The sequence below is a fragment of the Salmo trutta genome, chromosome 30 (genome assembly GCF_901001165.1).
Source record: "Salmo trutta chromosome 30, fSalTru1.1, whole genome shotgun sequence".
Taxonomy (NCBI): domain Eukaryota; kingdom Metazoa; phylum Chordata; class Actinopteri; order Salmoniformes; family Salmonidae; genus Salmo; species Salmo trutta.
The window spans coordinates 39,542,747-39,610,710 of record NC_042986.1 but is presented as its reverse complement, the minus strand read 5'-3'; the positions used below and the strand labels follow the sequence as shown (position 1 = coordinate 39,610,710).

Below are 67,964 nucleotides of genomic sequence, written 5' to 3'. Positions count from 1 at the left end.
CAGATGAATTTGATTCAAGTCTGTCATTACACAATGGGTTTATCATGAGGAGGATCTGAGGACCGAGACAGATGACATAATCCAGACGTGACCAGACCAAATCAGACTCGCTCTCATCAGATATCTCACCAACAACAGATTACCGCATTATCCTCAGATTAGGAGATCTGTGTTGGATATCTGCCTCGGAGAGATCCAGCCTCGTACTACTGTTATCCATAGATAACCTTACAGCAGTGTGTGTGTGTGTGTGTGTGTGTGTGTGTGTGTGTGTGTGTGTGTGTGTGTGTGTGTGTGTGTGTGTGTGTGTGTGTGTGTGTGTGTGTGTGTGTGTGTGTGTGTGTGTGTGTGTGTGTGTGTGTGTGTGTGCGTGTGTGCGTGTGTGTGTGTGTGTGTCACCAGAGAAAATGTCTTCGGCACCTGAACAAAGAAAATCGACCAAAGCAATGTACATTTATGTTTGCCAGATAAGTGATACCCTATGTTGCGAAGAGTATTACACTCAAAGTGAGCTCTCATACATAAAGTGATTATTTCCCCGGAATGACTTGAACCCTTTCAAGATGAATAATTTGAACCAGCTCAAGATGAATGACTTGAACCCTCTGAAGATGAACAACAGAAGTTAATGTTTCTGACTCGGATCACACATTATGTGTTTCTTCTCTAAATGAAAAGATGAGAAGTGGTTTGATTAAGAAATCAGGCACCCGTACTGTGTCAGTTGGAAACAGTCATACTGTAACAGTCTCAAGATTGTCGTCTGATGCCTCAGCTCAGTCACTTTCTAAATGTAATCTGTTACAGTTACTGTCCAAAATTGTAATCAGTAACGTAACTTTTGGATAACACAAACTCAGTAAAGTAGTCTGATTACTTTTTTGTTACTTTTGGATATCTTTCCCTTTAAGAGGCATTAGAAGAAGACAAAAAGCATCCGTCAAACACATTTGGTGTGTCATCATAGTGGTCTCTGACTTGTGGTCAGACTCGCTCAGGTGGAACGAACTTAAACTTGTGCCTATGTTCAGTGCTGAATTGAATCCCATTGTGAAAACAGAAAGGTTGTCACGTCCTGACCAGTATAAGGGGTTATTTGTTAGTGTAGTTTGGTCAGGACGTGGCAGGGGGTGTTTGTTTAAAGTGTTTCAGGGTTTGTTGGGCTATGTTCTTTTGTTAGTCTATTTCTATGTTAGTTCTAGTATGTCTATTTCTATGTGATGTTTATTGGGTGGACCTTCAATTGGAAGCAGCTGCTCCTCGTTGCTTCTATTTGAAGGTCCTATTTAAGAGGGGTGTTTTTCTATGGGATTTGTGGGTAGCTGTTCCTTGTTTAGTGTTTGTTGCACCTGAAAGGACTGTTTCGTTTTTTGTTCTTTTTTTGTATACGTATTTAGTTGTTTCTCCTTCTTCAAAATAAAAAGAAGATGAGTATACATATTCCCGCTGCATTTTGCTCCAATCCTTACGACAACCGTGACAAAGGTATCAATGTAGTTTTTTTCACAAATGTCCTTTCTGAAGTTAAAAGTAATCCAAGAAGTAATAATCTAGTTTTTCAAAAGTATTTGTAATTTGATTACACTTTTTTTTGTTGCTGGTAACTCTTTTAATCTCTTAACTTTTAATTTTTATCAGATTACATGTAAGTGATTACACATGAATGTTTGTTCGACCACATGCTGCTAAGTCTCTTATCCTGGTAACCAATCAATCAATCAAATGTATTTATAAAGCCCTTTTTACATCAGCCGATGTCAGAAAGTGCTGTACAGAAACCCAGCCTAAAACCCCAAAAAAGCAAGCAATGCAGATGTAGAAGCACTGGGAACCAATAGAAGATAACCTGTATATGGTATTTCTATAAACTAAAGTTCCAGTGAGGATTTACTACACTGGACAACTTGTTACAGCTGTTGAGAAGTCATTGATAATAATCTGCAAAAAATGTATGTCATTAAGCATTTTTCTATGGCTGGCCATTTTTTCCACCTGTCTACTCCTACCCCGGCCAACATCTCAGCACCCCCTGCAGCAACTTTCCCAAGCCCCTCCCGCTTCTCCTTCACCCTACTCCAGACAGCTGATTTTCTGAAAGAGCAGCAAAATCGGGATCCCTAAAAATCAGCTGGGCTAGAGAATCTGGACCCCCCCTTTCTAAAATTATCTGCCGAAATTGTTGCAACCCCTATTACTAGCCTGTGTAACCCCTCTTTCGTATCGTCTGAGATCCCCAAAGATTGGAAAGCTGCCGCGGTCATCTCTCTCTTCAAGGGGGGATACACTCTAGCCCCAAACTGCTACAGACCTAAATCCATCCTGCCCTGCCTTTCTAAGGTCTTCGAAAGCCAAGTTAACAAACAGATCACTGACCATTTCGAATCCCACCGTACCTTCTCCACTATGCAATCTGGTTTCCAAGCTGGTCATGGGTGCACCTCAGCCAAGCTCAAGGTCCTAAACGATATCATAACCGCCATCGATAAAAGAGAGTACTGTCGTCATAAACCTGGCCAAGGCTTTCGACTCTGTCAATCACTGCATTCTTATTGGCAGACTCAAAAGCCTTGGCTTCTATAATGATTGCCTCGACTGGTTCATCAACTACTTCTCAGATAGAGTTCACTGTGTCAAATCGGAGGGCCTGTTGTCCGGACCTCTGACAGTCTGTATGGGGGTGCCACAGGGTTCAATTCTCGGGCTGACTCTTTTCTCTGTATATATAAATGATGTCGCTCTTGCTGCTGGTGATTCTCTGATCCACCTCTACGCAGACGACACCATTCTGTATACATCCGGCCCTTCTTTGGACACTATGCTAACAAACCTCTAAACGAATTTCAATGCCATACAACACTCCTTCCGAGGCCTCCAACTGTTTTTAAATGCAAGTAAAACTGAGTGCACGCTCTTCAACCGATTGCTGCCCGCACCCTCCCGCCCGACTTGCATCACTACTCTGGACAGTTCTGACTGAGAATATGTGGACAATTACAAATACCTAGGTGTATGGTTAGACTGAAAACTCTCCTTCCAGACTCACATTAAGCATTTCCAATTCAAAATTAAATCTAGAATCGGCTTCCTATTTTGCAACAAATCCTCCTTCACTCATGCTGCCAAACATACCCTCGTAAAACTGACCATCCTACCAATCCTTGACTTTGGTGAAGTCATTTACAAAATAGCCTCCAACACTCTACTCAGCAAATTGGATGTAATCTATCACAGTTGCCACTGCAACCTGTATGCTCTCGTTGGCTGGCCCTCACTACGTATTCGTCGCCAATCCAACTGGCTCCAGGTCATCTATAAATCTATGCTAGGTAAAGCCCCGCCTTATCTCAGCTCACTGGTCACCATAGCAACACCCACCCGTAGCATGCACTCCAGCAGGTATATTCCACTGGTCACCCCCAAAGCCAACACTTCCTTTGGCCGCCTTTCCTTCCAGTTCCCTGCTGCCAATGACTGGAATGAATTGCAAAAATCACTGAAGCTGGAGTCTTGTATCTCCCTCTAACTTTTTAAGCATCAGCTGTCAGAGCAGCTTACCGATCACAGCCAATCTGTAAAAAGCACACCCAACTACCTCATCCCCATCTTGTTACTTACCCTCTTGCTCTTTTGCACCCCAGTATCTCTACTTGCACATCATCATCTGCACATCTATCACTCAGTGCTAAATTGTAATTATTTTGCCTCCTTGGCCTATTTATTGCCTTACCTTCCTACTCTTCTACATTTCCACACACTGTACATAGATTTTTATATTGTGTAACTGACTGTACGTTTGTGTAATTCTGTGTTGTTGTTTTGTCACACTGCTTTGCTTTATCTTGGCCAAGTCACAGTTGTAAATAACTGTTGTTCTCAACTGGCCGACCTGGTTAAATAAAGGTGAAAAATATATATTTTTAAATAAACAGTGCATTCAGAAAGTTTTCAGACCCATTGACTTTTTTCACATTTTGTTACGTTACAGCCTTATTCTAAAATTGATTGAATAATTTTTTACCTCATCTATCTACACACAATACCCATAATGACAAAGCAAAAACAGGATTTTAGACATTTTTGCAAATGTATTAAAAATAAAAAACAGAAATAGAGCTTTTGCATGAGACCCTTTAACCAGTACTTTGTCGAAGCACCTTTTGCACTGATTACAGCCTCGAGTCTTCTTGGATAGGACGTAAAAAGGTTGGCACACCTGTATTTGGGGAGTTTCTCCCATTTTTCTCTGCAGATCCTCTCAAGCTCTGTCAGGTAGGATGGGGAGCGTTACTGCACAGCTATTTTCTGGTCTCTCCAGAGATGTTCGATCTGGTTCAAGTCCGGGCTCTGGCTGGGTCACTCAAGGACATTCAGAAGTCACTCTTGCTTTGTCTTGGCTGTGTGCTTAGGGTTGTGTTCCTGTTGGAACGTGAACCTTCACCCAAGTCTGTGGTCCTGAGCATTCTGGAGCAGTTTTTCATCAAGGATCTCTTTGTACATTGCTCCATTCAACTTTGCCTAGATACTGAGTAGTTTCCCAGTTCGTGCCGCTGAAAAACATCCCCACAGCATGATGATACCACCACCATGCTTCACCGTAGGGATGGTACCAGGTTTCCTCCAGACGTGACACTTGGCATTCAGGCCAAAGAGTTCAATCTTAGTTTCTTCAGATCTTAGTTTCTTCAGATTTTTAATACATTTGCTAAAATGTTGCTTTGTCATTATGAGGTATTGTGTGTAGATTTCTGAGGGAAACAAATATTTAATACATTTTAGAATAAGGCTGTAACGTAGCAATGTAACGCAGACGCTGGGAGTCGAAAAGCAGGTGCAGGTGGTAAGTTTAATATAACAAATAATATGGTACGATACAACGTAGGATTAGCATCTAGACATGAACAACAGAAACAAGACTGCCTGGGGAAGGAGCCTATTTTCTGTAATCTATATAAAGTGTAATATTGGGATGGAAACTCAAAATGGAATACATTTCAACTCTATATGTGACATGGTACTTTTGTCTTCTTTTCTTAAGCCCATAACCATGTGTGTGAGGTGTATACTTTTGTTTCATAGTAGATTTGTTTAAGACTACCAAGAAACACTGTGTGACCCTGATTTACCCCACTACAGTAAAAGGTTAACCCTTTCTCATGGTTGGTGTCTTGACGGATTTGTCCAAAATTGTGTGACTTATAGCATTAATCAGTTAAATTAGACATTGAAATTGAACCCTGTAAGAAACATGGATCTAGCTGTTGAACAGTTTTTTGTATATGTAACATTTTGTCTCATTATGTTACGTGGTGAAAATAGTTTTCATGGGCACACAAATCCAAAATAATAAATGCAATTGCATAATCGAATGCTTCTGACCGAAATAGTCACCTTACCTTGATACTTCAAATCAAAATTGATACTGTCGTTAACGTGGTTCTTCAACAATTATGCGCATTTGGTGTCCAGCTGATTAGTTACGCTGTGATATTTTCACACATCATCATCTGATCCAGGAAATAATTTACCGAATGACATCTTTTGTGATAGCGCATGCAATAAAACAATAGCCCAAGTGCTGGAAAAAAAGGTCTTGGCAAAGAATGCCTAGAATATTTTGGTGTCTCATTTGTTACACTGGTGAAGACAGTTGTGCCTGTATTCACATTGGATCTAATATCCCTTTTATTTAACCAGACAAGTCAGCTAAGAACAAATTCCTATTGACAATGACAGCATACCCCGGCCAAACCCTAAACCGGACGATGCTGGGCCAATTGTGCTCCGTCCTATGGGACTCCCAATCACGGCTGGTTGTGATACAGCCTGGAATTCAACCAGGGTCTGTAGTGACACATTCTAGCACTGAGATGCAGTGCCTTTGACCGCTGCGCCAATCGGGATCCCCCTAGTGAATTGAGGTCGATCATCTGTTGTTGTCTGCTTGATTTACAGCAGGGTCTTGTTAGATTTAACAGAGAAAGCATCAAGGTACACTTCAATTTGCTTACCGCCCCAATAGATCCACAGACGATGCAATCGCCATCACTCTGCACACTGCCCTATCCCATCTGGACAAGAGGAATACCTATGTAAGAATGCTGTTTATTGACTATCGGTCAGCATTCATTTACATTTTACATTTACGTCATTTAGCGGACGCTCTTATCCAGAGCGACTTACAAATTGGTGCATTCACCTTATGATATCCAGTGGAACAACCACTTTACAGTAGTATATCTATATCTTTTTTTGGGGGGGGGGTAGAAGGATTACTTTATCCTATCCCAGGTATTCCTTAAAGAGGTGGGGTTTCAGGTGTCTCCGGAAGGTGGTGATTGACTCCGCTGTCCTGGCATTGTGAGGGAGCTTGTTCCACCATTGGGGTGCCAGAGCAGCGAACAGTTTTGACTGGGCTGAGCGGGAATTGTGCTTCCGCAGAGGTAGGGAGGCGAGCAGGCCAGAGGTGGATGAATGCAGTGCCCTTCTTTGGGTGTAGGGACTGATCAGAGCCTGAAGGTACGGAGGTGCCGTTCCCCTCACAGCTCCGTTGGCAAGCACCATGGTCTTTTAGCAGATGCAAGCTTCAACTGGAAGCCAGTGGAGTGTGCGGAGGAGCGGGGTGACGTGCGAGAACTTGGGAAGGTTGAACACCAGACGGGCTGCGGCGTTCTGGATGAGTTGTAAGGGTTTAATGGCACAGGCAGGGAGCCCTGCCAGCAGCGAGTTGCAGTAATCCAGACGGGAGATGACAAGTGCCTGGATTAGGACCTGCGCTGCTTCCTGTGTAAGGCAGGGTCGTACTCTGCGAATGTTGTAGAGCATGAACCTACAGGAGTGGGTCACCGCCTTGATGTTAGCTGAGAACGACAGGGTGTTGTCCAGGGTCACGCCAAGGCTCTTAGCACTGTGGGAGGAGGACACAATGGAGTTGTCAACAGTGATGGCGAGATCATGGAACGGCAGTCCTTCCCCGGGAGGAAGAGCAGCTCCGTCTTGCCGAGGTTCCGCTTGAGGTGGTGATCCGTCATTCACACTGATATGTCTGCCAGACATGCAGAGATGCGATTCGCCACCTGGTTATCAGAAGGGGGAAAGGAGAAGATGAATTGTGTGTCATCTGCGTAGCAATGATAGGAGAGACCATGTGAGGATATGACAGAGCCATAGTACCCTCCAAGCTTATCATTAAGGTTGAAGCCCTGGGTCTGAACCCCGCCCTGTGCAACTGGGTCCTGGACTTCCTGATGGGCCGCCCCCAGGTGGTGAAGGTAAAAAACATCACCTCCACTCTGCTGATCCTCAACACTGGGGCCCCACAAGTCTGCGTTCTCAGCCCCCTCCTCTACTCCCTGTTCACCCATGACTACGTGGCCAAGCACGCCTCCAACTCAATCATCAAGTTTGCAGATGACACAACAGTAGTAGGCTTGATTACCAAAGATGACGAGACGGCCTACAGGGAGGAGGTGAGGGCTCTGAGAGTGTGGTGCCTGGGAAACAACCTCTCACTCAAAGTCAACAAAGCGAAGGAGATGATCGTGGACTTCAGTAAACATCATAGGGTGCACTCCCCTATCTACATCAACAGGACCACAGAGGAGGTGGAAAGCTTCAAGTTCCTTGGTTACACATCACTGACAAAATGAAATGCACCACCAACACAGATCATGTGGTGAAGAAGGTGCAACAGAGCCTCTTCAACCTCAGCAGGCTAAAGAAATTCACCTAATACCCTCACAATCTTTTACAGATGCACAATTGAAAGCATCCTGTCGGGCTGAATCACCGCCTGGTACGGCAACTGCACCGTCTGCAACAGCAAAACTCTCCAGAGGGTGGTGCGGTCTGCCCAACTCATTACCGGGGGCAAACTACCCGCCCTCCAGGACACCTACAGCACCCAATGTCACAGGAAGGCCAAAAAGATCATCAAGGACATCAACCACCCGAGCCACTGCCTGTTCACCACGTTATCATCCAGAAGGCGAGGTCAGTATAGGTGCATCAAAGCTGGGACCGAGAGACTGAAAAACAGCTTCTATCTCAAGGCCATCAGACTGTTAAACAGTCTGATGGCATAGACTAGAAATCACTGGCCATTTTAAGGAATGGAACACTAGTCACTTGAATAATGTTTACATATCTTGCATTACTCATCTCATATGTATATCCTGTATTCTATACTATTCTACTGTATCTTAGTTGGTTCTGCTCTGACATCGCTCGTCCATATGTATAGTCTCAATTCATTCCTACTTAGATTTGTGTGTATTGGGTATATGTTGTGTAATTTGTTAGATATTACTTGTTAGATATTACTGCACTGTCAGAGCTAGAAGCATAAGCATTTCTCTACACCCGCAATAACATCTGCTAATCACGTGTATGTGACCAATAAAATTTGATTTGATTTAGTAATGAGTTCATGTTTTCATATGTTTTTGTGCCTCGTATCGGACACCAAGTCCACTGTGCGCAATTGTGTAGGATAGACTATTGCGCAACACCCAAGCTATTCCTATTAATTATTCTGGATATAATGAAATGACATAGTCTAGTGGGCTTATCAATATGATCTGGTAATGAAATAAGTTGACAGATGTTAAACATTTCAAGGAGCTTAAATCTTGAATTTGGAGTACTGGAATTTGCCTACCTTGAAAAGGACATTTCCTTAATTTGGTGCTTGAAAAGTCCTTGCAATTATTTTAGCCAATTTATAAGTTCTCCTGTTCCCTTATAATTATCTGTGATTACATTTGTTATCTTTTTTTGTGAGAGATGTGGCCACTTTTGTTTGTTTTCCACCTCTTCAATTGAACGGTGTTGCGCTACTCTGTTGCAGTAAATCCATATTCGGTTATTATGAGGACCACAACATCTAATTATGGCTTCAACTTGGCTTTCCATAAGAAACACTTCAGTTAAAAAAGGAACCTGTTTTTTGGTCCCTTTCTCATTATAAAAACAGTGACGGTGAGATTAAAATGGTGAGATTAATGCATGAATCCAATCTATTTTGTCAGGTAATGGCCACATTATTCTCACATATTTTAGAATGTAAGAAAATATCAGTGCATTGGCAAGGCCAAACATTTTTACTAATCTTAAAGTGGCAACATATAATTTATATAAATTATACAATTGTTTAACATTGAGGCCATTCAAAATGACTATTAAGTGCTTGAATTTGACCTGCCAATGTCTGTAAAAACCCTAAAACCCTTTAAAGAATGTACAGTATAGTCCTATGCCATGGTGTTGTATAGGTGTAGTTATGAGTCAATTTTCATATATTAGCTTTTATTCCACTAAGTACACATATGGAACTGCATGAAAATCCTTTTTTGTTTTTTCAAAACATTTTGAAATGTTGATCTCAATGTCACACATTGGCTCCATTATTTATAAGTGCTGCCACTCTTGAAAAAAAATGACCTGCTTAGAGGAAATGCTGAGCTTGTTGTTGCATTATTATTGCTAACCTCCACATCTATTGGACAATGTCTGAAAACTCTCTAAACACCATTGGTAAAGTAAGAGAGAGACATTAGTCATTGTGGCCATCGTTACATTCATCACAGGCTGAATTGCAGGGGAGAAAACAGAAGCCAGGGGTAAAACAAACTGTGTTGTCACTGTGTGATCGTTAGATTCCTCATTAGACTCTCAGTCCATTACCTCAATTACCTCGACTAACCTGTACCCCCGCACTTTGAGTCGGTACCGGTATCCCCTGTATATAGCCTCGTTATGGTTATTTTACTGTGTTACTTTTTTAACTTTAGTTTATTTTTCTTAAAACTGCATTGTTGGTTAAGGGCTTGTAAGTAAGCATTTCACGGTAAGGTCTACTACACCTGTTGAATTCGGTGCATGTGACAAATACTATTTGATTTGATCCTTTATCTACCCTAAAAAAAGCAAAGTTATCAAAACCACCCTTTGAGAAAATATCTTCAACCATTGTTGTACAGATCTAACAGACTTTAACCACTTTAACCTGCTGCTTTTTCAACTGTAACATCAGTGTTCCACGCAGGGGTGGGCAACTCCAGTCCTCGAGGGCATGATTGGTCTCACACTTTTTCTCCATCCCTAGCAAAAACAGCTGATTAATCAAATTACATTCTAAACTGAAGATCATGATTAGGTGATTATTGGAGTCAGATGTGTTAGCTGGGCCTGGGGCAAAACTGTGACACCAATCAGGCCCCAAGGACTGGAATTGGCCACCCCTGTGACTAGTGTATACACCCTGATGTTATGCTAGGGAAATGTTGTTTCCAAAGCTAGGGATGATAGTGAGTATTTGGGAAAAGCACAATCAACAACCTCTGCATAATCAAACAGTTGCTTTGCGGGACACAAAGGTTTAAACCCATGTTCACAGTTAGCCATTGTTATGTTAATACCCCCCGGAAAGCCCCAGAGCAGGTCCATTGAGGCCATGGCCCAGTATGTCCCAGGAGCCAGGCCGTGTAGGTGGAAACCCAAGACTCTGAGGCGTTCAGGTCAAATACTGGGGGAACTCCTCAGTGGAAATGCACCAAAACCCGGACTCCGGCCCTGGGGGTTATTTCACACTTCTGGGCCTGGCCACACTGTTGCTAAGGAGGTGTGCTACGGGTCCCTATCACATTGTGTGGTCAGCTAATCACAGGCAGTCATCTGGAGTTACAGATCCCCAATTCCTGCTTCCCTCGCTCAGTCTTCAGTGGCAGAGTGAGAAGATCTCTCATAAACCTCTGCCCAGCACACCAACAGCTGGGCTGCAACCTCTGGACCCTTTTCCAGCAGCCCTGGACTCTCACAACACATGCTAGTATCAGTGCGTCACTCACCTACAGACCACTATCACTTCCAGTAGTCCCTTCTGTTTGTAATGCAATGTGTGTGTGTGTCTGTTTGGTATGTGCAATGAACGTGTGAATTGGATCCCCTGTCTCCTGCTGATCATACATGTCCTCTGGGACGGGACGCTGGAACAGTTGTACCTATATTTAAACCTGCACCTCTTTTGAGACCACCACCCATGTGGCTCAGTTGGTAGAGCATGGTGTTTGCAATGCCAGGGTTGTGGGTTTGATTCCCACGGGGGACCAGTACGGGGGGAAAAAAATAAATAAAAATGTATGAAATGTATGCATTCACTACTGTAAGTCGCTCTGGATAAGAGCGTCTGCTAAATGGCTAAAAATGTAAAAAATGTGGTGCTCTTGTTCAGCATCACTGGCTGTATCTGTAGTTGATGTCTGCTAGATATCTACGTAATTGATTGGTTATGCGTGTCATTGATATAACTGGATATTAACAATGAGGACTAGCAGATAGTAGCTTGGTGGACTGCATGTTAATTGTCTGATTTAGGAGTTAAACATAACTGAACTGGATAATTCACTGCCTGATCTCCATCAGAATTAAAGAACTAACAGAGGAAAATGTCGAAATTCAACGCACCAGTGCCGTTCGATTTCTCGCAGCCGTTGGCATAGCCGATCTAGAGACAATGTTTTTCCCATTTTCGAGTGGTATCGAATCTGGATAAGTAGACTTGTTGCAGGTGAATTCATTACTTTATACAATTGGGAAAGATGCAGAGATTGTCTATAATGCATTCTCCTTTAATGATGAGCTCAACTATGATGTGGTGATTGAAAAAATGAATGAACATTTTGTGCCACAGCTAGGGGTGACAGTGAGCCAAGTTGTGATTCACGAACGAGCATGTTTCCATAAAGGGGACAGACAGTGGAATCTGCATGAGCTAGCTGAACACTGTGAGTTTGGAACTACAAAGGATGAACAAATAAGGGACAGGATTGTGATTGGCAGTATGAACAGGGATGTTTCACAAAAGCTACAGCTCGAGCCAGACTTGACACTGGAGAAGGCGATAAATGGTGTGCCAGTCAGAGTAGATAAAGAAGCAGCATGCTCCAGTCAGAGCAGATATAGAAGTAGCACGAGGACATGAGTGCAGGAGCTGAGAACTATGTTGATGAGGTGAGACGCAAACCACAGCATCACAAAAAACATTCTAAGTAGACTGCAGGTGGCCAGAACAAACAGTTCTCAGCAAAGAAACAGTCAGTCAAAACAGGGAAGTTTGCCCATGTTGTAACCGCAGCCATGATGACAGTGAAAATTGTCCAGCACGCAACAAAGGATGCAGGAAGTGTAACAAAATTGTGCATTTTGAGATTGCATGCAAAACAAAAATGGCCAAATAAGTTACAGCTGAGGATGAAGAGGAAATGCAAGGGGTGTTATTTTTAGGATCAGTTACTAAGCAGTCTGATTCTGAAGAACAGTGGCATGTTGAGCTCCCAGTGAATGGCACGTGTGAAGTTCAATGTTGACGCTGGTGCTGATAATATAGTGATGTCTCAGAGCACTTAACAGAGGTTTCCACAGAGCCGCCTGCTGGTTAACATTGAAACTGACGTTCACAGCCAAGGTGGCAGGATTGATTGTATGGGGAAATTCCTAGCCACAAGTAAAATAAAAGTATATGCTAATAGCCTACTTAGCAGAACCATTGCATGAAATATGGGTTTGGTCCTCAGAGCAGATGAGATCAGCACAGATGTGTTTGGAGAGATAAGGCTACTGAACTTTGAACCAGTCAAGATAGGCCTGATGCAGTCCCCTATTCTCTGACTTCGCCATGCAGAATTCCTTTTCCACTCCTTCCAAAAGCGGAGGAAGAACTGGACAGAATGAGAAAAAATTGCCTCATCGAGGGAGTAACCAAGCCTACGGACCGGTGTGCTCCCATGATGCTGGTGTTGAAGAAAAATGGCAAAGTGAGAACATGTGTAGACTTAAAACAACTCAACGAAGCACCGAAACGGGATAGGTTCACTTTACCCACCTTGGAGGATATAGCACCAAACCTATCTGGGGCGAGAGTCTTCACCCCATTCGATGCATCTAGCGGTTTTTGGCAGATACCGCTTGAACAGAGCTTCAGAGAACTGACGACTTTCATTACTGCTGTGGGGAGATTCTGCTTCAAGCGCCTTCCTTTTGGAATAACCAACGCGCCAGAGAATCTTTCAGAGGGAGATGAGCAAGCTCCTGAGAGGACACAAGGGCACAGTCATTGTGATGGATGACATTCTGGTCTACGGTGCAAACAAGGAAGAACCCAACAGGAATCTGAGCAAAGTGCTACAGACCATCAAAGAGTCATGACTAAAGCTGAACAAAGACAGGTGTCACTTTGGGAAGTCGGAGATCCAGTACTTCGCTCATGTGATCGGAGCGGATGGGATAAAGCCGGATGACAGCAAAGTGAAATCCGTCTCCGAGATGCCCAGTCCAATTAACATCACTGAGCTTTGCCAAATACTGGGACTGCTGAACTACTTGCGCAAATTCTTGCTGGTTCTGTCATCAGTGCTACACCCCATCACTGAGCTGTTGAAAAAAAGAGACAGAGTGGATGTGGGGAGACCGATAGGAGCAGGCATTCCACAAGGTCAAGGCTATGTTAGTGTCAACACAGGTATTAGATAGTAACCTGCTGGTACCACTGATGTCATCAAGGCAAAGGGTGGCAACTTTGAAGAAATATATTTTGATTTGTTCGGTTACTACATGATTCCATATGTGTTATTTCATAGTTTTGATGTCTTCACTACTATTCTACAATGTTAGAAAATAGTAAAAATAAAGAAAAACCCTTGAATGAGTACGTGTGTCCAAACTTTTGACTGGTATTGGACATACATCACTGCGTATTCATCACCCCCTGTGCTTTCTCCATGCACACATCCAACCCTAGCAGGAATAATGCATTTCACACATCCTAATGACTTCCTCTCCATGAATTATGTATAGCTCCCTCCCACATAGAGAGAGAGCGAGCGAGAGAAAGTCATATTTCACATTACCCGTAGTTCACTGATGATCAATAAGAGGTGATAGCAGCTGAAGAATAAAACCATGATGGGTCCAATTGTTCTAATTTATGAAGGGGAAGAGAAATTACAAAATATGAACAAGAGTTGCAAAACAGTCTATTCATCATCACACCAGTGAGCATGATTTTCAACAGGATAAAGTTTTCAGCTACTTTCTCAGTGCTCAAAGCACTGAAGCGTTAAAGCATGTAAACACAAGAGAAAATTGAGTTCAGGTAGGACGCAGCGCTCCGGCAAACAACAGAAAGTGCTCAAAATAAGAGGTGCTCAACAACAATGACAGGAATCCAACAATCACTTACCCAGGAAAAAAATATATATAAATGACGTCTTTATGGTAAACAGTAAACAGGTGTTGGAGCAGTCAAAAAACAGCCATATATATATAAAGATACAGTATGGACAGAAATACAGTGAGATATATACAGAGATAATGTACAGCTCCAACAGTATTGGGACAGTGACACTTTGTTGTTGTTTTCGCTCTGTACTCCAGCACTTTGGATTTGAAACGATACAATGACTATGAGGTTAAAGTGCAAACTGTCAGCTTTAATTGTAGGTTTTCGTCATCTATGAACCATTTACAAATTACAGAACATTTTGTACATAGTCCAACCATTTTAGGGAAATAAAATTATTGGGACAAATTCACTTTTATGCATATTAAAGTAGTCAGTCAAATGTTTAGTATTTGGTCCATGTAATGATTACATCAAGATGGTGACGTTACGAATTTGTTTTAATGCATATGCTGTTTGTTTTGGTTGTGTTTCAGATTATTTTGGGCCCAATGGAAATTAATGGTAAATAATGTATTGAAGCTGACATTTTGCACTTCAACCTCATTGTCACAACCTGATCTGTTTCACCCTGTCTTGTGACTGTCTCAACCCCCTCCAGGTGTCACTTATTATCCCTGGTGTATATATCCCTGTGTTTCCTGTCTCTCTGTGCCAGTTTGTCTTGTATGTTTTTCAAGTCAACCAGTGTTTTTCCCGTACTTCTGCATCTATTCTCTTTTGCTAGTCCTCCTGGTTTTTGACCCTTGCCTGTTTTCTGGACTCCGTACCCGCCTGCCTGACCTTTCTGCCTGCCTTGACCTCGAGCCTGCCTGCCACTCTGTATCTCCTGGACTCTGAACTGGTTTTGACCTTTTGCCTGTCCACAAACATCTCTTACCTACCCCTTTTGGATTGTTTAATAAATATCAAGACTCAAACCATCTGCCTCCCGTGTCTGTATCTGGGTCTCCCCTTGTGCCCTTATACTCATAGTCATTGTATTGTTTCAAATCCAAAGTGCTGTAGTACAGAGCCAAAACAATAAAAATGTGTTACTGTCCCAATACTTTTGGAGCTCACTGTATAAACAAGAGAACAGTTTTCAGGACTCAAAATGTGTGAGAAGTCAAATCACCACTTTCAGCCAGGCTGTGCTTTGTGTGGAGTACCTGTTGTATCTGTTTTGTATCTTTTATCTCTGTCATGTCAAAGTGAATGGATCTGTTAGCTCTGTCATGTCAAAGTGAATGGATCTGTTAGCGCTGTCATGTCAAAGTCAATGGATAAGTAGCGCTGTCATGTCAAAGTCAATGGATCTGTTAGCGCTGTCAGGTCAAAGTCAATGGATCTGTTAGCGCTGTCAGGTCAAAGTCAATGGATCTGTTAGCGCTGTCATGTCAAAGTCAATGGATCTGTTAGCGCTGTCATGTCAAAGTCAATGGATCTGTTAGCGCTGTCAGGTCAAAGTCAATGGATTTGTTAGCTCTATCAGGTCAAAGTCAATGGATCTGTTAGCGCTTTCATGTCAATGTCAATGGATCTGTTAGCGCTGTCAGGTCAAAGTCAATGGATCTGTTAGCGCTGTCAGGTCAAAGTCAATGGATCTGTTAGCGCTGTCAGGTCAAAGTCAATGGCCTTCTGGCTTGCACACCTTCATAACCTTTGTCTCTGTGTCTTTTCTATCATTTTGTTGTTTTAGTTGCTAAACACCAAGGAAAAGGCTGTACTCACCTCAACAATCTTCATGTCAAACTAAACAATTACATAATTGTCGGTGTGTTATTTTGGGCTTCGGCATTGCTCACATCAGTGCGATGACTCCTGAGCTTTGGTTCACTCTGATACACAAAACATATCAGCTTTCAATAATACTAATACAATAATAATAATATTTCTATCCACACTTGAAGCATTATGGGATGAATACCTTGCCTGTGGTAGACGTAAGAGCTCTCTTTTAAGTTTGTCTTTCAACTTCCCTGGCCGATCGTTTGATTTGGATCAATATTTCTTCCTTTTGAAGGAGCTCCAAGCTCCATCCCTCCTTGCTTTACAATTCCCTTCATCCCTGCCCATTTGAAGGAGATCCAACATCCCTCCATCCACCCCTTCATCCTACCAGGATAACATGCCCTGTGCTGGACAGGATGAAGTGAAAATTCATGCCATAATATTAATGCACCACTAAATTGGTTTAGGAGCTAGTCTGATCTACCTCAGTAAGGCCTTTGATTTGGTCCGGAGGAGTCATAAATAAAGCATAGAGCGTGTCCTGACCCAGGTGTGTGTGTGTGTATATTCTGCCCCTGCAGCTTCAGCCACAGGAAACACTGCTGGGCCCTAACCTCATCTCCATAGGACAGTACTGATTTGGTCTAGAACTGCTTTACCAAAAATACATGACAGCCTCACTGACAGAGAGAGAGAGAGACAGAGAAAGAGAGAGAGACATGTGAAGTGTTGAATAGAGCACATTGACATGTTCACTCCTTTCCGCACATGCACACACACAAATTCACAGCTGCTAAACAGGAGAAGTCCAACAGAGCACAAAACAGCAAGATCAGCCAACCAAGTGTACACCATAACACATATGGCTCTGTTCAACAGTAGCGCAATAGGGAACTGGGTCGCATTTGTGATTCTTTGTATTTGTTGTGTCTGTTCTGTTCTGTTTGTTGGTGTATTCATGTTGTGTGTGTGTGTAAAAAATCTAAACAACTGTTAAAGTAATCATGTTTTTTTATTTTTTACATGGGCTGATTGATGATCCTCATAATAAGCAACAGTCAACATTTCAAGCCTCTTGTATTGTTGTTGAACCCATAGGCCTTTTCTAATCTGGGCAAAAGTCCTTCCTCTCTCCTCCGGGACCTGGAAACCAATAAGTGGTCGAGGAGATGTCACTTCTTTAGTAGAAGAGTGTCCTCAATAGCCACCTTTCATCCTTTGTGGAAGAGTTTGGAAAACTGCCACGCCCTCTTTGAATCAGCGTTTGTTTGTCGTTGGAGAAAGGAATACACACATTTAAAAACAATATGTTACTTATCATTTTTTTATCTATAAAACATCTCGCACAGCTAACTTCATTTGTTTTTATAACTTTACACATTTATTTTGGGATCCACCCCTGTAAATGTAATTTGCCAGATAACGCTCGAGTGGAGAAGGAGACTCTCATTTCATATAAGTTTCGTCCACATTCCCGCTCCTTGCCACCTCTTGACATTTTTCAAAAGGAGGCGAGAGAGGATGGAAGACAGAGGACGCAGGAGTTGAACAAATTCAATTTGTATTCATTATGTCTCCTCAATAGTTCCTGCCAAGGCAGCAGCTACTGTTCCTGCAGTTTATTATGGATCCCCATTAGTTCCTGGCAAGGCAGCCGCTACTGTTCCTGCGGTTTATTATGGATCCCCATTAGTTCCTGCCAAGGCAGCAGCTACTGTTCCTGCAGTTTATTATGGATCCCCATTAGTTCCTGGCAAGGCAGCCGCTACTGTTCCTGCGGTTTATTATGGATCCCCATTAGTTCCTGCCAAGGCAGCAGCTACTCTTCCTGAGGTTTATTATGGATCCCCATTAGTTCCTGCCAAGGCAGCAGCTACTCTTCCTGAGGTTTATTATGGATCCCCATTAGTTCCTGCCAAGGCAGCAGCTACTGTTCCTGGGGTCCAGCAAACATTTAAGCTAATGAGCAAAGGCCATAGAGATACAATATGATACATGTCATAGCCTAATATAATTTCTGTTTAGTTTAATTCAGTGGTGGGACTCTTGTGAAATAACAACAGATGACAGTCAAAGCAGCATGTGAATCTGTTCTCCAATAAAGGGAACAGTTGGATGCTGAAAATACGTATTTCCCACGTACCCCAAAACAATCAATTATTCACTGCAGTGCCATACAAAATCAGGGCAAGATCAATATTTCATGGCCTGTTATATCTTTAAGAAATATTTTTCTTCTACTCTGAAAGAGTGTTGTGAAAACATGTCAGCCCAGTAGCAGGGACTTGAAACGCAGGCCGCTATTGGTTGTTTTAGTTCAAACGCTTTATTTCAAATTCCGTGTGAAATGCATTATATTTAGTTGAAATATGAATGTCTGCTAAACAAAGGAATTGAACACATTATCAAAGTGTGACAAAGCTGACCGATACCTTGTCAACATAAAAGGCTTCTCAAAAACTACTGAGAAATAATAGGCATAAAGTATTTTACTTTAAAACTGCATATTTACTGGATATTTTTATTGGGTTTGACAAGTAAATGAAATTTCTCAAAATCTAAAAAGGCACAACCTAGATTTGAGCCAATATCTTAACCCTTGTGTGGTGTTCGGTTCTGTGGGACCCATTTTCAATATTTACTAACAGAAAAATGAAAAAAGAAATTCAACCTGAGACTCATTGGCCTTGGCTCATTTTCTGTGAAGAACATGTAAAATAAAAATTGAATAATCTTCTTGCCCAAGGAATGAGCCACCCCACATGGCTGCCAATGTGATAAGGATGCAACCAGGGCCGACGCGGATGGCGGTTACTCATGTGCAGGACATAATGTCTTCTTTTCAACTCTTCGTCCCAGACACCATCCAGAAAATCATTCTGGACTGCACTAATTTGGAGGGAAGGCGTGTTTTTGGAGAGAGATATTACTCATTTACATGCATACTTCTGGGTTCTTATCTTTGCTGGTGTTTTCAGATCCAATGGGGAATCCACAGGATCCCTGCAGGATGCAGACACTGGCAGAGAACTTTTCCGCGCAACAATGTCTCCAGGATTATCCGCTTCGATAACCGAGACACCAGACCAGCTCGGCGGCAGAGAGACAAGCTAGCTGCAACCAGGTCAGTGTGTGACAAGTGGGTGGACCGCCTTCCCCTGTTTTACAACCCTGGGCCCAACGTTACTGTTGATGAGCAGCTTATGCCATTTAGGGGCCTCTGCCCCTTCAGGCAATACATACCATCTAAAGCCACAAAATATGGAATCAAGATCTGGGCTGCCTGTGATGCTGCTTCATTATATGTGTGGAACTTGCAAGTGTATATGGGGAAGCCAGATGGAGTGGTCCCTGCGAAGAACCAACGGATGCAGGTTGTCCTGGACGTGACACAGGGACTCCGTGGCCACAACATCATATGCAATAACTTTTTTACTTTGCACAAGCTGGGACAGAAGCTACTCAAGGGGAAGTTGACGATGGTAGGAACAGTGCGAAAAAAACACGCCAGAGCTCCCACCTCAGCAGTGTAATATTGGGGGCTTCTGAGGCTCCCGAGTGGCGCAGTGGTCTAAGGCACTGCATCTCAGTGTAAGAGATGTCACTACAGTCCCTGGTTTGATTCCAGGCTGTATATCACATCCGGCTGTGATTGGGAGTCCCATAGGGCAGCTCACAATTGGCCCAGCATTGTCCGCGTTTGGCTGGGGTAGGCCGTCATTGTAAATAAGAATGAGCTCTTAACTGTCTTGCCTTGTTAAATTAAGGTTAGTTTAAAAAATATATAAAAAATACACAGAACAGGCCTATCAATTCCTTTAAGTTTGTGTTCATGGCCAACACGTCCCTAATGTCCTACTTGCCAAAGAAAAACACAAATGAGTACGCTGAATAGAGATGGGAGAATCTCTGGCCAGGAATATCAAAAACCAGAAATCGTAATGGATTACAATGCCACAAAAGGAGGGGTGGACTATTTAGACAAGCTAGTGACAGCTGCAAAAGAAGAACCCTACGGTGGCCACTTGTGATATTCTTCAACATCTTGGCATATAACTCTTTTGTCATCTGGATGGCGTTAAACCCAGATTGGAACAGATGGAAGCTCCAGAGGAGATAGCTCTTTCTCGAGGAGCTGGGCAAGGCATTGGTAAGACCTCAAATCCAGAGGAGGCAACATATCCCAAGGACCCCAGCTTCTGCAGCCATCGTGAGGAGGATTCAGGAGGAGGATGCTGGTGCCCCATCCGCCTGACCCACAGAACCAACAACTTCAATACCGGAAGTAAGTGTTAGTGATGCTGTTGCATGTGTGTGTGTCTGACTCTCCTACCTTGGCCTGTTGTAACTATATATGAGTGAGTGACATGTTAGTAAAATCCCTGAACTAAGTGTTTTCATCATTCTAGATTGCAGCCGGTAGCAACAAGAAGAAGCGTTGCGATGTGTGTGGACCCAAGAAGGACAGGAAGACACAGTACACATGCATCAAGTGCAAGAAATACATTTGCAACACACACAGTAAAACTCTGTCTCTCATGTGGTGTCTAGACCGGCCTTAATTTGTGTTCAATTTGGGTCATTTATCATTTGCGTAAAATACTGTATATAAAATTTGTCCTTCCTATTTTTTTCAGTTCAAAGCAATAAACATCAATAGTGATGAAAACCTAGTTTTATTTATATTTGTTCAAGATAAACATGATTCATTCCACCCATTGTCACGGTTGTCGTCGGTGAAGGAGGACCAAAACGCAGCAGGTATGTGCAGGCTCATCTTGACTTTTATTAACTATCAAAATGAACACCCAAAATAACAAACAGACTTACGATCGACAAAAAACAGTCTGGCAAGGCACAAGGCTACACACAGAACAATCTCCCACAAAATACAAGACAAACACACCCAACTAATATAGGACTTCCAATCAAAGGCAACACCAAACAGCTGCCTTCAATTGGAAGTCCAACCCCAATTAACTCAACATAGAACCACACACACTAGACTAAACATAGAAATACATGAAAACCAAACAGTGCCCAAAAACCCCGGAATACTTATTAAAACACCCTTTTAACAAACCCAACACCCTGAACCACAAAACAAATACCCTCTGCCACGTCCTGACCAAACTACAATACTAATTAACCCTTATACTGGCCAGGACATGACACCCATGTCTTGATTAGCCCATCCAACTACTTCATCCCCATACTGCATTTATTTATCTTGCTCCTTTGCACCCCTGTATCTCTACTTGCACATTCATCTTCTGCACATCAATCACTCTAGTGTCTAATTGGTATATTGTAATTACTTCCCCACCATGGCCTATTTATTGCCTTACTTCCCTTTTCTTACCTCATTTGCACACACTGTATATAGATTTTCTTCAACTGTATTATTGACTGTATGTTTTGTTTATTCCATGTGTAACTCTGTGTTGTTGTATGTGTCGAACTGCTTTGCTTTATTCTTGGCCAGGTCGCAGTTGTAAATGAGAACTTGTTCTCAACTTGCCTACCTGGCTAAATAAAGGTGAAATAAAAATATAGAAAAAATTATAATAGATTGTTGTTCATAAAAATCACCTTTTGTTTTTTTAAACAAATAGCACTTTTATTGATAAATGTGATCTAGCAGAGGTAAATGGCAAATATTAACCATGTATGCTGTCTATATTTCTTGTAATTGATATAAGTCAACTTCTAAGTATTAAGTATTTTTACATAAATTGTTATGGCTGTATTAAAAACCAAATAATGTTGTGGGTCCATTAGACCCGCGAACATTGGGTGAATTACAAAAAACATGAACACCACACAAGGGTTAAGTAGTTCACCACGTTACTGACACGTTTTCATTTTCGTCAAAAATGACTTTATATCAAAGGAGTGCATTTGAAGGCCTGCACATGTAAAGTTTGGCTTGAGATTAACATTGGATCCGATGACATGTTTCTACGCATGAGCTCTGCCTAGGAATGTACACTGTAAGTTCCTATGATCTTTGCTAGCCAATGTCGCCATGACATGGCCTACAAATGTGATCAGGGATTTCTATTGGAGAAGCAGTTTTAGGCTATCTTCATACTATACCATCTTTGGTAGTATGCTAAGCTCACTATTGTGTTAAATGTATACACGGAGACACAAGGACAGCTGTTGAGGGCAGAGGTCAGAAAACTCAGATCAACATTACTTGTATCCTGAGGCACGTCTGGTAGGGAAACGTTACGAAACGTTGCAGACAGAAATATCATCAATAGATGTGATTCCTTACTTAAAATGTCAGAGAAGCATGCTTGTTTTACATAATATATTTCTGTCTCAACATTTCACAATGTTATGCTGAATGTGGCCTGGCAGTCAGGGTCTAGTTCTGGTCAGTTGGAACGTGTTAAATACTGCCTAGGCTGAGCAAAGCAATAGGTTTGTCACTAGGAATATTACACTTCTTATTGATTACTATGGGTCCAGAACATCCTGTTTTGTGTGTTTCTTGATTTTTAATATCACTTGCAGTGTACAGTGAAATCTTGCCAGCGCCAGCTTCTTGCCAGCTCCAAACCCAACAATGCAGCAATCAATATCAACGTAGAACTAAAAATAACACACTGAGAAATAAAAATAAGAAAGTAAGAAGCTGTACAGGGTCAGTTCCAATACCATATTTACAACATCCAGAGATACTGGAGTGATCAAGGTAGATATGTATATGGGCCAGCTGACTAGGCATCAGGATACACGATAAACAGAGTAAATGTGTGCATGTTGGAGTGTCAGTGTTTTTTTTTTTTTTTACATTTAACTAGGCAAGTCAGTTAAGAACAAATTATTTTTGACAATGACAGCCTACCCCCAGATGACTCTAGACCAAATGTGCGTCGTCCTCCAGGACTCCCAATCACAGCCTGATGTGATACAGCCTTGTTTCAAATCAAGGACTGTAGTGATGCCTCTTGCACTGAGATGCTGTGCCTTAGGCCGCAGCGCCACTCGGGAGCCCCGAGTCAACTCAGATAGTCCATTTAGCCATTCTGTTAGCTATTTAGCAGTCTTATGGCTTGGGGATAGAAGATGTTCTCTGTGTGTGTGTGTGTGTGTGTGTGTGTGTGTGTGTGTGTGTGTGTGTGTGTGTGTGTGTGTGTGTGTGTGTGTGTGTGTGTGTGTGTGTGTGTGTGTGTGTGTGTGTGTGTGTGTGTATGTGTGTGTGTGTGTGTGTGTGTGTGTGTGTGTGTGTGTGTGTGTGTGTGTGTGTGTGAGAGAGAGAAAGAGAGAAAGAGAGAGAATTGTCAGGGGATGTATCTTCACGCAGCTGCTATAGGGGGAGGTGATATTGTAGTGTTTTCCATTGCCATGGACCGTTTTATAGGATAATGAGATATTTTCCTGTCGTATATTGACATCTAGTGGACAATTTGGGTTAGTGGACATATTTATGATAATATTATGAAGGAGTCATTTTCATTACAAAATTTATTTCCCTTCCTGCCTTGTCCTCCTGTAATTTCTATAGATTATATATATAGATAGAGATTATATTGGGACTGTTTTCTTTTTTTGTGCGTATTGTTCTTTTTTGAGTATTAAAACAGACAATTTACTTGCATTGAAGCTGCTCAACATTTCGATGACATTCAGTCATCTAACAGACTCCCATCCAGAGCGACCAACAGAAGAAACCAGGGTCAACGCCCTGCTCAAGGGCACGTCGACAGATCTCCCACAAGGTCAAAAACAGGGAACCGAATCAGCAACCAATCAGCTACTTACCCGAGCTCCCAACCACCAGGGCACCAGCCCTCCAAGATCCCCAAGTGCTGCTCCTCAACCATCCAACACTTTTTCGGTTGCTACATGATTCCATATGTGTTATTTCGTAGTTTTGATATCTTCACTATTATTCTACAATGTAGAAAATAGTACAAATAAAGAAAAACCATGGAATAAGTAGATGTGTCCAAACCTTTCAATGGTAATGTGGCTGAAGCCATTTAGCTCCTCTGTCCATCACAGAACTATAGACTGTCATTGAACTCTCATGGTGTAAAGCTTTTACTTCCTGTTTTTTAAAATTCCGTTTCTCTCCCCAATCTACTAATATCACAATCTTGTCTCATTGCTGCAACTCCCCAACGGGCTGAGGTGAGGCAAAGGTCGAGTCACGCCTCCTCCGAATCATGATCTACCAAACCACACTCCTTAACAACCGCCCGCTTAACCCGGAAGCCAGCCGCACGAATTTGTCAGAGGAAACACCGTTCACATGACGAACAAAGTCAGCCTGCAGGCAACCAGCCTGCAACAAAAGCCAAGTAAAGCACCCCCGGCCAAACCCTCCCCTAACCCAGACGACACTGGGCCAATTGTGCACAGCCCAATGGGACTCACAGTCACAGCTGGTTCTGACACAGCCTGGGATGGAATTCAGGTCTGCAGTGACGCCTACAAGCACTGAACCACTTGGGAGGCCCTACTTCCTGATTCTTTATACATCAGTGGCCACACTGGGTGCAGCGAAAATAGATACATACAGTGCATTAGGAAAGTATTCAGACCCCTTGACTTTTTCAACATTTTGTCACGTTACAGCCTTATTCTAAAATTGATTACATTTTTTTCCCCCCTTTTTTTTGCAAATTTAATGAAAACCAAGCTTCCAGAGATGGCTTGTGGAGGCTACTCATGCTGGAGAGTGATGGGTACAAGCTGGCTAAACACTTGAATTGTTAGCCAGTTCAGCTTTACACAGTTAATCTTTACAGTTGGTATGTTTGAACTCATTCAAAAAATTTCCTTTTTCCGTGACATCGGAATATCTCAATTGCATACTCCTCACGTCCTCTCTCCTCTCACCTCGCCTACTTCTCAAAACCCATTGGATGAGAAAACCAGAGGTCCCCTCCCCTCTGACTTTCTCCACCAATGGTGCAATGAAATGCCTGAAAAAGGTACTTTTGAGACTCAAACTCAGGATCTCCTGTTCATAAGACAGGAGGTTTAACCAACTTAGCCACAGCACGCTGCTCAACTACTTGTTTTGTGATTATGCTGCGGGACTTAGAGGTAATTTAGTATGGTACCCTGCATCACTCCTTCATTGCTCCAGACCAGCGCGGGGGAGTTAGAGCACTGATTATGCTTTTGGGTCCAAAGGCGCTACTGTGTCTCTAACTGACAATGAATGGGCGACATAAACCAAATAGAAACTGAGAATTGTGCACTTACTTACTAAAACGGTTGTTACACTATGGTTTTTATTCTAAGAGAAACTTAGACTACAATTAGAGTGAGAAAATGTTAGGATTATTTTGCTCTTACTTTAGTACTGTAGGCTTCTCCCGACTAGTGAGGTTGTACAGAACCTGAGTGGCGCAGCGGTCTAAGACTGTGTTTCTACGGTTTAATATCTGTGCAACCTGTGACTGGGAGACCCAGGGGACGTCGGTAGGCTTTTGGTTTCTCTCCCTCTCAAAACAGAAATAAATCATTCTAAATAACAAACTGGCTTTTTTTGACAAATTAGTAAGAATGTCTCACCCTATGTTCAAGAATCGTATTTTTCTCGCTCACTTTACGTTATTTGAAAACGAAATAATCTCAAATATTTTATTTTTTTTAAACAAAGAGATTATTATTATTATTAATTAATTTAGAATTATATAAAAGCCCCTTAGATATTCTCACAGATATATTATTAACCCTGTATTCACAGGCGTAGCAGGCTGTGACTTCTGCAAGCAACGTTTCTAGGATGGGCTATTAGCAGGACAATATATATTGGTCATATTGGTCATGGCTCCCGAGTGGTGCACAATGGGATTGCCTTGCAGTTCTCCAGCTGTATCCACTGAGATAGTGGTGGGCGCACAAGTTTCAAGTCACGAGGGCAGGGGGCACGGGATGGGCTGCAGAGCAGACACAAAAGACTGACCTAGCCCATTGGGAAGGGAGGAGGAAGAGGGGGGGGGTGATCCCCACCCCGCCCCACTGGGTAGCAAGGGGGAGGACCCCCACCCCGCCCCACTGGGTAGCAAGGGGGAGGACCCCCACCCCGCCCCACTGGGTAGCACAGAGTAACACTTTAATAAGGGGCATTGCACGAATAATGGCGCTGACTAGGGAAACGTTCCAACTGTTCTTTGTGCCTGTCTGCACGTTCAAACTAAAACAATGTAACTAATAATGGCACGAAGAATGCCTCTTAGATATGAATTCGGAGGGCAGAAATGATTAAATTTTAAAGCAATAGACCTCTCACTAAAGGCGTCAGTCAAAAGTTATACTTCAATCAGAACTGGAGTTTCTGAATACAACAGGTCCTTACAGTGAAATGCTTACTTCCAAGCCCCTAACCAACAATGTGGTTTAAATACAAATAAGAAAAATAAATAAAAGTAACAAGTAGCTAAAGAGAAGCAGTAAAATAACAATAGCGAGACTATATACAGGGGTACCGGTACAGAGTCAATGTGCGGGAGCACCGGTTGTCGAGGTCATTGAGGTAATATGTACATGTAGGTAGAGTTATTAAAGTGACTATGCATAGATAATAACAGAGAGTAGCAGCGGCGTAAAAGAGGTGGGGGGCAATGCAAATAGTCTGGGTAGCCATTTGATTAGATGTTCAGGAGTCTTATAGCTTGGGGGTAGAAGCTGTTTAGAAGCCTCTTGGACCTAGAGTTGGCGCTCCGGTACCGCTTGCTGTGCGGTAGCAGAGAGAACAGTCTATGACTAGGGTGGCTAGAATCTTTGATAATTTTTAGGGCTTTTCTCTGACACTGCCTGGTATAGAGGTCCTGAACGGCAGGAAGCTTGGCCCCAGTGATGTACTGGGCCGTACGCACTACCCTCTGTAGTGCCTTGCGGTCGGAGGCCGAGCAATTAACATACCAGGCAGTTATTCAACCAGCTCTCGATGGTGCAGTTGTTAGAACCTTTTGAGGATCTGAGGACCCATGTCAAATCTTTTCAGTCTCCTGAGGGGGGAATAGGTTTTGTCGTGCCCTTTTCACGACTGTCTTGGTGTGCTTGGACCATGTTAATTTGTTGGTGATGTGGACACCAAGGAACTTGAAGGTCTCAACCTGCTCCACTACAGCCCTGTCGATGAGAATGGGGGCATGCTCGGTCCTCCTTTTCTTGTAATCCACTATCACCCCTTTTTCTTGATCACGTTGAGGGAGAGGTTGTTGTCCTGGCACCACATGGCAAGGTCTCTGACCTCCTCCCTATAGGCTGTCTCGTCATTGTCGATGATCAAGCCTACCACTGTTGTGTCATCGGCAAACTTGATGATGGTGTTGGAGTTGTGCCTGGCCGTGCAGTCATGACTGAACAGGGAGTACAGGAGGAGACTGAGCACCTCCCCTGAGGTGCCCCTGTGTTGAGGATCAGCGTGGCGGATGTGTTGTTACCTACCCTTACCACCTGGGGGCGGCCGATCAGGCAGTCCAGGATCCAGCTGCAGAGGGAGGTGTTTAGTCCCAGGGCCCTTAGCTTATTGATGAGCTTTGAGGGCACTGTGGTATTGAATGCTGAGCTGAAGTCAATGAATAGCATTCTCACATAGGTGTTCCTTTTGTCCAGGTGGGAAAGGGCAGTGTGCAATAGAGATTGCATCATCTGTGGATCTGTTAGGGCGGTATGCAAATTGGAGTGGGTCTAGGGTTTCTGGGATAATGGTGTTGATGTGAGCCATGACCAGCCTTTCAAAGCACTTCATGGCTACAAACGTGAGTGCTATGGGTCGGTAATCATTTAGCCAGGTTACATTAGTGTTATTGGGCACAGGGACTATGGTGGTCTGCTTAAAACATGTTGGTATTACAGACTCAGACAGGGAGAGGTTGAAAATGTCAGTGAAGACACTTGCCAGTTGGCCAGCTCATGCTTGCGGTACACATCCTGGTAATCCGTCTGGCCCTGCGGCCTTGTGAATATTGACCTGTTTAAAGGTCTTGCTCACATCGGCTGCGGAGAGCGTGATCACACAGTTGTCCAGAACAGCTGGTGCTCTCATGGATGTTTCAGTGTTATTCATCTCAAAGCGAGCATAGAAGTAATTTAGCACATCTGGTATGATAGCGTCACCGGGCAGCTCTCGGCTGTGCTTCCTTTTGTAGTCTTTAAATATATATATAATATGTCTTACCGAGCCTTTCCATAAATCCAAGTAAGTTTCTTCAACTGTCTTCTGACTGTAATTAGAGCGATGTTAATGTGCCGTGATGCCAGCAGATTACAGATGGCCTTTGCCGATCGCTCATCATCTTCATTCATCAGTGAGTCGATGGCGTGAATAGTCTCGCTGGAAATGAAATACAATGTAAAAATATGCAGCAGACAGTAATGACCAGCAGTCGATTTATTTAAGCATTATTATCCTCTGACATGGATTCTTAAACTATGGTTTGGGACCCAAAGTGGACATTAACATGTGATAGGTGTGTTGCGAGATATGAGTAAACATTCAGAATCATATACTATTTCTTCATCATTTTGGTTGTTTCGGGGACACTACATTTCTCATTTGGGTCTCGAGCTTCAAAATTGTAAAACCTAAGAAACAGCAGATGAATCAGTTAACCTCACTAGGGTAGGGGGCAACATTTTGAATTTTGGAGGAAAAGCGTGCCCTATGTGGGACGCAAGCGTCCCACCCCTGGTACACCCTATCAACAACAGGTGAAATATCAAGAGCGCCAAATTTGAAAACAATTAAATGTCATAATTCAAATTTCTCAAACATACAACTATCTTACACCCTTTGAAAGATAAACATATCCTTAATCTAACCACGTTGTCCGATTTCAAAAAGGCTTTACGGCGAAAGCATAAAGTTAGATTATGTTAGGACAGTACATTGAAAATAGCTGTGTGTAATGTTTTGTCAATGCAAAGACACGCGTCACCAAAAGCAGAAAACCAGCTAAAATTATGCACTAACCTTTGACAATCTCCATCAGATGACACTCCTAGGACATTATGTTAGACAATACATGCATTTTTCGTTCTATCAAGTTCATATTTATATCCAAAAACAGCGTTTTACTATGGCGTTGATGTTGAGGAAATCTTTTCCCTCCAATACCGCCAGTCAAATCAGCACAACAAATTAAATAATTACTATTCGAAAACATTGGTAAAATATTATATTGTCATTCAAAGAATTATAGATTTACATCTCTTGAACGCAACCGGATTGCCAGATTTAAAAATAACCTTACTGGGAAATCACACTTTGCAATAATCTGAGCACTGCGCCCAGAAAAATACGCTTTGCGATACAGACTAACCGCCATGTTGGAGAGATCTAAAATCGAAAATACTATGTAAATAATCCATTACCTTTGATTCTCTTCATCAGATGTCACTTCCAGGAATCCCAGGTCCATAACAAATGTCGTTTTGTTCGAAAAAGCTCATAATTTATGTCCAAAAAGCTCTGTGTTGTTAGCACATGATCTAAGCCCGCCAGACTCCTCTTCATGAAAGAGGGGAGAAAAAATATTTACGTTCGTTCAAACATGTCAAACATTGTATAGCATAAATCATTAGGGCCTTTTTCAACCAGAACATGAATAATATTCAAGGCGGACGATTGCATTCTCTTTTAAAACGTATTGGAACGAGAGTACCCAACATGAACTCGCGCGCCAGAGTCTTGTCGGCCACCACCGTTCCAAGGCTCTTGTTCGTTCAGTTCTCACAGTAGAAGACTCAATCAACTTTGTAAAGACTGGTGACATCTAGTGGAAGCCATAGGAAGTGCTCAACGATTAATAAGCCCTTGTGTGTTTCAATGGCATAGGCTTAAAGGTAATTCAACACATCAGGTATGCACTTCCTGTCAGACTTTGTCTCAGGGTTTTGACTGCCAAATGAGTTCTGTTATACTTACAGACACCATTCAAACAGTTTTAGAAAATTCAGAGTGTTTTCTATCCAAACCTGAACAATAATATGCATATTCTAGCTACTGAGTTGGTGTAGGAGGCAGTTAAAAATGGGCACATATTTTTTTCAAAATTCTCAATACTGCCCCCTATCCCCAACAGGTTTTAACTGCCTGCTACTCAGGTCCAGAAGCAAGGATATGCATATAATTGGTAGATTTGGATAGAAAACACTATAAAGTGTCCAAAACTGTTAAAAGAATGTCTGTGAGTATATCAGAACTGATATGGCAGGCGAAAACCTGAGGAAAATCCACCCAGGAAGTGCTATTATTTTGAAATGCCTGTTTTTACATTGAAAGCCTATCCACCATACCAAGTGTTATGACGTAGTTCACGATCCCTATGGCTTCCACTACATGCGGCCAGTCTTTAGGAATTCTTTCAGGCTTTTACTCTGAAAAATTAGGGAGAAACACCACTTTCAATGAGAGGACAGTGGACATTTCCAGACATGAGTCCTGCGCGTGACCGGGAGCATGCCTTACTTGTTTTTCATTTTCTATTGACGAAGCTATGATCAATTATTTATGACAAAAACAACCTGAGGATTGATTATAAACATTGTTTGACATGTTTCTATGAACTTTTATGGTACTTTTTTTATTTTTAATCTGCCTACTGTGATTACTGAACAAAACTGAGGTTTTTGGACGTAAAGAGTGACTTTATCGAACAAAACAAACATTTATTGTGTAACATGGAGTCTTGGGAGTGCAACCATATGAAGATCATCAAAGGGAAGTGATACATTTTATCACTATTTCTGACTTTTGTTACTCCTCTTCTTGGCTGCTAAATGTTTGTAATGATTTGTCTGCTGGGCGCTGGGCGCTGTTCTCAGATAATCGCATGGTTTGCTTTCGCGTAAAGCCTTTTTGAAATCTGACACAGCGGTTGGATTAACAAGAAGTTTATCTTTAAGCTGGTGTATAACATTTCTATCTTTTATGTATGTTTATTATGAGAATTTCTGTTTTGTTGAGTTTCACAATCTGCAAATTCACCGGATGTTGTTTGAGACAGTGGATTACTGAACAAAACCTGTTAACAAAACGGAGGTTTTTGGATATAAAGAGGTACTTTATCGAACAAAACAAACATTTATTGGGTAACTGGGAGTCTTGTGAGTGTAACCATATGAAGATCATTAAAGGTAAGTGATTAATTTTATTGCAATTTCTGACTTTTGTTACCCGTCTACTTGGCTGGTTACTGTTTGTAATCGCATGATTTGCTTTCGCGTAAAGCCTTTTTGAAATCTGACACAGCGGTTGGATTAACAAGAAGTTAATCTTTAAGCTGGTGTATAACATTTCTATCTTTTATGTATGTTTATTATGAGAATTTCTGTTTTGTTGAGAATTAGGAGTGTCGAGAGGAGAGAAGTCGTGAGGAGGATGCAATTGAGACATTTCACTTTCACGGAAAAGGGACATTTTTCACTGAATTACAAAGTTCCAACTGTCTAAAGTTCAACTGGTTGATCAGTTTACTCATATCTCGCGACACACCTATCACATGTCAATGCCCACTTTGGGTCCCAATCCATAGTTTAAGAATTCATGTCAGAGGATCTTGAGTTTATTCAGCTCGAGACCCAAATGAAAAATGTACTGTCCTCGAATGACCCAAATTAAGAAGAAATATTATGTGACTACAAATGTTTACTGATATCTCGCTGCCCACCTCTCACATACTCAGGCCCACTTTGGGGCCCAAAACATAGCATAAGAAACCCTGTTGCTAGACAATTGAAGGTGTCCATATCAATTCCAAAATTAGTAAATAACATCTGTTTTGTTATGTGATTTTGCAAGACAGAGATATGGGTTAAATGAACGAGACTGGTTTGATTTAAATACGCGTGGCGGTGACCTTACCTGCATCAAATGTTATGTCTATGGGAGCTGTGGCTTAGTTGGTTAAAGCGCCTGTCTAGCAAACAGGAGATCCCGAGCTCGAATCTCAGCAGAGCCATTTCAAGCATATCATTGAACACATTAATGGAAAAGGTCAGAGTGGAGGGCACTCTGCATTTCTAAACCAATGGGTTAACAGAATTAGGACTGTGGAGAGAAGACTTGAGGAGGGTGCAATTGAGATATTCCAAATTCATGGAAAAACAGAATTTTTTGAATGAATTACAACGTACCAACTGTCTGAAGTTCAACTGGTTCTTCAGTTTATTCATTTCGAGCGCTAAATGAAAAGAGTTATCCAGCTTGTACACCTCTCTGTCAGAGCATGAGTAGGCTCTACAAGCAATCTCTGTTAGCTTGCCGTGATCGTATAGTGGTTAGTACTCTGCGTTGTGGCCGCAGCAACCCAGGTTCGAATCTGGGTCACGGCACTTAATTGCCATTTCGAAAGGGTTGAATTTTGATTGAGTTGAAACTTACTCTGTGAGCTAAGAAACTCCCCGAAACGACCAAAATGATGAAGAAATAGTGTATGATTCTGAATGTTTACTCATATCTCGCGACACACCTATCACATGTCAATGCCCACTTTGGGTCCCAAACCATAGTTTAAGAATCCATGTCAGAGGATCTTGAGTTTATTCAGCTCGAGACCCAAATGAAAAATGTACTGTCCTCGAATGACCCAAATTAAGAAGAAATAGTATGTGACTACAAATGTTTACTGATATCTCGCTGCCCACCTCTCACATACTCAGGCCCACTTTGGGTCCCAAAACATAGCATAAGAAACCCTGTTGCTAGACAATTGAAGGTGTCCATATCGATTCCAATATTAGTAAATACCATCTGTTTTGTGATGTGATTTTGCAAGACAGAGATATGGGTTAAATGAACGAGACTGGTTTGATTTAAATACGTGTGGTGGTGACCTTACCTGCATCAGATGTGATGTCTATGGGCGCTGTGGCTTAGTTGGTTAAAGCGCCTGTCTAGTAAACAGGAGATCCTGAGTTCGAATCTCAGCAGAGCCTTTTCAAGCAGGTCATTGAACACATTGATGGAAAAGGTCAGAGTGGAGGGCACTCTGCATTTCTCAACCAATGGGTTAACAGAATTAGGAGTGTTGAGAGAAGACTTGAGGAGGGTGCAATTGAGATATTCCAAATTCACGGAAAAAAAGAACTTTTTGAATGAATTACAACGTACCAACTGTCTGAAGTTCAACTGGTACTTCAGTTTATTCATTTCGAGCGCTAAATGAAAAGAGTTATCCAGCTTGTACACCTCTCTGTCAGAGCATGAGTAGGCTCTACAAGCAATCTCTGTTAGCTTGCTGTGATCGTATAGTGGTTAGTACTCTGCGTTGTGGCCGCAGCAACCCCGGTTCGAATCTGGGTCACGGCACTTTGTTGCCATTTTGAAAGGGTTACATTTTGATTGAGTTGAAACTTACTCTGTGAGCTAAGAAACTCCCCGAAACGACCAAAATGATGAAGAAATAGTGTATGATTCTGAATGTTTACTCATATCTCGCTACACACCTATCACATGTCAATGCCCACTTTGGGTCCCAAACCATAGTTTAAGAATCCATGTCAGAGGATCTTGAGTTTATTCAGCTCGAGACCCAAATGAAAAATGTACTGTCCTCGAATGACCCAAATTAAGAAGAAATAGTATGTGACTACAAATGTTTACTGATATCTCGCTGCCCACCTCTCACATACTCAGGCCCACTTTGGGTCCCAAAACATAGCATAAGAAACCCTGTTGCTAGACAATTGAAGGTGTCCATATCGATTCCAATATTAGTAAATACCATCTGTTTTGTGATGTGATTTTGCAAGACAGAGATATGGGTTAAATGAATGAGACTGGTTTGATTTAAATACGTGTGGCGGTGACCTTACCTGCATCAGATGTGATGTCTATGGGCGCTGTGGCTTAGTTGGTTAAAGCGCCTGTCTAGTAAACAGGAGATCCTGAGTTCGAATCTCAGCAGAGCCTTTTCAAGCAGGTTATTGAACACATTGATGGAAAAGGTCAGAGTGGAGGGCACTCTGCATTTCTCAACCAATGGGTTAACAGAATTAGGAGTGTTGAGAGAAGACTTGAGGAGGGTGCAATTGAGATATTCCAAATTCACGGAAAAAGAGAACTTTTTGAATGAATTACAACGTACCAACTGTCTGAAGTTCAACTGGTACTTCAGTTTATTCATTTCGAGCGCTAAATGAAAAGAGTTATCCAGCTTGTACACCTCTCTGTCAGAGCATGAGTAGGCTCTACAAGCAATCTCTGTTAGCTTGCCGTGATCGTATAGTGGTTAGTACTCTGCGTTGTGGCCGCAGAAACCCCGGTTCGAATCCGGGTCACGGCACTTTGTTGCCATTTTGAAAGCGTTATATTTTGATTGAGTTGAAACTTACTCTGTGAGCTAAGAAACTCCCCGAAACGACCAAAATGATGAAGAAATAGTGTATGATTCTGAATGTTTACTCATATCTCGCGACACACCTATCACATGTCAAGGCCCACTTTGGGTCCCAAACCATAGTTTAAGAATCCATGTCAGAGGATCTTGAGTTTATTCAGCTCGAGACCCAAATGAAAAATGTACTGTCCTCGAATGACCCAAATTAAGAAGAAATAGTATGTGACTACAAATGTTTACTGATATCTCGCTGCCCACCTCTCACATACTCAGGCCCACTTTGGGTCCCAAAACATAGCATAAGAAACCCTGTTGCTAGACAATTGAAGGTGTCCATATCGATTCCAATATTAGTAAATACCATCTGTTTTGTAATGTGATTTTGCAAGACAGAGATATGGGTTAAATGAACGAGACTGGTTTGATTTAAATACGTGTGGCGGTGACCTTACCTGCATCAGATGTGATGTCTATGGGCGCTGTGGCTTAGTTGGTTAAAGCGCCTGTGTAGTAAACAGGAGATCCTGAGTTCGAATCTCAGCAGAGCCTTTTCAAGCAGGTCATTGAACACATTGATGGAAAAGGTCAGAGTGGAGGGCACTCTGCATTTCTCAACCAATGGGTTAACAGAATTAGGAGTGTTGAGAGAAGACTTGAGGAGGGTGCAATTGAGATATTCCAAATTCACGGAAAAAGAGAACTTTTTGAATGAATTACAACGTACCAACTGTCTGAAGTTCAACTGGTTACTTCAGTTTATTCATTTCGAGCGCTAAATGAAAAGAGTTATCCAGCTTGTACACCTCTCTGTCAGAGCATGAGTAGGCTCCACAAGCAATCACTGTTAGCTTGCCGTGATCGTATAGTGGTTAGTACTCTGCGTTGTGGCCTGCAGCAACCCGGTTCGAATCCGGGTCACGGCACTTTGTTGCCATTTTGAAAGGGTTATATTTTGATTGAGTTGAAACTTACTCTGTGAGCTAAGAAACTCCCCGAAACGACCAAAATGATGAAGAAATAGTGTATGATTCTGAATGTTTACTCATATCTCGCGACACACCTATCACATGTCAATGCCCACTTTGGGTCCCAAACCATAGTTTAAGAATCCATGTCAGAGGATCTTGAGTTTATTCAGCTCAAGACCCAAATGAAAAATGTACTGTCCTCGAATGACCCAAATTAAGAAGAAATAGTATGTGACTTCAAATGTTTACTGATATCTCGCTGCCCACCTCTCACATACTCAGGCCCACTTTGGGTCCCAAAACATAGCATAAGAAACCCTGTTGCTAGACAATTGAAGGTGTCCATATCGATTCCAATATTAGTAAATACCATCTGTTTTGTGATGTGATTTTGCAAGACAGAGATATGGGTTAAATGAATGAGACTGGTTTGATTTAAATACGTGTGGCGGTGACCTTACCTGCATCAGATGTGATGTCTATGGGCGCTGTGGCTTAGTTGGTTAAAGCGCCTGTCTAGTAAACAGGAGATCCTGAGTTCGAATCTCAGCAGAGCCTTTTCAAGCAGGTCATTGAACACATTGATGGAAAAGGTCAGAGTGGAGGGCACTCTGCATTTCTCAACCAATGGGTTAACAGAATTAGGAGTGTTGAGAGAAGACTTGAGGAGGGTGCAATTGAGATATTCCAAATTCACGGAAAAAGAGAACTTTTTGAATGAATTACAACGTACCAACTGTCTGAAGTTCAACTGGTTCTTCAGTATATTCATTTCGAGCGCTAAATGAAAAGAGTTATCCAGCTTGTACACCTCTCTGTCAGAGCATGAGTAGGCTCCACAAGCACTCTCTGTTAGCTTGCCGTGATCGTATAGTGGTTAGTACTCTGCGTTGTGGCCGCAGCAACCCCGGTTCGAATCCGGGTCACGGCACTTTGTTGCCATTTTGAAAGGGTTATATTTTGATTGAGTTGAAACTTACTCTGTGAGCTAAGAAACTCCCCGAAACGACCAAAATGATGAAGAAATAGTGTATGATTCTGAATGTTTACTCATATCTCGCGACACACCTATCACATGTCAATGCCCACTTTGGGTCCCAAACCATAGTTTAAGAATCCATGTCAGAGGATCTTGAGTTTATTCAGCTCAAGACCCAAATGAAAAATGTACTGTCCTCGAATGACCCAAATTAAGAAGAAATAGTATGTGACTTCAAATGTTTACTGATATCTCGCTGCCCACCTCTCACATACTCAGGCCCACTTTGGGTCCCAAAACATAGCATAAGAAACCCTGTTGCTAGACAATTGAAGGTGTCCATATCGATTCCAATATTAGTAAATACCATCTGTTTTGTGATGTGATTTTGCAAGACAGAGATATGGGTTAAATGAACGAGACTGGTTTGATTTAAATACGTGTGGCGGTGACCTTACCTGCATCAGATGTGATGTCTATGGGCGCTGTGGCTTAGTTGGTTAAAGCGCCTGTCTAGTAAACAGGAGATCCTGAGTTCGAATCTCAGCAGAGCCTTTTCAAGCAGGTCATTGAACACATTGATGGAAAAGGTCAGAGTGGAGGGCACTCTGCATTTCTCAACCAATGGGTTAACAGAATTAGGAGTGTTGAGAGAAGACTTGAGGAGGGTGCAATTGAGATATTCCAAATTCACGGAAAAAGAGAACTTTTTGAATGAATTACAACGTACCAACTGTCTGAAGTTCAACTGGTACTTCAGTTTATTCATTTCGAGCGCTAAATGAAAAGAGTTATCCAGCTTGTACACCTCTCTGTCAGAGCATGAGTAGGCTCCACAAGCACTCTCTGTTAGCTTGCCGTGATCGTATAGTGGTTAGTACTCTGCGTTGTGGCCGCAGCAACCCCGGTTCGAATCCGGGTCACGGCACTTTGTTGCCATTTTGAAAGGGTTATATTTTGATTGAGTTGAAACTTACTCTGTGAGCTAAGAAACTCCCCGAAACGACCAAAATGATGAAGAAATAGTGTATGATTCTGAATGTTTACTCATATCTCGCGACACACCTATCACATGTCAAGGCCCACTTTGGTTCCCAAACCATAGTTTAAGAATCCATGTCAGAGGATCTTGAGTTTATTCAGCTCGAGACCCAAATGAAAAATGTACTGTCCTCGAATGACCCAAATTAAGAAGAAATAGTATGTGACTACAAATGTTTACTGATATCTCGCTGCCCACCTCTCACATACTCAGGCCCACTTTGGGTCCCAAAACATAGCATAAGAAACCCTGTTGCTAGACAATTGAAGGTGTCCATATCGATTCCAATATTAGTAAATACCATCTGTTTTGTGATGTGATTTTGCAAGACAGAGATATGGGTTAAATGAACGAGACTGGTTTGATTTAAATACGTGTGGCGGTGACCTTACCTGCATCAGATGTGATGTCTATGGGCGCTGTGGCTTAGGTGCTTAAAGCGCCTGTCTAGTAAACAGGAGATCCTAAGTTCGAATCTCAGCAGAGCCTTTTCAAGCAGGTCACTGAAGACATTGATGGAAAAGGTTAAAGTGGAGGGCTCTCTGCATTTCTCAACCAATGGGTTAACAGAATTAGGAGTGTTGAGAGAAGACTTGAGGAGGGTGCAATTGAGATATTCCAAACTCACGGAAAAAGAGAACTTCTTGAATGAATTACAACGTACCAACTGTCTGAAGTTCAACTGGTTCTTCAGTTTATTCATTTCGAGCGCTAAATGAAAAGAGTTATCCAGCTTGTACACCTCTCTGTCAGAGCATGAGTAGGCTCTACCAGCACTCTCTGTTAGCTTGCCGTTATCGTATAGTGGTTAGTACTCTGCGTTGTGGCCGCAGGAACCCCGGTTCGAATCCGGGTCACGGCACTTTGTTGCCATTTTGAAAGGGTTATATTTTGATTGAGTTGAAACTTACTCTGTGAGCTAAGAAACTCCCCGAAACGACCAAAATGATGAAGAAATAGTGTATGATTCTGAATGTTTACTCATATCTCGCGACACACCTATCACATGTCAATGCCCACTTTGGGTCCCAAACCATAGTTTAAGAATCCATGTCAGAGGATCTTGAGTTTATTCAGCTCGAGACCCAAATGAAAAATGTACTGTCCTCGAATGACCCAAATTAAGAAGAAATAGTATGTGACTTCAAATGTTTACTGATATCTCGCTGCCCACCTCTCACATACTCAGGCCCACTTTGGGTCCCAAAACATAGCATAAGAAACCCTGTTGCTAGACAATTGAAGGTGTCCATATCGATTCCAATATTAGTAAATACCATCTGTTTTGTGATGTGATTTTGCAAGACAGAGATATGGGTTAAATGAACTGAGACTGGTTTGATTTAAATACGTGTGGCGGTGACCTTACCTGCATCAGATGTGATGTCTATGGGCGCTGTGGCTTAGTTGGTTAAAGCGCCTGTCTAGTAAACAGGAGATCCTGAGTTCGAATCTCAGCAGAGCCTTTTCAAGCAGGTCATTGAACACATTGATGGAAAAGGTCAGAGTGGAGGGCACTCTGCATTTCTCAACCAATGGGTTAACAGAATTAGGAGTGTTGAGAGAAGACTTGAGGAGGGTGCAATTGAGATATTCCAAATTCATGGAAAAAGAGAACTTTTTGAATGAATTACAACGTACCAACTGTCTGAAGTTCAACTGGTTACTTCAGTTTATTCATTTCGAGCGCTAAATGAAAAGAGTTATCCAGCTTGTACACCTCTCTGTCAGAGCATGAGTAGGCTCTACAAGCAATCTCTGTTAGCTTGCCGTGATCGTATAGTGGTTAGTACTCTGCGTTGTGGCCGCAGCAACCCAGGTTCGAATCCGGGTCACGGCACTTTGTTGCCATTTTGAAAGGGTTATATTTTGATTGAGTTGAAACTTACTCTGTGAGCTAAGAAACTCCCCGAAACGACCAAAATGATGAAGAAATAGTGTATGATTCTGAATGTTTACTCATATCTCGCGACACACCTATCACATGTCAATGCCCACTTTGGGTCCCAAACCATAGTTTAAGAATCCATGTCAGAGGATCTTGAGTTTATTCAGCTCGAGACCCAAATGAAAAATGTACTGTCCTCGAATGACCCAAATTAAGAAGAAATAGTATGTGACTTCAAATGTTTACTGATATCTCGCTGCCCACCTCTCACATACTCAGGCCCACTTTGGGTCCCAAAACATAGCATAAGAAACCCTGTTGCTAGACAATTGAAGGTGTCCATATCGATTCCAATATTAGTAAATACCATCTGTTTTGTGATGTGATTTTGCAAGACAGAGATATGGGTTAAATGAACGAGACTGGTTTGATTTAAATACGTGTGGCGGTGACCTTACCTGCATCAGATGCGATGTCTATGGACGCTGTGGTTTAGTTGGTTAAAGCGCCTGTCTAGTAAACAGGAGATCCTGTGTTCGAATCTCAGCAGAGCCTTTTCAAGCAGGTCATTGAACACATTGATGGAAAAGGTCAGAGTGGAGGGCACTCTGCATTTCTCAACCAATGGGTTAACAGAATTAGGAGTGTTGAGAGAAGACTTGAGGAGGGTGCAATTGAGATATTCCAAATTCACGGAAAAAGAGAACTTTTTGAATGAATTACAACGTACCAACTGTCTGAAGTTCAACTGGTTCTTCAGTATATTCATTTCGAGCGCTAAATGAAAAGAGTTATCCAGCTTGTACACCTCTCTGTCAGAGCATGAGTAGGCTCCACAAGCACTCTCTGTTAGCTTGCCGTGATTGTATAGTGGTTAGTACTCTGCGTTGTGGCCTGCAGCAACCCCGGTTCGAATCCGGGTCACGGCACTTTGTTGCCATTTTGAAAGGGTTATATTTTGATTGAGTTGAAACTTACTCTGTGAGCTAAGAAACTCCCCGAAACGACCAAAATGATGAAGAAATAGTGTATGATTCTGAATGTTTACTCATATCTCGCGACACACCTATCACATGTCAATGCCCACTTTGGGTCCCAAACCATAGTTTAAGAATCCATGTCAGAGGATCTTGAGTTTATTCAGCTCGAGACCCAAATGAAAAATGTACTGTCCTCGAATGACCCAAATTAAGAAGAAATAGTACGTGACTACAAATGTTTACTGATATCTCGCTGCCCACCTCTCACATACTCAGGCCCACTTTGGGTCCCAAAACATAGCATAAGAAACCCTGTTGGTAGACAATTGAAGGTGTCCATATCGATTCCAAAATTAGTAAATACCATCTGTTTTGTGATGTGATTTTGCAAGACAGAGATATGGGTTAAATGAACGAGACTGGTTTGATTTAAATACGTGTGGCGGTGACCTTACCTGCATCAGATGTGATGTCTATGGGCGCTGTGGCTTAGTTGGTTAAAGCGCCTGTCTAGTAAACAGGAGATCCTGAGTTCGAATCTCAGCAGAGCCTTTTCAAGCAGGTCATTGAACACATTGATGGAAAAGGTCAGAGTGGAGGGCACTCTGCATTTCTCAACCAATGGGTTAACAGAATTAGGAGTGTTGAGAGAAGACTTGAGGAGGGTGCAATTGAGATATTCCAAATTCACGGAAAAAGAGAACTTTTTGAATGAATTACAACGTACCAACTGTCTGAAGTTCAACTGGTTACTTCAGTTTATTCATTTTGAGCGCTAAATGAAAAGAGTTATCCAGCTTGTACACCTCTCTGTCAGAGCATGAGTAGGCTCTACAAGCAATCTCTGTTAGCTTGCCGTGATCGTATAGTGGTTAGTACTCTGCGTTGTGGCCGCAGCAACCCCGGTTCGAATCCGGGTCACGGCACTTTGTTGCCATTTTGAAAGGGTTATATTTTGATTGAGTTGAAACTTACTCTGTGAGCTAAGAAACTCCCCGAAACGACCAAAATGATGAAGAAATAGTGTATGATTCTGAATGTTTACTCATATCTCGCTACACACCTATCACATGTCAATGCCCACTTTGGGTCCCAAACCATAGTTTAAGAATCCATGTCAGAGGATCTTGAGTTTATTCAGCTCAAGACCCAAATGAAAAATGTACTGTCCTCGAATGACCCAAATTAAGAAGAAATAGTATGTGACTTACAAATGTTTACTGATATCTCGCTGCCCACCTCTCACATACTCAGGCCCACTTTGGGTCCCAAAACATAGCATAAGAAACCCTGTTGCTAGACAATTGAAGGTGTCCATATCGATTCCAAATTAGTAAATACCATCTGTTTTGTGATGTGATTTTGCAAGACAGAGATATGGGTTAAATGAACTGAGACTGGTTTGATTTAAATACGTGTGGCGGTGACCTTACCTGCATCAGATGTGATGTCTATGGGCGCTGTGGCTTAGTTGGTTAAAGCGCCTGTCTAGTAAACAGGAGATCCTGAGTTTAGCAGAGCCTTTTCAAGCAGGTCATTGAACACATTGATGGAAAAGGTCAGAGTGGAGGGCACTCTGCATTTCTCAACCAATGGGTTAACAGAATTAGGAGTGTTGAGAGAAGACTTGAGGAGGGTGCAATTGAGATATTCCAAATTCACGGAAAAAGAGAACTTTTTGAATGAATTACAACGTACCAACTGTCTGAAGTTCAACTGGTACTTCAGTTTATTCATTTCGAGCGCTAAATGAAAAGAGTTATCCAGCTTGTACACCTCTCTGTCAGAGCATGAGTAGCCTCTACAAGCAATCTCTGTTAGCTTGCTGTGATCGTATAGTGGTTAGTACTCTGCGTTGTGGCCGCAGCAACCCCGGTTCGAATCCGGGTCACGGCACTTTGTTGCCATTTTGAAAGGGTTATATTTTGATTGAGTTGAAACTTACTCTGTGAGCTAAGAAACTCCCCGAAACGACCAAAATGATGAAGAAATAGTGTATGATTCTGAATGTTTACTCATATCTCGCGACACACCTATCACATGTCAAGGCCCACTTTGGGTCCCAAACCATAGTTTAAGAATCCATGTCAGAGGATCTTGAGTTTATTCAGCTCGAGACCCAAATGAAAAATGTACTGTCCTCGAATGACCCAAATTAAGAAGAAATAGTATGTGACTACAAATGTTTACTGATATCTCGCTGCCCACCTCTCACATACTCAGGCCCACTTTGGGTCCCAAAACATAGCATAAGAAACCCTGTTGCTAGACAATTGAAGGTGTCCATATCGATTCCAATATTAGTAAATAACATCTGTTTTGTGATGTGATTTTGCAAGACAGAGATATGGGTTAAATGAACGAGACAGGTTTGATTTAAATACGTGTGGCGGTGACCTTACCTGCATCAGATGTGATGTCTATGGGCGCTGTGGCTTAGTTGGTTAAAGCGCCTGTCTAGTAAACAGGAGATCCTGAGTTCGAATCTCAGCAGAGCCATTTTCAAGCAGGTCATTGAACACATTGATGGAAAAGGTCAGAGTGGAGGGCACTCTGCATTTCTCAACCAATGGGTTAACAGAATTAGGAGTGTTGAGAGAAGACTTGAGGAGGGTGCAATTGAGATATTCCAAATTCACGGAAAAAAAGAACTTTTTGAATGAATTACAACGTACCAACTGTCTGAAGTTCAACTGGTACTTCAGTTTATTCATTTCGAGCGCTAAATGAAAAGAGTTATCCAGCTTGTACACCTCTCTGTCAGAGCATGAGTAGGCTCCACAAGCACTCTCTGTTAGCTTGCCGTGATCGTATAGTGGTTAGTACTCTGCGTTGTGGCCGCAGCAACCCCGGTTCGAATCCGGGTCACGGCACTTTGTTGCCATTTTGAAAGGGTTATATTTTGATTGAGTTGAAACTTACTCTGTGAGCTAAGAAACTCCCCGAAACGACCAAAATGATGAAGAAATAGTGTATGATTCTGAATGTTTACTCATATCTCGCGACACACCTATCACATGTCAAGGCCCACTTTGGGTCCCAAACCATAGTTTAAGAATCCATGTCAGAGGATCTTGAGTTTATTCAGCTCGAGACCCAAATGAAAAATGTACTGTCCTCGAATGACCCAAATTAAGAAGAAATAGTATGTGACTTCAAATGTTTACTGATATCTCGCTGCCCACCTCTCACATACTCAGGCCCACTTTGGGTCCCAAAACATAGCATAAGAAACCCTGTTGCTAGACAATTGAAGGTGTCCATATCGATTCCAAAATTAGTAAATACCATCTGTTTTGTGATGTGATTTTGCAAGACAGAGATATGGGTTAAATGAACGAGACTGGTTTGATTTAAATACGTGTGGCGGTGACCTTACCTGCATCAGATGTGATGTCTATGGGCGCTGTGGCTTAGTTGGTTAAAGCGCCTGTCTAGTAAACAGGAGATCCTGAGTTCGAATCTCAGCAGAGCCTTTTCAAGCAGGTCATTGAACACATTGATGGAAAAGGTCAGAGTGGAGGGCACTCTGCATTTCTCAACCAATGGGTTAACAGAATTAGGAGTGTTGAGAGAAGACTTGAGGAGGGTGCAATTGAGATATTCCAAATTCACGGAAAAAGAGAACTTTTTGAATGAATTACAACGTACCAACTGTCTGAAGTTCAACTGGTACTTCAGTTTATTCATTTCGAGCGCTAAATGAAAAGAGTTATCCAGCTTGTACACCTCTCTGTCAGAGCATGAGTAGGCTCCACAAGCACTCTCTGTTAGCTTGCCGTGATCGTATAGTGGTTAGTACTCTGCGTTGTGGCTGCAGCAACCCTGGTTCGAATCCGGGTCACGGCACTTTGTTGCCATTTTGAAAGGGTTATATTTTGATTGAGTTGAAACTTACTCTGTGAGCTAAGAAACTCCCCGAAACGACCAAAATGATGAAGAAATAGTGTATGATTCTGAATGTTTACTCATATCTCGCGACACACCTATCACATGTCAATGCCCACTTTGGGTCCCAAACCATAGTTTAAGAATCCATGTCAGAGGATCTTGAGTTTATTCAGCTCGAGACCCAAATGAAAAATGTACTGTCCTCGAATGACCCAAATTAAGAAGAAATAGTATGTGACTACAAATGTTTACTGATATCTCGCTGCCCACCTCTCACATACTCAGGCCCACTTTGGGTCCCAAAACATAGCATAAGAAACCCTGTTGCTAGACAATTGAAGGTGTCCATATCGATTCCAATATTAGTAAATACCATCTGTTTTGTGATGTGATTTTGCAAGACAGAGATATGGGTTAAATGAACGAGACTGGTTTTATTTAAATACGTGTGGCGGTGACCTTACCTGCATCAGATGTGATGTCTATGGGCGCTGTGGCTTAGTTGGTTAAAGCGCCTGTCTAGTAAACAGGAGATCCTGAGTTCGAATCTCAGCAGAGCCTTTTCAAGCAGGTCATTGAACACATTGATGGAAAAGGTCAGAGTGGAGGGCACTCTGCATTTCTCAACCAATGGGTTAACAGAATTAGGAGTGTTGAGAGAAGACTTGAGGAGGGTGCAATTGAGATATTCCAAATTCACGGAAAAAGAGAACTTTTTGAATGAATTACAACGTACCAACTGTCTGAAGTTCAACTGGTTCTTCAGTTTATTCATTTCGAGCGCTAAATGAAAAGAGTTATCCAGCTTGTACACCTCTCTGTCAGAGCATGAGTAGGCTCTACAAGCAATCTCTGTTAGCTTGCCGTGATCGTATAGTGGTTAGTACTCTGCGTTGTGGCCGCAGCAACCCCGGTTCGAATCCGGGTCACGGCACTTTGTTGCCATTTTGAAAGGGTTATATTTTGATTGAGTTGAAACTTACTCTGTGAGCTAAGAAACTCCCCGAAACGACCAAAATGATGAAGAAATAGTGTATGATTCTGAATGTTTACTCATATCTCGCGACACACCTATCACATGTCAATGCCCACTTTGGGTCCCAAACCATAGTTTAAGAATCCATGTCAGAGGATCTTGAGTTTATTCAGCTCGAGACCCAAATGAAAAATGTACTGTCCTCGAATGACCCAAATTAAGAAGAAATAGTATGTGACTACAAATGTTTACTGATATCTCGCTGCCCACCTCTCACATACTCAGGCCCACTTTGGGTCCCAAAACATAGCATAAGAAACCCTGTTGCTAGACAATTGAAGGTGTCCATATCGATTCCAAAATTAGTAAATACCATCTGTTTTGTGATGTGATTTTGCAAGACAGAGATATGGGTTAAATGAACGAGACTGGTTTGATTTAAATACGTGTGGCGGTGACCTTACCTGCATCAGATGTGATGTCTATGGGCGCTGTGGCTTAGTTGGTTAAAGCGCCTGTGTAGTAAACAGGAGATCCTGAGTTCGAATCTCAGCAGAGCCTTTTCAAGCAGGTCATTGAACACATTGATGGAAAAGGTCAGAGTGGAGGGCACTCTGCATTTCTCAACCAATGGGTTAACAGAATTAGGAGTGTTGAGAGAAGACTTGAGGAGGGTGCAATTGAGATATTCCAAATTCACGGAAAAAGAGAACTTTTTGAATGAATTACAACGTACCAACTGTCTGAAGTTCAACTGGTACTTCAGTTTATTCATTTCGAGCGCTAAATGAAAAGAGTTATCCAGCTTGTACACCTCTCTGTCAGAGCATGAGTAGGCTCTACAAGCAATCTCTGTTAGCTTGCCGTGATCGTATAGTGGTTAGTACTCTGCGTTGTGGCTGCAGCAATCCGGGTCACGGCACTTTGTTGCCATTTTGAAAGGGTTATATTTTGTTTGACCTGAAACTTACTCTGTGAGCTAAGAAACTCCCCGAAACGACCAAAAAGATGAAGAAATAGTGTATGATTCTGAATGTTTACTCATATCTCGCGACACACCTATCACATGTCAATGCCCACTTTGGGTCCCAAACCATAGTTTAAGAATCCATGTCAGAGGATCTTGAGTTTATTCAGCTCGAGACCCAAATGAAAAATGTACTGTCCTCAAATGACCCAAATTAAGAAGAAATAGTATGTGACTACAAATGTTTACTGATATCTCGCTGCCCACCTCTCACATACTCAGGCCCACTTTGGGTCCCAAAACATAGCATAAGAAACCCTGTTGCTAGACAATTGAAGGTGTCCATATCGATTCCAAAATTAGTAAATACCATCTGTTTTGTGATGTGATTTTGCAAGACAGAGATATGGGTTAAATGAATGAGACTGGTTTGATATAAATACGTGTGGCGGTGACCTTACCTGCATCAGATGTGATGTCTATGGGCGCTGTGGCTTAGTTGGTTAAAGCGCCTGTCTAGTAAACAGGAGATCCTGAGTTTGAATCTCAGCAGAGCCATTTCAAGCAGGTCATTGAACACATTGATGGAAAAGGTCAGAGTGGAGGGCACTCTGCATTTCTCAACCAATGGGTTAACAGAATTAGGAATGTTGAGAGAAGACTTGAGGAGGGTGCAATTGAGATATTCCAAATTCACGGAAAAAGAGAACTTTTTGAATGAATTACAACGTACCAACTGTCTGAAGTTCAACTGGTACTTCAGTTTATTCATTTCGAGCGCTAAATGAAAAGAGTTATCCAGCTTGTACACCTCTCTGTCAGAGCATGAGTAGGCTCTACAAGCAATCTCTGTTAGCTTGCCGTGATCGTATAGTGGTTAGTACTCTGCGTTGTGGCTGCAGCAACCCCGGTTCGAATCCGGGTCACGGCACTTTGTTGCCATTTTGAAAGGGTTATATTTTGATTGAGTTGAAACTTACTCTGTGAGCTAAGAAACTCCCCGAAACGACCAAAATGATGAAGAAATAGTGTATGATTCTGAATGTTTACTCATATCTCGCGACACACCTATCACATGTCAATGCCCACTTTGGGTCCCAAACCATAGTTTAAGAATCCATGTCAGAGGATCTTGAGTTTATTCAGCTCGAGACCCAAATGAAAAATGTACTGTCCTCGAATGACCCAAATTAAGAAGAAATAGTATGTGACTACAAATGTTTACTGATATCTCGCTGCCCACCTCTCACATACTCAGGCCCACTTTGGGTCCCAAAACATAGCATAAGAAACCCTGTTGCTAGACAATTGAAGGTGTCCATATCGATTCCAATATTAGTAAATAACATCTGTTTTGTGATGTGATTTTGCAAGACAGAGATATGGGTTAAATGAACGAGACTGGTTTGATTTAAATACGTGTGGCGGTGACCTTACCTGCATCAGATGTGATGTCTATGGGCGCTGTGGCTTAGTTGGTTAAAGCGCCTGTCTAGTAAACAGGAGATCCTGAGTTCGAATCTCAGCAGAGCCTTTTCAAGCAGATCATTGAACTCATTGATGGAAAAGGTCAGAGTGGAGGGCACTCTGCATTTCTCAACCAATGGGTTAACAGAATTAGGAATGTTGAGAGAAGACTTGAGGAGGGTGCAATTGAGATATTCCAAATTCACGGAAAAAGAGAACTTTTTGAATGAATTACAACGTACCAACTGTCTGAAGTTCAACTGGTACTTCAGTTTATTCATTTCGAGCGCTAAATGAAAAGAGTTATCCAGCTTGTACACCTCTCTGTCAGAGCATGAGTAGGCTCTACAAGCAATCTCTGTTAGCTTGCCGTGATCGTGTAGTGGTTAGTACTCTGCGTTGTGGCTGCAGCAACCCTGGTTCGAATCTGGGTCACGGCACTTTGTTGCCATTTTGAAAGGGTTATATTTTGATTGAGTTGAAACTTACTCTGTGAGCTAAGAAACTCCCCGAAACGACCAAAATGATGAAGAAATAGTGTATGATTCTGAATGTTTACTCATATCTCGCGACACACCTATCACATGTCAATGCCCACTTTGGGTCCCAAACCATAGTTTAAGAATCCATGTCAGAGGATCTTGAGTTTATTCAGCTCGAGACCCAAATGAAAAATGTACTGTCCTCGAATGACCCAAATTAAGAAGAAATAGTATGTGACTACAAATGTTTACTGATATCTCGCTGCCCACCTCTCACATACTCAGGCCCACTTTGGGTCCCAAAACATAGCATAAGAAACCCTGTTGCTAGACAATTGAAGGTGTCCATATCGATTCCAATATTAGTAAATACCATCTGTTTTGTGATGTGATTTTGCAAGACAGAGATATGGGTTAAATGAACGAGACTGGTTTGATTTAAATACGTGTGGCGGTGACCTTACCTGCATCAGATGTGATGTCTATGGGCGCTGTGGCTTAGTTGGTTAAAGCGCCTGTCTAGTAAACAGGAGATCCTGAGTTCGAATCTCAGCAGAGCCTTTTCAAGCAGGTCATTGAACACATTGATGGAAAAGGTCAGAGTGGAGGGCACTCTGCATTTCTCAACCAATGGGTTAACAGAATTAGGAATGTTGAGAGAAGACTTGAGGAGGGTGCAATTGAGATATTCCAAATTCACGGAAAAAGAGAACTTTTTGAATGAATTACAACGTACAAACTGTCTGAAGTTCAACTGGTTCTTCAGTTTATTCATTTCGAGCGCTAAATGAAAAGAGTTATCCAGCTTGTACACCTCTCTGTCAGAGCATGAGTAGGCTCTACAAGCAATCTCTGTTAGCTTGCCGTGATCGTATAGTGGTTAGTACTCTGCGTTGTGGCTGCAGCAACCCTGGTTCGAATCTGGGTCACGGCACTTTGTTGCCATTTTGACAGGGTTATATTTTGATTGAGTTGAAACTTACTCTGTGAGCTAAGAAACTCCCCGAAACGACCAAAATGATGAAGAAATAGTGTATGATTCTGAATGTTTACTCATATCTCGCGACACACCTATCACATGTCAAGGCCCACTTTGGGTCCCAAACCATAGTTTAAGAATCCATGTCAGAGGATCTTGAGTTTATTCAGCTCGAGACCCAAATGAAAAATGTACTGTCCTCGAATGACCCAAATTAAGAAGAAATAGTATGTGACTACAAATGTTTACTGATATCTCGCTGCCCACCTCTCACATACTCAGGCCCACTTTGGGTCCCAAAACATAGCATAAGAAACCCTGTTGCTAGACAATTGAAGGTGTCCATATCGATTCCAATATTAGTAAATGACATCTGTTTTGTGATGTGATTTTGCAAGACAGAGATATGGGTTAAATGAACGAGACTGGTTTGATTTAAATACGTGTGGCGGTGACCTTACCTGCATCAGATGTGATGTCTATGGGCGCTGTGGCTTAGTTGGTTAAAGCGCCTGTCTAGTAAACAGGAGATCCTGAGTTCGAATCTCAGCAGAGCCTTTTCAAGCAGGTCATTGAACACATTGATGGAAAAGGTCAGAGTGGAGGGCACTCTGCATTTCTCAACCAATGGGTTAACAGAATTAGGAGTGTTGAGAGAAGACTTGAGGAGGGTGCAATTGAGATATTCCAAATTCACGGAAAAAGAGAACTTTTTGAATGAATTACAACGTACCAACTGTCTGAAGTTCAACTGGTACTTCAGTTTATTCATTTCGAGCGCTAAATGAAAAGAGTTATCCAGCTTGTACACCTCTCTGTCAGAGCATGAGTAGCCTCTACAAGCAATCCCTGTTAGCTTGCCGTGATCGTATAGTGGTTAGTACTCTGCGTTGTGGCCGCAGCAACCCCGGTTCGAATCCGGATCACGGCACTTCATTGCCATTTCGAAAGGGTTGTATTTTGATTGAGTTGAAACTTACTCTGTGAGCTAAGAAACTCCCCGAAACGACCAAAATGATGAAGAAATAGTGTATGATTCTGAATGTTTACTCATATCTCGCGACACACCTATCACATGTCAAGGCCCACTTTGGGTCCCAAACCATAGTTTAAGAATCCATGTCAGAGGATCTTGAGTTTATTCAGCTCGAGACCCAAATGAAAAATGTACTGTCCTCGAATGACCCAAATTAAGAAGAAATAGCACGTGACTACAAATGTTTACTGATATCTCGCTGCCCACCTCTCACATACTCAGGCCCACTTTGGGTCCCAAAACATAGCATAAGAAACCCTGTTGCTAGACAATTGAAGGTGTCCATATCGATTCCAATATTAGTAAATGACATCTGTTTTGTGATGTGATTTTGCAAGACAGAGATATGGGTTAAATGAACGAGACTGGTTTGATTTAAATACGTGTGGTGGTGACCTTACCTGCATCAGATGTGATGTCTATGGGCGCTGTGGCTTAGTTGGTTAAAGCGCCTGTCTAGTAAACAGGAGATCCTGAGTTCGAATCTCAGCAGAGCCTTTTCAAGCAGGTCATTGAACACATTGATGGAAAAGGTCAGAGTGGAGGGCACTCTGCATTTCTCAACCAATGGGTTAACAGAATTAGGAGTGTTGAGAGAAGACTTGAGGAGGGTGCAATTGAGATATTCCAAATTCACGGAAAAAGAGAACTTTTTGAATGAATTACAACGTACCAACTGTCTGAAGTTCAACTGGTTCTTCAGTTTATTCATTTCGAGCGCTAAATGAAAAGAGTTATCCAGCTTGTACACCTCTCTGTCAGAGCATGAGTAGGCTCTACAAGCAATCTCTGTTAGCTTGCCGTGATCGTGTAGTGGTTAGTACTCTGCGTTGTGGCTGCAGCAACCCTGGTTCGAATCTGGGTCACGGCACTTTGTTGCCATTTTGAAAGGGTTATATTTTGATTGAGTTGAAACTTACTCTGTGAGCTAAGAAACTCCCCGAAACGACCAAAATGATGAAGAAATAGTGTATGATTCTGAATGTTTACTCATATCTCGCGACACACCTATCACATGTCAATGCCCACTTTGGGTCCCAAACCATAGTTTAAGAATCCATATCAGAGGATCTTGAGTTTATTCAGCTCGAGACCCAAATGAAAAATGTACTGTCCTCGAATGACCCAAATTAAGAAGAAATAGTATGTGACTACAAATGTTTACTGATATCTCGCTGCCCACCTCTCACATACTCAGGCCCACTTTGGGTCCCAAAACATAGCATAAGAAACCCTGTTGCTAGACAATTGAAGGTGTCCATATCGATTCCAATATTAGTAAATGACATCTGTTTTGTGATGTGATTTTGCAAGACAGAGATATGGGTTAAATGAACGAGACTGGTTTGATTTAAATACGTGTGGCGGTGACCTTACCTGCATCAGATGTGCGGTCTATGGGCGCTGTGGCTTAGTTGGTTAAAGCGCCTGTCTAGTAAACAGGAGATCCTGAGTTCGAATCTCAGCAGAGCCTTTTCAAGCAGGTTATTGAACACATTGATGGAAAAGGTCAGAGTGGAGGGCACTCTGCATTTCTCAACCAATGGGTTAACAGAATTAGGAGTGTTGAGAGAAGACTTGAGGAGGGTGCAGATGAGATATTCCAAATTCACGGAAAAAGAGAACTTTTTGAATGAATTACAACGTACCAACTGTCTGAAGTTCAACTGGTACTTCAGTTTATTCATTTCGAGCGCTAAATGAAAAGAGTTATCCAGCTTGTACACCTCTCTGTCAGAGCCTGAGTAGCCTCTACAAGCAATCCCTGTTAGCTTGCCGTGATCGTATAGTGGTTAGTACTCTGCGTTGTGGCCGCAGCAACCCCGGTTCGAATCCGGGTCACGGCACTTCATTGCCATTTCGAAAGGGTTGTATTTTGATTGAGTTGAAACTTACTCTGTGAGCTAAGAAACTCCCCGAAACGACCAAAATGATGAAGAAATAGTGTATGATTCTGAATGTTTACTCATATCTCGCGACACACCTATCACATGTCAATGCCCACTTTGGGTCCCAAACCATAGTTTAAGAATCCATGTCAGAGGATCTTGAGTTTATTCAGCTCGAGACCCAAATGAAAAATGTACTGTCCTCGAATGACCCAAATTAAGAAGAAATAGTATGTGACTACAAATGTTTACTGATATCTCGCTGCCCACCTCTCACATACTCAGGCCCACTTTGGGTCCCAAAACATAGCATAAGAAACCCTGTTGCTAGACAATTGAAGGTGTCCATATCGATTCCAAAATTAGTAAATACCATCTGTTTTGTGATGTGATTTTGCAAGACAGAGATATGGGTTAAATGAACGAGACTGGTTTGATTTAAATACGTGTGGCGGTGACCTTACCTGCATCAGATGTGATGTCTATGGGCGCTGTGGCTTAGTTGGTTAAAGCGCCTGTCTAGTAAACAGGAGATCCTGAGTTCGAATCTCAGCAGAGCCTTTTCAAGCAGGTCATTGAACACATTGATGGAAAAGGTCAGAGTGGAGGGCACTCTGCATTTCTCAACCAATGGGTTAACAGAATTAGGAGTGTTGAGAGAAGACTTGAGGAGGGTGCAATTGAGATATTCCAAATTCACGGAAAAAGAGAACTTTTTGAATGAATTACAACGTACCAACTGTCTGAAGTTCAACTGGTTCTTCAGTTTATTCATTTCGAGCGCTAAATGAAAAGAGTTTATCCAGCTTGTACACCTCTCTGTCAGAGCATGAGTAGGCTCTACAAGCAATCTCTGTTAGCTTGCCGTGATCGTATAGTGGTTAGTACTCTGCGTTGTGGCCGCAGCAACCCTGGTTCGAATCCGGATCACGGCACTTCATTGCCATTTCGAAAGGGTTGTATTTTGATTGAGTTGAAACTTACTCTGTGAGCTAAGAAACTCCCCGAAACGACCAAAATGATGAAGAAATAGTGTATGATTCTGAATGTTTACTCATATCTCGCGACACACCTATCACATGTCATTGCCCACTTTGGGTCCCAAACCATAGTTTAAGAATCCATGTCAGAGGATCTTGAGTTTATTCAGCTCGAGACCCAAATGAAAAATGTACTGTCCTCGAATGACCCAAATTAAGAAGAAATAGTACGTGACTACAAATGTTTACTGATATCTCGCTGCCCACCTCTCACATACTCAGGCCCACTTTGGGTCCCAAAACATAGCATAAGAAACCCTGTTGCTAGACAATTGAAGGTGTCCATATCGATTCCAATATTAGTAAATGACATCTGTTTTGTGATGTGATTTTGCAAGACAGAGATATGGGTTAAATGAACGAGACTGGTTTGATTTAAATACGTGTGGCGGTGACCTTACCTGCATCAGATGTGATGTCTATGGGCGCTGTGGCTTAGTTGGTTAAAGCGCCTGTCTAGTAAACAGGAGATCCTGAGTTCGAATCTCAGCAGAGCCTTTTCAAGCAGGTCATTGAACACATTGATGGAAAAGGTCAGAGTGGAGGGCACTCTGCATTTCTCAACCAATGGGTTAACAGAATTAGGAGTGTTGAGAGAAGACTTGAGGAGGGTGCAATTGAGATATTCCAAATTCACGGAAAAAGAGAACTTTTTGAATGAATTACAACGTACCAACTGTCTGAAGTTCAACTGGTTACTTCAGTTTATTCATTTCGAGCGCTAAATGAAAAGAGTTATCCAGCTTGTACACCTCTCTGTCAGAGCATGAGTAGGCTCTACAAGCACTCTCTGTTAGCTTGCCGTGATCGTATAGTGGTTAGTACTCTGCGTTGTGGCGCAGCAACCCCGGTTCGAATCCGGGTCACGGCACTTTGTTGCCATTTTGAAAGGGTTATATTTTGATTGAGTTGAAACTTACTCTGTGAGCTAAGAAACTCCCCGAAACGACCAAAATGATGAAGAAATAGTGTATGATTCTGAATGTTTACTCATATCTCGCGACACACCTATCACATGTCAATGCCCACTTTGGGTCCCAAACCATAGTTTAAGAATCCATGTCAGAGGATCTTGAGTTTATTCAGCTCGAGACCCAAATGATAAATGTACTGTCCTCGAATGACCCAAATTAAGAAGAAATAGTATGTGACTACAAATGTTTACTGATATCTCGCTGCCCACCTCTCACATACTCAGGCCCACTTTGGGTCCCAAAACATAGCATAAGAAACCCTGTTGCTAGACAATTGAAGGTGTGCATATCGATTCCAATATTAGTAAATGACATCTGTTTTGTGATGTGATTTTGCAAGACAGAGATATGGGTTAAATGAACGAGACTGGTTTGATTTAAATACGTGTGGCGGTGACCTTACCTGCATCAGATGTGACGTCTATGGTCGCTGTGGCTTAGTTGGTTAAAGCGCCTGTGTAGTAAACAGGAGATCCTGAGTTCGAATCACAGCAGAGCCTTTTCAAGCAGGTCATTGAACACATTGATGGAAAAGGTCAGAGTGGAGGGCACTCTGCATTTCTCAACCAATGGGTTAACAGAATTAGGAATGTTGAGAGAAGACTTGAGGAGGGTGCAATTGAGATATTCCAAATTCATGGAAAAAGAGAACTTTTTGAATGAATTACAACGTACAAACTGTCTGAAGTTCAACTGGTTCTTCAGTTTATTCATTTCGAGCGCTGAATGAAAAGAGTTTTCCAGCTTGTACACCTCTCTGTCAGAGCATGAGTAGGCTCTACAAGCAATCTCTGTTAGCTTGCCGTGATCGTATAGTGGTTAGTACTCTGCGTTGTGGCCGCTGCAACCCTGGTTCGAATCTGGGTCACGGCACTTTGTTGCCATTTTGACAGGGTTATATTTTGATTGAGTTGAAACTTACTCTGTGAGCTAAGAAACTCCCCGAAACGACCAAAATGATGAAGAAATAGTGTATGATTCCGAATGTTTACTCATATCTCGCGACACACCTATCACATGTCATTGCCCACTTTGGGTCCCAAACCATAGTTTAAGAATCCATATCAGAGGATCTTGAGTTTATTCAGCTCGAGACCCAAATGAAAAATGTACTGTCCTCGAATGACCCAAATTAAGAAGAAATAGTATGTGATTACAAATGTTTACTGATATCTCGCTGCCCACCTCTCACATACTCAGGCCCACTTTGGGTCCCAAAACATAGCATAAGAAACCCTGTTGCTAGACAATTGAAGGTGTCCATATCGATTCCAATATTAGTAAATGACATCTGTTTTGTGATGTGATTTTGCAAGACAGAGATATGGGTTAAATGAACGAGACTGGTTTGATTTAAATACGTGTGGCGGTGACCTTACCTGCATCAGATGTGCGGTCTATGGGCGCTGTGGCTTAGTTGGTTAAAGCGCCTGTCTAGTAAACAGGAGATCCTGAGTTTGAATCTCAGCAGAGCCTTTTCAAGCAGGTTATTGAACACATTGATGGAAAAGGTCAGAGTAGAGGGCACTCTGCATTTCTCAACCAATGGGTTAACAGAATTAGGAGTGTTGAGAGAAGACTTGAGGAGGGTGCAGATGAGATATTCCAAATTCACGGAAAAAGAGACCTTTTTGAATGAATTACAATGTACAAACTGTCTGAAGTTCAACTGGTTCTTCAGTTTATTCATTTCGAGCGCTAAATGAAAAGAGTTTTCCAGCTTGTACACCTCTCTGTCAGAGCATGAGTAGGCTCTACAAGCAATCTCTGTTAGCTTGCCGTGATCGTATAGTGGTTAGTACTCTGCGTCGTGGCCAAAGCAACCCCGGTTCGAATCTGGGTCAGGGCACTTTGTTCCCATTTAGAAAGTGTTGAATTTTGATTGAGTTGAAACTTACTCTTTGAGCTAAGAAACTCCCCGAAACGACCAAAATGATGAAGAAATAGTGTATGATTCTGAATGTTTACTCATATCTCGCGACACACCTATCACATGTCAATGCCCACTTTGGGTCCCAAACCATAGTTTAAGAATCCATGTCAGAGGATCTTGAGTTTATTCAGCTTGAGACCCAAATGAAAAGTGTACTGTCCTCGAATGACCCAAATTAAGAAGAAATAGTATGTGACTACAAATGTTTACTGATATCTCGCTGCCCACCTCTCACATACTCAGGCCCACTTTGGGTCCCAAAACATAGCATAAGAAACCCTGTTGCTAGACAATTGAAGGTGTCCATATCGATTCCAAAATTAGTAAATACCATCTGTTTTGTGATGTGATTTTGCAAGACAGAGATATGGGTTAAATGAACGAGACTGGTTTGATTTAAATACGTGTGGCGGTGACCTTACCTGCATCAGATGTGATGTATATGGGCGCTGTGGCTTAGTTGGTTAAAGCGCCTGTCTATTAAAAAGTAGATCCTGAGTTCGAATCTCAGCAGAGCCTTTTCAAGCAGGTCATTGAACACATTGATGGAAAAGGTCAGAGTGGAGGGCACTCTGCAGTTCTCAACCAATGGGTTAACAGAATTAGGAGTGTTGAGAGAAGACTTGAGGAGGGTGCAGATGAGATATTCCAAATTCACGGAAAAAGAGACCTTTTTGAATGAATTACAACGTACCAACTGTCTGAAGTTCAACTGGTACTTCAGTTTATTCATTTCGAGCGCTAAATGAAAAGAGTTATCCAGCTTGTACACCTCTCTGTCAGAGCATGAGTAGCCTCTACAAGCAATCCCTGTTAGCTTGCCGTGATCGTATAGTGGTTAGTACTCTGCGTTGTGGCCGCAGCAACCCCGGTTCGAATCCGGATCACGGCACTTCATTGCCATTTCGAAAGGGTTGTATTTTGATTGAGTTGAAACTTACTCTGTGAGCTAAGAAACTCCCCGAAACGACCAAAATGATGAAGAAATAGTGTATGATTCTGAATGTTTACTCATATCTCGCGACACACCTATCACATGTCAAGGCCCACTTTGGGTCCCAAACCATAGTTTAAGAATCCATGTCAGAGGATCTTGAGTTTATTCAGCTCGAGACCCAAATGAAAAATGTACTGTCCTCGAATGACCCAAATTAAGAAGAAATAGTATGTGACTACAAATGTTTACTGATATCTCGCTGCCCACTTCTCACATACTCAGGCCCACTTTGGGTCCCAAAACATAGCATAAGAAACCCTGTTGCTAGACAATTGAAGGTGTCCATATCGATTCCAATATTAGTAAATGACATCTGTTTTGTGATGTGATTTTGCAAGACAGAGATATGGGTTAAATGAACGAGACTGGTTTGATTTAAATACGTGTGGTGGTGACCTTACCTGCATCAGATGTGATGTCTATGGGCGCTGTGGCTTAGTTGGTTAAAGCGCCTGTCTAGTAAACAGGAGATCCTGAGTTTGAATCTCAGCAGAGCCTTTTCAAGCAGGTCATTGAACACATTGATGGAAAAGGTCAGAGTGGAGATGCACTCTGCATTTCTCAACCAATGGGTTACCAGAATTAGGAGTGTTGAGAGAAGACTTGAGGAGGGTGCAATTGAGATATTCCAAATTCATGGAAAAAGAGAACTTTTTTTATGAATTACAACGTACCAACTGTCTGAAGTTCAACTGGTTCTTCAGTTTATTCATTTCGAGCGCTAAATGAAAACAGTTTAGCCAGCTTGTACACCTCTCTGTTAGAGCATGAGTAGGCTCTACAAGCAATCCCTGTTAGCTTGCCGTGATCGTATAGTGGTTAGTACTCTGCGTTGTGGCTGCAGCAACCCCGGTTCGAATCCGGGTCACGGCACTTCATTGCCATTTCCAAAGGGTTGTGTTTTGATTGAGTTGAAACTTACTCTGTGAGCTAAGAAACTCCCCGAAACGACCAAAATGATGAAGAAATAGTGTATGATTCTGAATGTTTACTCATATCTCGTGACACGCCTATCACATGGTAATGCCCACTTTGGGTCCCAAAAAATAATTTAAGAATCCATGTCAGAGGATCTTGAGTTTATTCAGCTCGAGACCCAAATGAAAAATGTACTGTCCTCGAATGACCCAAATTAAGAAGAAATAGTACGTGACTACAAATGTTTACTGATATCTCGCTGCCCACCTCTCACATACTCAGGCCCACTTTGCGTCCCAAAACATAGCATAAGAAACCCTGTTGCTAGACAATTGAAGGTGAAGGTGTCCATATCGATTCCAATATTAGTTAATAACATCTGTTTTGTGATGTGATTTTGCAAGACAGAGATATGGGTTAAATGAACGAGACTGGTTTGATTTAAATACGTGTGGCGGTGACCTTACCTGCATCAGATGCGATGTCTATGGACGCCGTGGTTTAGTTGGTTAAAGCGCCTGTCTAGTAAACAGGAGATCATGAGTTCGAATCTCAGCAGAGCCTTCTCAAGCAGGTCATTGAACACATTGATGGAAAAGGTCAGAGTGGAGGGCACTCTGCATTTCTCAACCAATGGGTTAACAGAATTAGGAGTGTTGAAAGAAGACTTGAGGAGGGTGCAATTGAGATATTCCAAAATCACGGAAAAAGAGAACTTTTTGAATGAATTACAACGTACCAACTGTCTAAAGTTCAACTGGTTCTTCAGTTTATTCATTTCGAGTGCTAAATGAAAAGAGTTTAGCCAGCTTGTACACCTCTCTGTCAGAGCATGAGTAGGCTCTACAAGCCATCTCTGTTAGCTTGCCGTGATCGTATAGTGGTTAGTACTCTGCGTTGTGGACGCAGCAACCCCGGTTCGAATCCGGGTCACGGCACTATGTTGCCATTTTGAAAGGGTTATATTTTGATTGAGTTGAAACTTACTCTGTGAGCTAAGAAACTCCCCGAAATGTTTACTGATATCTCGCTGCCCACCTCTCACATACTCAGGCCCACTTTGGGTCCCAAAACATAGCATAAGAAACCCTGTTGCTAGACAATTGAAGGTGTCCATATCGATTCCAATATTAGTAAATGACATCTGTTTTGTGATGTGATTTTGCAAGACAGAGATATGGGTTAAATGAACGAGACTGGTTTGATTAAAATACGTGTGGCGGTGACCTTACCTTTATCAGATGTGATGACTATGGGTGCTGTGGCTTAGTTGGTTAAAGCGCCTGTCTAGTAAACAGGAGATCCTGAACTCGAATCTCAGCAGAGCCTTTTCAAGCAGGTCATTGTACACATTGTTGGAAAAGGTCAGAGGAGAGGGCGCTCTGGTTTTTTCATCCAATGTATTTAGAGAAGCAGTCGAGGTGAGAGAAGAGAAGTTGTGATGAAGATGCAATTGAGATATTCCAATGAAAAAGAGTCATTTTTTGAATGAGTTAAAACGTTCCAACTGTATACTCTGTATACTTGTGTGAGAAGGTAGCAAGGCTGAGGGGGACTTTGGAGTTCAGCCAGTGAAATTCTCACGCTCCAAAGAGAAAACAAGACCCTCACAGCTAAGGTAAAAATTCACGATTCCAACATGGATTGTCTACTCAGGGAAAACAGGGTAATTAAGGAGTCGCTACTAGACATACAAAGTCGCTGCGTGAGTGAAAATCTATTTTTTTCTGGGATTCGCGAGGACGCATTCCAATAATCCGCAGGGCGCGATCAGAGAGTTCATGCAATCCGCCTTGAAACTTCCTATAGAGACTGAAAACAAGGTGGCTTTCCACCGAGTACACAGACTTGGAGCTCGGAGCGACAAGACCAAGGATCCCCGACCGATCATCGCAAAATTTGAACACTACCAACAAAAGGAGCTGATCAAAAGCAGAGGAAGGGAGCTTAAAGGAACCAAATTCAGTCTCAATGACCAATTTCCAAGGGAGATTAACAAATGTCGCAAGAGACTGTATCCCGTACAAAGACAACAAAGGAAGGATGGTAGGCGTGCCTTCATCATTGTGGACAAACTCTTTATAGATGGACAGCTATTCCGAGACAGCTCCATAACACCGTGGCTGTACCAAATTCTACAAGGACTTCAGGTTAAGGAAAAAAAAGAAGGTATGGGAACTGTAAAATTATCTGAACATTATGAAGTGGATATGAACACACACGTACTCAATTACATGCTTGCTTACACATACGGACTTATACATACACACACACCTGATCTCGCTCTCCTCTCTCACTCTTTCTTTCTCTCTTTTCTCTTCTCTTCTCTCCCTCTCTCTCTATTGTCGAGAACTGTTTTATAATTTAAACTGTTTATTGTTTGTCTATCTTTTTTATGTATTTTTCTACAAGTTTATATATGTTTACAACAAGCAAGGGGAAGATATCAGAATAGGGGCATTGGGGAATAATAACATATTGTATGGAATACATTTGTACTGTAGTGAAGCCGTCTCTAGAGTAATGCAAGGTCTCTTTCATGATCATGTGAAACGTCAATTGCTATGGAAATTCTGAGATGTGTTTTCAATTATGTTAAAGGTAATTATGCTGCAACTATGATGGTGATACCATATGGATTACAATTATCATCATGAATATCAAGGCTATATGCACTACATGTTACGCACATAGACACTCAACCATGCAAATTGGCAGAGTTATTATTTATTTGGACATCACAGATTAAAGTCTTACTCTTATACAGACATCGTACGCACTCACTATATCACATCCAATATCATACACATCAACCTACTCAGATTTGCTACACACAATATCTTGTCTCAATTTTCTAACATCTGTGGCATTGGCTCACAGGCAAACAGGCAAGGGAATAAATATCAGACATTTGAATGCTCTAGGTTTGACCTTCATAATACCTCTGATGGCAGTAACTTTACAAGCACTAATCATGGTCAATTTAAACTGAGAATGGTATCTAGTTATGGTAAGGGGTGAAATAAGTATAGCCAATTATAATTGTAATAGTTTAGCAGATTATACAAAGAAGATCAGTCTTTACATGGCTAAAAGGAAAGGAATATAACATATACTGTTTACAGGAAACTCACTCTACATCCTTAGATGAAGTTGAGTGGAAAAAGGAATGGGGTGATTAAATCATTTTCTGTCACATACAAAGGAACTCAAAGGGTGTGATGACTGAATGTGCAAATAGTCAGGAAGGAGGGTGGATCCTTTTGAATATGAAAGTGGACGAAAAATAGATTTTGCTCATTAATTTATATGGTCCAAATCAGGATGATCTACAGTTCTTCGAAAACATTTATACCAATTTATTGAACTTACAGGCAACAAATGATCTAATCATTATGGTAGGAGACTATAACACAGTGTTAAGTACCATGAACGTGCCCTTAAGGAAATCACAAATATTATGGACACATTAGAAATAGTGGATATTTGGAGACTAAAAAACCCTGAACTAGTGAGATATACATGGAGGAGACTTAATCAAGCTAGTCGTCTTGACTAATTTCTTGTCTCTTTCACTCTTGCATCAAAGATTAAAAACGTTTTAATAGAAGACAGAATGCGATCGGATCATCATCTAATTGGCATTCCCATAACTCTTATAGATTTTCCACGTGGACGGGGCTATTGGAAATTTAATCAAAGTTTACTGGAGGACAACTTATTTTTAACTAAGACAAAATCATTTAGAACTGAATTTTTCCAGTATAATATAGGTTCAGCAAATCCCCTTGTTTGGAATACCTTTAATAAATGCACCTTCAGGTTGTCATTCAATTCAATATTCATCAATAATAAAAAAGCAGATTCTGGCTAAAGAGACAAGACTAACAAGGGAAATACATGAACTAATAGTACAGGTAGATAGCAAAAATACCTATACTACAGAGATGCAAAATAAGGTAGAGGAAAAACCAAAAGAACTTGAGAAAACTATTCAAGAACGATCTAATGTAATCTATTACAAAAATAAAGAAAACTGGATGGAATATGGAGAAAAATGCACAAAATTCTTCCTGAATCTCCAATAAAGGAACACTAACAAAAAGAATTAACAGAAACTCGTTACTGAAGACAGAGTCATCTATGATTCTCCGAATTATATTTTAAAAGAGGAAGCTAATTATTTTAGGCAGTTGTTCTCTTTTCCGTCTCATCCTTCCCACTGAATGAAGATTATGGTAAGGAATTCTTTCCAAATAATATAAAAAATGGAAAATTAACAAACGTACAGAAAGATCAGTGCGAAGGCCAAATTACAGAGGAAGTAGTTTTTGAGGCTATTAAATCCTTTCAGTCTGGAAAAACCCCAGGGCTTGATGGCATACCGGTAGAGGAATATCAAGTATTGTTTGATATACTAAAAGCTCCATTGTTAGATTGTTTTAACTACTCCTATAGAAATGGTAGTCTGTCAGGTACTCAGCAGGAAGGTCTGATTTCTCTATTATTAAAACAAGACCCAGATGGCAAATATAAAGAACCAGTCTATCTAAAAAAAACTGGAGGCCCCTTCCACTTCAATATTGTGATGCAGAAATACTAGCAAAATGCATAGAACTCAGAATTAAAAGGGTTTTACCAGGTATTATTCATCCTGATCAGAAAGGTTTTTACATGGACGAAACATTGGAGATAATATACGACAACTACTAGAAATAATAGAACATCATGAAACATATAAGAAGCCAGGAATGGTATTTATAGCGGATTTTGAAAAGGCATTTGAGAAAGTAAGACTGGATTTTAGTTATAAATGCTTGGATTTTTTCAATTTCGGTAATTCTCTTATAAAATGGGTAAAAATATTGTATAGCAACCCCAGGTGTTAAATAGTAAATAACGGCTACTTCTCAGAGTTTTGAATTGTCAAGGGGAGTTAAACAAGGGTGTCCGCTGTCACCATACAGTGGGGCAAAAAAGTATTTAGTCAGCCACCAATTGTGCAAATTCTCCCACTTAAAAAGATGAGAGAGGCCTGTAATTTTCATCATAGGTACACTTCAACTATGACAGACAAAATGAGAAAAAATCCAGAAAATCACATTGTAGGATTTTTAATGAAATTATTTGCAAATTATGGTGGAAAATAAGTATTTGGTCAATAACAAAAGTTTCTCAATACTTTGTTATTTGCCCTTTGTTGGCAATGATACAGGTCAAACATTTTCTGTAAGTCTTCACAAGGTTTTAACACACTGTTGCTGGTATTTTGGCCCATTCCTCCATGCAGATCTCCTCTAGAGCAGTGATGTTTTGGGGCTGTCGGTGGGCAACACGGACTTTCAACTCCCTCCAAAGATTTTCTATGGGGTTGAGATCTGGAGACTGGCTAGGCCACTCCAGGACCTTGAAATGCTTCTTACGAAGCCACTCCTTCGTTGCCCGGGCGGTGTGTTTGGGATCATTGTCATGCTGAAAGACCCAGCCACGTTTCATCTTCAATGCCCTTGCTGATGGAAGGAGGTTTTCACTCAAAATCTCATGATACATGGCCCCATTCATTCTTTCCTTTACACGGATCAGTCGTCCTGGTCCCTTTGCAGAAAAACAGCCCCAAAGCATGATGTTTCCACCCCCATGCTTCACAGTAGGTATGGTGTTCTTTGGATGCAACTCAGCATTCTTTGTCCTTCAAACACAACAAGTTGAGTTTTTACCAAAAAGGTATATTTTGGTTTCATCTGAGCATATAACATTCTCCCAATCCTCTTCTGGATCATCCAAATGCTCTCTACCAAACTTCAGACGGGCCTGGACATGTACTGGCTTAAGCAGGGGGACACGTCTGGCACTGCAGGATTTGAGTCCCTGGTGGCGTAGTGTGTTACTGATGGTAGGCTTTGTTACTTTGGTCCCAGCTCTCTGCAGGTCATTCACTAGCTCCCCCCGTGTGCTTCTGGGATTTTTGCTCACCGTTCTTGTGATCATTTTCACCCCACGGGGTGAGATCTTGCATGGAGCCCGAGATCGAGGGAGATTATCAGTGGTCTTGTATGTCTTCCATTTCCTAATAATTGCTCCCACAGTTGATTTCTTCAAACCAAACTGCTTACCTATTGCAGATTCAGTCTTCCCAGCCTGGTGCAGGTCTACAATTTTGTTTCTGGTATCCTTTGACAGCTCTTTGGTCTTGGCCATAGTGGAGTTTGGAGTGTGACTGTTTGAGGTTGTGGACAGGTGTCTTTTATACTGATAACAAGTTCAAACAGGTGCCATTAATACAGGTAACGAGTGGAGGACAGAGGAGCCTCTTAAAGAAGAAGTTACAGGTCTGTGAGAGCCAGAAATCTTGCTTGTTTGCAGGTGACCAAATACTTATTTTCCACCATAATTTGCAAATAAATTCATAAAAAATCCTACAATGTGATTTTCTGGATTTTCTCATTTTGTCTGTCATAGTTGACGTGTACCTATAATGAAAATTACAGGCCTCTCTCATCTTTTTAAGTGGGAGAACTTGCACAATTGGTGGCTGACTAAATACTTTTTTGCCCCACTGTATCTATTCGTTATGGCCATCGAAATGCTAGCTATTAAAATCAGATCCAATAACAACATTAGAGGATTAGAAATCCAAGGCTTAAAAACAAAGATGTTCATGTATGCCGATGACTCAAGTTATATATTAAGTCCGCAAGCTAGATCCCTGCAATGTCTCATTAAAGATCTAGATAACTTTTCTGTACTCTCTGGACTAACACCTAATTATGATAAGTGTACAATATTACATATTGGATCCTTAAAAAATACAACTTTTACATTACCCTGCAGTGTACCTATAAAATGGGCTGATGGTGAAGTAGACATACTCGGTACTCATATCACAAAATATATAAATAAGCTCTCCACAATGAATTTCAATGGAAAACTTGTAAAAATAGACAAGATCCTGCAACCATGGAGAGGTAAATACCTGTCTATTTATGGAAAAATTGCCCTGATTAACTCCTTAGTCATATCTCAGTTTACGCACTTACTTATGGCGCTACCTACTCCTGATGATTCATTTTTCAAATCAATGAGTAAAAAATATTTTGCTTTATATGGGATGCTAAACCAGACAAAATAAAACGTGCCTATCTATATAATGAATATGAATTGGGTGGTTTGAGATTATTAACCTGTCTGGGGTATGTGGGACGATTTCGTCCCACCTACGTAACAGCTACTGATATTCCAGTGGCGCGATTTTTGAATCGTTAGAAATACTATTACTTCAATTTCTCAAACATATGACTATTTTACAGCTATTTAAAGACAAGAATCTCGTTAATCTAACCCCACTGTCCGATTTCAAAAAGGCTTTACAACGAAAGCAAAACATTAGATTATGTCAGCAGAGTGCCCAGCCAGAAAAAATCAGACACCCATTTTTCAAGCTAGCATATCATGTCACATAAACCCAAACCACAGCTAAATGCAGCACTAACCTTTGATGATCTTCATCAGATGACACACCTAGGACATTGTGTTATACAATACATGCATGTCTGTTCAATCAAGTTCATATTTATATCAAAAACCAGCTTTTTGCATTAGCATGTGACGTTCAGAAAACGCATAACCCCCGGCAAACTTCCGTTGAATTTACTAACAGTTTGCTAAATTACTCACGATAAACGTTCACAAAAAGCATAACAATTATTTTAAGAATTATAGATACATTACTCCTCTATGCACTCGATATGTCCGATTTTAAAATAGCTTTTCGGATGAAGCACATTTTGCAATAATCTAAGTACATAGCCCGGCATTACAGGGCTAGCTATTTAGATACCCACCCAGGTCAGCATCCACCAAAATCACATTTCCTATAAGAAAAATGTTCTTACCTTGCTTGTTCTTCATCAGAATACACTGCCAGGACTTCTACTTCAATAACAAATGTTGGTTTGGTCCCAAATAATCCATCGTTATATCCAAACAGCGACGTTTTGTTCGTGAGTTCTAGAATGCTTCTTCCCGGTTTCGCGCATGGCGCATTGGCGTGTCAAAAATGTCTAAATATTCCATTACCGTACTTCGAAGCATGTCAACCGCTGTTTAAAACCAATTTTTATGCCATTTATGTCGTAGAGAAGTGATAATATTCCGACCGGGAGTATGCATTGAGCCTAAACAGCCGAATAAAATTTCTCCTCAGAAGCGACTCATGCACGCGCATCATTCAAAGGTCCTCGGAGCATCCACTTACAAAAGGCGATAATCTGTTTCAACCTGAGGCTCCCTCGTAAACCTTCAGTTATTTCGCGGGCTCTGAGAGCCTATTGGAGCCCTGGGAATTGTCACGTTACAGCTAAGATCCTTACTTTTCAATAAAAAGATGCAAGACGCACGACTCCTTGTCAGACAGGGTACTTCCTGCTTGAAACCTTGTCAGGTTTTTGCCTGCCATAGGAGTTCTGTTATACTCACAGACACCATTCAAACAGTTTTAGAAAATTCAGAGTGTTTTCTATCCAAACCTGAACAATAATATGCATATTCTAGCTTCTGAGTTGGTGTAGGAGGCAGTTAAAAATGGGAACATATTTTTCCAAAATTCTCAATACTGCCCCCTAGCCCAGACAGGTTAAATATAAAAGCACTAAACCTCTCTCTAAAAGCTTCACTCATTCAAAAGTTTTATTTGAACCCTAAATGGTTCTCAAGTAGATTACTAAGAAAAGCTCATCCATTGTTTAAAAATGGCCTTTTTGCCTTAGTGCAGATTGCCATGTCTAATTTTCAATTAATTGAAAATTATACTTTTTTCAAAGTATCTCTCTTTTTCAAACAAGCATTGCAGAGCTGGCTACAACTTCAATTTCATCCCCCTGAAAAGATAGAACAAATATTAAAACAAATATTATGGCTGAACTCAAATGTGCTGGTTTATAAAATACCTGTATTTATGAGAAAGATGTTTGAAAAGGATATTTTGTTCTTAAATGATATTGTAAATTGGAATGGCAGAGTTATGTCCTTCATGGAGTTCTCAGAATTGTATGGAAAGGTCTGCTCAATCCAAGAGTACAACCAATTGATTACAGCATTGCCCCAAAAATGGAGGAGGCGGGTGGCGTTGGGAGTAGGTAGGGAACTGGTCTGTCTGCCCAATATAAAGGATCAAAACTGGCGGAGGAATAAAAATAGCATAAATAGGAAAGTATACTAGTTTCATTTGAGGACCAGGATGTTGACAACTGTGCCATACAGATTGCAAAATATACTGCTTAAAAAAATAAAGGGAACACTTAAACAACACATCCTAGATCTGAATGAAATAAATAATCTTATTAAATACTTTTTTCTTTACATAGTTGAATGTGCTGACAACAAAATCAGACAAAAATAATCAATGGAAATCCAATTTATCAACCCATGGAGGTCTGGATTTGGAGTCACACTCAAAATTAAAGTGGAAAACCACACTACAGGCTGATCCAACTTTGATGTAATGTCCTTAAAACAAGTCAAAATGAGGCTCAGTAGTGTGTGTGGCCTCCACGTGCCTGTATGACCTCCCTACAATGCCTGGGCATGCTCCTGATGAGGTGGCGGATGGTCTCCTGAGGGATCTCCTCCCAGACCTGGACTAAAGCATCCGCCAACTCCTGGACAGTCTGTGGTGCAACGTGGCGTTGGTGGATGGAGCGAGACATGATGTCCCAGATGTGCTCAATTGGATTCAGGTCTGGGGAACGGTCGGGCCAGTCCATAGCATCAATGCCTTCCTCTTGCAGGAACTGCTGACACACTCCAGCCACATGAGGTCTAGCATTGTCTTGCATTAGGAGGAACCCAGGTTCAACCGCACCAGCATATGGTCTCACAAGGGGTCTGAGGATCTCATCTCGGTACCTAATGGCAGTCAGGCTACCTCTGGCGAGCACATGGAGGGCTGTGGGGCCCCCCAAAGAAATGCCACCCCACACCATGACTGACCCACCGCCAAACCAGTCATGCTGGAGGATGTTGCAGGCAGCAGAACGTTCTCCACGGCGTCTCCAGACTCTGTCACGTCTGTAACATGTGCTCAGTGTGAACCTGCTTTCATCTGTGAAGAGCACAGGGCGCCAGTGGCGAATTTGCCAATCTTGGTGTTCTCTGGCAAATACCAAACGTCCTGCACGGTGTTGGGCTGTAAGCACAACCCCCACCTGTGGACGTCGGGCCCTCATGCCACCCTCATGGAGTCTGTTTCTGACCGTTTGAGCAGACACATGCACATTTGTGGCCTGCTGGAGGTC

General features: G+C 41.8%; 47 non-coding genes across 47 annotated transcripts; all 47 read left to right on the top strand.

Annotated features, from left to right (window-relative positions):
* The first annotated feature begins 31,813 nt into the window (after positions 1-31,813).
* Positions 31,814-31,887, top strand: trnaa-agc (transfer RNA alanine (anticodon AGC)). The gene has a single exon. It is a non-coding gene; the product is annotated as a tRNA-Ala (tRNA).
* Positions 31,888-32,188: 301 nt separating this feature from the next.
* Positions 32,189-32,260, top strand: trnah-gug (transfer RNA histidin (anticodon GUG)). Its single transcript has one exon. It is a non-coding gene; the product is annotated as a tRNA-His (tRNA).
* Positions 32,261-32,789: 529 nt separating this feature from the next.
* Positions 32,790-32,863, top strand: trnat-agu (transfer RNA threonine (anticodon AGU)). Its single transcript has one exon. It is a non-coding gene; the product is annotated as a tRNA-Thr (tRNA).
* Positions 32,864-33,164: 301 nt separating this feature from the next.
* Positions 33,165-33,236, top strand: trnah-gug (transfer RNA histidin (anticodon GUG)). Its single transcript has one exon. It is a non-coding gene; the product is annotated as a tRNA-His (tRNA).
* A 529-nt stretch (positions 33,237-33,765) lies between these two features.
* Positions 33,766-33,839, top strand: trnat-agu (transfer RNA threonine (anticodon AGU)). Its single transcript has one exon. It is a non-coding gene; the product is annotated as a tRNA-Thr (tRNA).
* Positions 33,840-34,140: 301 nt separating this feature from the next.
* trnah-gug (transfer RNA histidin (anticodon GUG)) lies at positions 34,141-34,212 on the top strand. Its single transcript has one exon. It is a non-coding gene; the product is annotated as a tRNA-His (tRNA).
* Positions 34,213-34,741: 529 nt separating this feature from the next.
* On the top strand, positions 34,742-34,815 carry trnat-agu (transfer RNA threonine (anticodon AGU)). The gene has a single exon. It is a non-coding gene; the product is annotated as a tRNA-Thr (tRNA).
* Positions 34,816-35,718: 903 nt separating this feature from the next.
* On the top strand, positions 35,719-35,792 carry trnat-agu (transfer RNA threonine (anticodon AGU)). The gene has a single exon. It is a non-coding gene; the product is annotated as a tRNA-Thr (tRNA).
* A 301-nt stretch (positions 35,793-36,093) lies between these two features.
* On the top strand, positions 36,094-36,165 carry trnah-gug (transfer RNA histidin (anticodon GUG)). Its single transcript has one exon. It is a non-coding gene; the product is annotated as a tRNA-His (tRNA).
* Positions 36,166-36,694: 529 nt separating this feature from the next.
* On the top strand, positions 36,695-36,768 carry trnat-agu (transfer RNA threonine (anticodon AGU)). Its single transcript has one exon. It is a non-coding gene; the product is annotated as a tRNA-Thr (tRNA).
* A 301-nt stretch (positions 36,769-37,069) lies between these two features.
* On the top strand, positions 37,070-37,141 carry trnah-gug (transfer RNA histidin (anticodon GUG)). The gene has a single exon. It is a non-coding gene; the product is annotated as a tRNA-His (tRNA).
* Positions 37,142-37,670: 529 nt separating this feature from the next.
* Positions 37,671-37,744, top strand: trnat-agu (transfer RNA threonine (anticodon AGU)). The gene has a single exon. It is a non-coding gene; the product is annotated as a tRNA-Thr (tRNA).
* A 301-nt stretch (positions 37,745-38,045) lies between these two features.
* On the top strand, positions 38,046-38,117 carry trnah-gug (transfer RNA histidin (anticodon GUG)). Its single transcript has one exon. It is a non-coding gene; the product is annotated as a tRNA-His (tRNA).
* A 530-nt stretch (positions 38,118-38,647) lies between these two features.
* On the top strand, positions 38,648-38,721 carry trnat-agu (transfer RNA threonine (anticodon AGU)). The gene has a single exon. It is a non-coding gene; the product is annotated as a tRNA-Thr (tRNA).
* A 302-nt stretch (positions 38,722-39,023) lies between these two features.
* trnah-gug (transfer RNA histidin (anticodon GUG)) lies at positions 39,024-39,095 on the top strand. The gene has a single exon. It is a non-coding gene; the product is annotated as a tRNA-His (tRNA).
* A 529-nt stretch (positions 39,096-39,624) lies between these two features.
* On the top strand, positions 39,625-39,698 carry trnat-agu (transfer RNA threonine (anticodon AGU)). The gene has a single exon. It is a non-coding gene; the product is annotated as a tRNA-Thr (tRNA).
* A 301-nt stretch (positions 39,699-39,999) lies between these two features.
* On the top strand, positions 40,000-40,072 carry trnah-gug (transfer RNA histidin (anticodon GUG)). The gene has a single exon. It is a non-coding gene; the product is annotated as a tRNA-His (tRNA).
* Positions 40,073-40,601: 529 nt separating this feature from the next.
* trnat-agu (transfer RNA threonine (anticodon AGU)) lies at positions 40,602-40,675 on the top strand. Its single transcript has one exon. It is a non-coding gene; the product is annotated as a tRNA-Thr (tRNA).
* A 302-nt stretch (positions 40,676-40,977) lies between these two features.
* On the top strand, positions 40,978-41,049 carry trnah-gug (transfer RNA histidin (anticodon GUG)). Its single transcript has one exon. It is a non-coding gene; the product is annotated as a tRNA-His (tRNA).
* Positions 41,050-41,947: 898 nt separating this feature from the next.
* Positions 41,948-42,019, top strand: trnah-gug (transfer RNA histidin (anticodon GUG)). The gene has a single exon. It is a non-coding gene; the product is annotated as a tRNA-His (tRNA).
* Positions 42,020-42,548: 529 nt separating this feature from the next.
* trnat-agu (transfer RNA threonine (anticodon AGU)) lies at positions 42,549-42,622 on the top strand. Its single transcript has one exon. It is a non-coding gene; the product is annotated as a tRNA-Thr (tRNA).
* A 302-nt stretch (positions 42,623-42,924) lies between these two features.
* Positions 42,925-42,996, top strand: trnah-gug (transfer RNA histidin (anticodon GUG)). Its single transcript has one exon. It is a non-coding gene; the product is annotated as a tRNA-His (tRNA).
* A 529-nt stretch (positions 42,997-43,525) lies between these two features.
* On the top strand, positions 43,526-43,599 carry trnat-agu (transfer RNA threonine (anticodon AGU)). The gene has a single exon. It is a non-coding gene; the product is annotated as a tRNA-Thr (tRNA).
* A 301-nt stretch (positions 43,600-43,900) lies between these two features.
* Positions 43,901-43,972, top strand: trnah-gug (transfer RNA histidin (anticodon GUG)). Its single transcript has one exon. It is a non-coding gene; the product is annotated as a tRNA-His (tRNA).
* A 529-nt stretch (positions 43,973-44,501) lies between these two features.
* Positions 44,502-44,575, top strand: trnat-agu (transfer RNA threonine (anticodon AGU)). Its single transcript has one exon. It is a non-coding gene; the product is annotated as a tRNA-Thr (tRNA).
* A 301-nt stretch (positions 44,576-44,876) lies between these two features.
* trnah-gug (transfer RNA histidin (anticodon GUG)) lies at positions 44,877-44,948 on the top strand. The gene has a single exon. It is a non-coding gene; the product is annotated as a tRNA-His (tRNA).
* A 529-nt stretch (positions 44,949-45,477) lies between these two features.
* Positions 45,478-45,551, top strand: trnat-agu (transfer RNA threonine (anticodon AGU)). The gene has a single exon. It is a non-coding gene; the product is annotated as a tRNA-Thr (tRNA).
* An 890-nt stretch (positions 45,552-46,441) lies between these two features.
* trnat-agu (transfer RNA threonine (anticodon AGU)) lies at positions 46,442-46,515 on the top strand. Its single transcript has one exon. It is a non-coding gene; the product is annotated as a tRNA-Thr (tRNA).
* A 301-nt stretch (positions 46,516-46,816) lies between these two features.
* On the top strand, positions 46,817-46,888 carry trnah-gug (transfer RNA histidin (anticodon GUG)). The gene has a single exon. It is a non-coding gene; the product is annotated as a tRNA-His (tRNA).
* A 529-nt stretch (positions 46,889-47,417) lies between these two features.
* trnat-agu (transfer RNA threonine (anticodon AGU)) lies at positions 47,418-47,491 on the top strand. The gene has a single exon. It is a non-coding gene; the product is annotated as a tRNA-Thr (tRNA).
* Positions 47,492-48,393: 902 nt separating this feature from the next.
* trnat-agu (transfer RNA threonine (anticodon AGU)) lies at positions 48,394-48,467 on the top strand. The gene has a single exon. It is a non-coding gene; the product is annotated as a tRNA-Thr (tRNA).
* Positions 48,468-48,768: 301 nt separating this feature from the next.
* On the top strand, positions 48,769-48,840 carry trnah-gug (transfer RNA histidin (anticodon GUG)). Its single transcript has one exon. It is a non-coding gene; the product is annotated as a tRNA-His (tRNA).
* Positions 48,841-49,369: 529 nt separating this feature from the next.
* trnat-agu (transfer RNA threonine (anticodon AGU)) lies at positions 49,370-49,443 on the top strand. Its single transcript has one exon. It is a non-coding gene; the product is annotated as a tRNA-Thr (tRNA).
* A 301-nt stretch (positions 49,444-49,744) lies between these two features.
* On the top strand, positions 49,745-49,816 carry trnah-gug (transfer RNA histidin (anticodon GUG)). The gene has a single exon. It is a non-coding gene; the product is annotated as a tRNA-His (tRNA).
* A 529-nt stretch (positions 49,817-50,345) lies between these two features.
* trnat-agu (transfer RNA threonine (anticodon AGU)) lies at positions 50,346-50,419 on the top strand. The gene has a single exon. It is a non-coding gene; the product is annotated as a tRNA-Thr (tRNA).
* A 902-nt stretch (positions 50,420-51,321) lies between these two features.
* On the top strand, positions 51,322-51,395 carry trnat-agu (transfer RNA threonine (anticodon AGU)). Its single transcript has one exon. It is a non-coding gene; the product is annotated as a tRNA-Thr (tRNA).
* Positions 51,396-51,696: 301 nt separating this feature from the next.
* On the top strand, positions 51,697-51,768 carry trnah-gug (transfer RNA histidin (anticodon GUG)). Its single transcript has one exon. It is a non-coding gene; the product is annotated as a tRNA-His (tRNA).
* Positions 51,769-52,297: 529 nt separating this feature from the next.
* On the top strand, positions 52,298-52,371 carry trnat-agu (transfer RNA threonine (anticodon AGU)). Its single transcript has one exon. It is a non-coding gene; the product is annotated as a tRNA-Thr (tRNA).
* A 302-nt stretch (positions 52,372-52,673) lies between these two features.
* trnah-gug (transfer RNA histidin (anticodon GUG)) lies at positions 52,674-52,745 on the top strand. Its single transcript has one exon. It is a non-coding gene; the product is annotated as a tRNA-His (tRNA).
* A 529-nt stretch (positions 52,746-53,274) lies between these two features.
* Positions 53,275-53,348, top strand: trnat-agu (transfer RNA threonine (anticodon AGU)). Its single transcript has one exon. It is a non-coding gene; the product is annotated as a tRNA-Thr (tRNA).
* A 902-nt stretch (positions 53,349-54,250) lies between these two features.
* On the top strand, positions 54,251-54,324 carry trnat-agu (transfer RNA threonine (anticodon AGU)). The gene has a single exon. It is a non-coding gene; the product is annotated as a tRNA-Thr (tRNA).
* Positions 54,325-55,226: 902 nt separating this feature from the next.
* On the top strand, positions 55,227-55,300 carry trnat-agu (transfer RNA threonine (anticodon AGU)). Its single transcript has one exon. It is a non-coding gene; the product is annotated as a tRNA-Thr (tRNA).
* Positions 55,301-56,202: 902 nt separating this feature from the next.
* On the top strand, positions 56,203-56,276 carry trnan-auu (transfer RNA asparagine (anticodon AUU)). Its single transcript has one exon. It is a non-coding gene; the product is annotated as a tRNA-Asn (tRNA).
* Positions 56,277-56,577: 301 nt separating this feature from the next.
* Positions 56,578-56,649, top strand: trnah-gug (transfer RNA histidin (anticodon GUG)). The gene has a single exon. It is a non-coding gene; the product is annotated as a tRNA-His (tRNA).
* Positions 56,650-57,178: 529 nt separating this feature from the next.
* On the top strand, positions 57,179-57,252 carry trnat-agu (transfer RNA threonine (anticodon AGU)). Its single transcript has one exon. It is a non-coding gene; the product is annotated as a tRNA-Thr (tRNA).
* A 303-nt stretch (positions 57,253-57,555) lies between these two features.
* trnah-gug (transfer RNA histidin (anticodon GUG)) lies at positions 57,556-57,627 on the top strand. Its single transcript has one exon. It is a non-coding gene; the product is annotated as a tRNA-His (tRNA).
* Positions 57,628-58,538: 911 nt separating this feature from the next.
* Positions 58,539-58,610, top strand: trnah-gug (transfer RNA histidin (anticodon GUG)). Its single transcript has one exon. It is a non-coding gene; the product is annotated as a tRNA-His (tRNA).
* Positions 58,611-67,964: the final 9,354 nt, after the last annotated feature.